General features: G+C 43.2%; 4 protein-coding genes across 4 annotated transcripts in view; all 4 read left to right on the top strand.

The window, feature by feature from the left end:
• The first annotated feature begins 6,686 nt into the window (after positions 1–6,686).
• Positions 6,687–7,127, top strand: LOC115691601 (uncharacterized). Its single transcript, XM_030618295.1, has one exon. It carries the CDS (start codon positions 6,687–6,689, stop codon positions 7,125–7,127), a length of 441 nt encoding a protein of 146 aa, XP_030474155.1.
• A 1,563-nt stretch (positions 7,128–8,690) lies between these two features.
• LOC115691594 (G-type lectin S-receptor-like serine/threonine-protein kinase At1g61370) lies at positions 8,691–16,092 on the top strand. The gene is made up of 8 exons (XM_030618282.2): positions 8,691–9,521; positions 12,279–13,526; positions 13,596–13,703; positions 13,892–14,109; positions 14,185–14,395; positions 14,486–14,723; positions 15,362–15,512; positions 15,611–16,092. Exons 1-8 carry the CDS (start codon positions 8,717–8,719, stop codon positions 15,911–15,913), a joined length of 3,282 nt encoding a protein of 1,093 aa, XP_030474142.2. The 5' UTR covers positions 8,691–8,716; the 3' UTR covers positions 15,914–16,092.
• Positions 16,093–40,023: 23,931 nt separating this feature from the next.
• Positions 40,024–50,030, top strand: LOC130139353 (uncharacterized). The gene is made up of 7 exons (XM_056316154.1): positions 40,024–40,218; positions 44,698–44,991; positions 45,115–45,917; positions 46,022–46,140; positions 47,681–47,733; positions 48,575–48,667; positions 49,842–50,030. Exons 1-7 carry the CDS (start codon positions 40,024–40,026, stop codon positions 50,028–50,030), a joined length of 1,746 nt encoding a protein of 581 aa, XP_056172129.1.
• A 5,073-nt stretch (positions 50,031–55,103) lies between these two features.
• The window catches only part of LOC115665030 (G-type lectin S-receptor-like serine/threonine-protein kinase At1g61480), a 21,306-nt gene continuing 4,320 nt past the window's right edge, over positions 55,104–72,089 (top strand). Inside the window, exon 1 of the mRNA XM_056315983.1 lies at positions 55,104–55,980. Coding sequence (XP_056171958.1) covers positions 55,110–55,980 — 871 coding nt within the window. The 5' untranslated portion in view covers positions 55,104–55,109. The remainder of the gene's footprint in view (positions 55,981–72,089) is intronic.

Genomic DNA, 72,089 nt, shown 5'->3' on the forward strand with positions numbered 1-72,089 from the left:
ACTTAGCGGATAGGGCTGCCGCTTCTGGGTCAAGATTTGCACCGGGTAGGGACAATCGCCACTTTGGGAAAAGGCCAATGGCGAGTAATCGACGTTTTGTCCCTCCTGCTAGGAGGAATATCGGGAAACCAAACCGTTTACAGAATGGTCCATGTCGGGTGTGTGGGGAAAGACATGGAAATAGACCTTATCCGAACAGGGGCGGAGCATGTTTCGGATGTGGCGGGATTGGCCATCAGATAAGGACTTGCCCTAACATCAGGCAGAGTAGGTCGCCTGTGTTGCCGCCACCTCGGAACGGGAACCAAATTGGAGCTACCCCGTCGGCTAAACAGAATAGGCCACCGGCCCAAGGACGGGTGTACGCCATGGCAAGGAGAGAGATTGAGAACGCGCCAGGGGTATTCACAGGTATGATTTCTCTATGCGATCATGCTACATATACTTTGTTTGACCCTGGGGCGTCACACTCATTTATATCAGAACAGTTTGTTAAATTGACTGGTTTATAGCCGCAATTGCTTGATGTTGTGTTATGTGTTACCACTCCACTGAATGATAAGGTGCTAGTCTCGTTAGGATGCCCGAATTGTAAGATTGTGATTGGAGATAGGGAGGAAATGATGAATCTAGCAGTTTTAGCCATGTATGACTTCAATGTGATAGTGGGTATGGATTGGTTAGTTAATCAAAGGGCTGTTGTGGATTGTAGTAGCAAGGTGATACAATTTAATCCGATTGGACATCCGAAATTCGAATTTATGGGAAACCGAGGGGGAACCTCGATCCCTTGGATTTCGTCGCTAGAAGTGACTAAGTTGTTGAACGAAGGGTGTCAAGGATTTCTAGCAGCTGTGATTGATTCAACGGCTGAGGAGCCGAGGCTAGAGGACATAGCTGTGGTGTGCGATTATCCCGATGTCTTTCCTCAAGAATTGCCGGGATTGCCACCTGAAAGAGAAGTAGAGTTTGTAATCGAGTTGGCCCCTGAGACTGAGCCAATCTCGAAGGCACCTTATAGAATGTCGTTGTCAGAGTTAAAGGAGTTAAAGGTGCAAATGCAAGAGTTATTGGACAAAGGTTTCATTTGTCCAAGTGCGTCTCCATGGGAAGCGCCAGTCTTATTTGTGAGGAAGAAGGATGGGTCATTAAGGTTATGTATTGATTATCGGCAGTTAAATCAAGTGACGATCAAGAATAAATATCCCCTGCCAAGGACAGATGATTTGTTCGATCAGTTACAAGGAGCTTCGGTATTTTCTAAGATTGGTTTGAGAACAGGATATCATCAATTGAGGATTAGGAAAGAGGATATACCGAAGACGGCATTCAGGACGAGATATGGACACTATGAATTTACGGTGATGCCGTTCGGATTGACTACGCCCCTGCTGCCTTTATGGACTTAATGAATCGGGTGTTTAAGGAGTTTTTAGATCAATTCGTCATAGTCTTTATAGACGATATATTGGTGTACTTAAAGAGCTCGGAAGAGCACGAGTTTCATTTGAGTAAAGTTTTACAGACCCTAAGGGAACACGCACTGTACGCCAAGTTTAGTAAGTGCGAGTTCTGGCTCAATCGAGTAGCATTTCTTGGACACGTGATCTCTGGGGAAGGAATCTCAGTAGATCCAGCAAAGATTGAGGCTGTAATAAAGTGGCCTAGACCAACAACGGTGACAGAGGTTCGAAGCTTTTTAGATTTGGCAGGATATTACCGACGTTTCGTGGAAGGATTCTCGGCAATAGCAACACCTTTAACACATTTATTGAAAAAGGAAACAAGGTTTGAATGGACCGACAAATATGAAAGGAGTTTTCAAGAACTAAAGCATAGATTGACAACAGCACCGGTATTGACTATCCCATCAGGACCAGGAGGATATGAAATTTATAGTGATGCGTCATTGAAAGGATTGGGGTGTGTACTCATGCAAAATGGACGAGTAGTAGCCTACGCATCAAGACAGTTGAGACCACATGAGTTGAATTACCCGACGTATGATTTGGAATTAGCCCCAATAGTATTCGCCCTTAAGATTTGGTGACATTACTTGTGCGGAGAGAAATTCCAGATATATAAGGTCCATCAGAGTCTGAAATATTTGTTTTCTCAAAAGGAGCTTAATATGAGACAGCGTCGTTGGATTGAATTACTTAAGGACTACGATTGTGATATTTTATATCACCCCGGAAAGGCCAACCGGGTAGCCGATGCATTGAGTCGGAAGTCAAGCATCGCACACTTGATGGTCAAGGAATGGACTTTATTGGAAAGAGTGCGAGACTCGGAGTTTAAGTTTGAAGTAAGTCAAGTCTCGAGCTTAATTGCCACTTTAAGAATCGAATTAGAAATCTAGACTAAGATTAAGACTTTACAGTCTACTGATCAAGAAATTCAAAGTATTCTGGAAATGGATGCTACCAAGAGAAAGCCGGACTTCCAAGTATCCGAGGATGGGATCTTGAAATTCCGTGGATGGTTGTGCGTGGCTGACGATGCAGAACTTAAGGAAGAAATCTTGTCGGAAGCGCATCGTAGTAATTATAGTATCCATCCGGGGAGTACAAAAATGTATTAGAATTTGAGACAATATTATTGGTGGAATGGCATGAAGGTGGACATAGCTAAGCACGTGGCCAAGTGTCTGACGTGCCAATAAGTGAAAGCGCAACATTGTAAGCCCGGAGGATTGTTGCGACCTTTGGAAATCCCAGAGTGGAAATGGGAACATATTACTATGGATTTTGTAATGGGATTACCAAGGGGCCAAAGAGGCCATGATTCCATTTGGGTAATTGTCGATAGATTGACAAAGTCAGCGCACTTCTTGGCCGTGCGAAAAGACTTCGCACTGGATCGGTATGCTGAGTTGTACGTACAACAGATAGTTTGTTTGCATGGGGTGCCAGTAACGATAACTTCGGATCGTGATCCTAGGTTTACCGCCAACTTTTGGAAAAGTCTGCAGATGACATTAGGATCAAAGCTGCAGTTTAGTACAGCTTACCATCCACAAATAGATGGTCAGTCTGAGAGGACAATTCAGACTCTAGAGGATATGCTTCGGGCATGTGTGTTGGATTTTCAAGGCAAGTGGGAGGAACAATTGCCCTTAGTTGAATTCGCGTATAATAATAGTTTTTAGCAGAGTATCGGGATGGCGCCATTTGAAGCGCTATATGGCAGAGCATGTAAAACGCCCGTATGTTGGGACGAAGTTGGAGAAAGGAGTATAACCGGACCAGAATATTTCAACAGTCAGTTGAGGCAGTTAAGATTATTCGTGAAAGGCTGAAAACAGCTCAAAGCCGTCAAAAGAGTTATGCAGACAGTAGACGAAGACCTTTGGAATTTCAAGTAGGGGATCACGTATTCCTTAAGGTATCGCCCATGAGAGGATTATCCCGATTTGGCAAGGAAGGGAAGTTAAGTCTGAGATACGTGGGACCCTTTGAGGTTTTGGAAAGGGTTGGAGACTTAGCTTATCGCCTTGCATTACCGCCAAATTTGTCGCAAGTTCATAATGTATTCCACGTGTCGATGCTGAGAAAATATGAACCGGACCCAACTCATGTGTTGAACTATGAAGAAATAGAAGTTGACGACAAGGTGTCGTATGTCGAAAGGCCAATAAGGATCGAAGATCGGAAAGAACGAGTTTTAAGGAACAAGACGATCCCGATGGTCAAGGTTGTTTGGGAACATCACGGGATAGAACGCGCTATATGGGAAAGTGAAGAGTTAATACAATGTCAATACCCCCGCTTGTTTGAGTAGCTAGGTTGAATTGTAAATTTCGAGGACGAAATTTTTATAAGGGGGAAGAGTTGTGACATTCTGAAATTAGACCCACTTGGGATTTATGAAATGGATGATTTTATGGACGTGCTTGTAATTAGATCTCGCCCGGAACTGATCACTCCTGGGATACTAACCGTTAGGGAATGGCTAATTAGGGATTTAAATTCGCGCGACCAAAGAAACTCGATTGTGAACCGACTTTCGACCATAAAAATTATCAATGTGACATTTTGAGCCAGTGTAGGCCGATCCAAGGATAGTTAGGGATCAATTCGCCGCCGACATACAAGTGGATCACGGGTGATTCCGTTTGATCACGAGATGAATTGACAAATGACCTTAAACCTATACCAAACGATCGCGCCCGTCGGAACTAGCGATTGATCCTCGCGATTACGTGACACCGAGGTCGTCACGATCCGAGTGAACTTAAACGTGGCTTGATTCAGTATCGGCGACGGGTCGAATGTGCGAATTTCCCCAAAAGCCACCCGTTAGTTCGAGATACGCTCAAGTTACGTTAATTAAATTTAGTCATTAATTAAAGACCAAGATTGGGCAATGGAAATTATGAAAGTCACGACAGGATAATTGGACGACTTTGTTATTGGCTTAGTCGGCCTCAGATTTGTCCGGATTCTTCAGAAAATTCGAATTCTGGCAAGAAATGGAAAATGATAGTTTTACCCTTGGGACTTTGTTAAGGCCAAGTATATTGTGAGAAGGGCATTTTGGTCATTTCACACTAACTTTAGAGATAAAAAATTTTGGACAATTTTACCCTTGGAAATTTTGTGAAATTCCAATTTTGCCCTTGGATATTTTTTGTAAGGATTAATCTTGGCCGTTGATCTTAGGATAAGGTTTAATCGTGGCCGTCGATTTGGAAATAGAGAGGAGGGTAGGATGGTCTTTTCCTAGGGGGTTGGACACCAATTATTGGTGTAAATTAGACTATTTATCTCATTTTCTCTCTCTCCCTCTCATTCTCTCACTCTCTCGGTAATCTCTCTCTTCTTCACCCCTCTCTCGGCCGACCTCCCCCTTTCCCTCTCTCCCACCGTGAAGTGGCCAGCCGGCTACACCCATCACCGCCGTCCGGTCGTCCTTGAAGCCACGGTCTCACCACCATCACCACCGCCGTCCCTCTCTCTCTCCCCTGTTTTTCCCCCTCACCAAAATACCATCACTAGCCACCCTTTTTCAGCCAAGAAAGCCAGCAGACAATCGCCACCGTTCGCCGCTGCTCGTGACCGCCGGTGAGTCGCGATAACCCTTACCGCTTGTCGCCGCCGCCGCTGCTATTTTCTTTCTGTCCAGCCACCATTGAGGCCTCGATTTCGCCTAGGAATCACAAGTAAGTGATACCCTAACCCTCACCTAGGATAACAAGTATTTTCGGGTTAGTTCGGGGCCGTTTTAGCAAGCTTTAGGGGTTATTCGTAGAGGAATGGTTGGACTGCTTTGGCTAAGTTGTTGGGATGAAATTGTGATGATTTTTTAGGTGGATTGGAGGTTAGAATTGATTGATTTTGTGATTGGAATGGTTACGAGTGATTATTGTGGCTTATTGCGTGAAAAACGAGCCTAAATGTGCCGTTATGGTAATTTTCTGTGGTGGCCGAATTACTGTTCATTCTGTGGCCGAATTGGTGTATATTGGTGATTAAGATATAGTACGTGTTGGTTTGGAGGTTGTCGATAGGAGTACGACACCCGTGAATGGTGAATTTGGCTTAAAATGCAAAAAACTCGAGTTAATTGTGCACGTGCGAATTGAATTGGATTGGCTGGAAATTTGGCATGTTTGTGTGTCAATTGAGCATGTGAAATGCGTGAGGTTCGATGCGTGCATGGGCTGAATTAGATCGGTTGGTAATTTGACATATCGGTGTGTCAATCGAGCATGTTCGTATGATGTTCGAGCGAGTGAACGGCTGAAAAATTTATGTGATATATCGTGCGTGTAGTCACGAAAATCCCTGAGGCGTGTACTGTAACGCAGGGAATTGAGCCGTCCTAAGGCGTGTACTTTAACGCGGGACAATGCCCGGTATTGCCGGAAGACCGCCAACCTGAGGCGTATACGTTAACACGAGTTGTGCCGTAGGTGGAGGATGTTGAGCCTGAGGCGTGTACTATAACGCGGGCAAGAGACATAGCCTGAGGCGTGTACTGTAACGCGGGCTAAGAAGCGTTGTGAAATTGAGACGATCGTTTGTGAACCATCGATTGAAAGTGGACCTGGTGCGTAATTACACGGGTCTTTGACAAGTTTAAAGAGAATAGTGTGGTGAGACGTGAACGAGTGTGTGAAATGTGGAATTGGAAATGCCATATGTTTGACTTTTGTCTCTCGACATGAAAATTTATTTGGAATGTGCATGTGGTTGGAATTTGTGTAATTGTGACTAACGTTCAGATTGTACACATTAAAAGCCCAGGTAAGTGCAATTGTGTGCCTGTGATGTACTTATTGAGTGTTATTGTGTTTGGACTTGTTTGGAGGTACGTGTTAGCCTAGGTGGGGTTTAAGGTGTTTACTTGCTGAGTTGTGTCTCACGGTTGTTTAACCAAACCATTTTAGAACCCCAGCCTGAACCATGAATCTTCCACCGCCGCCGCCTCAGCGTTTTGGTAAACCGATGCACACCGAACATAACGTGGTAGAGTATCCGATAGATGAGAATATGGCTTGGATCAAGCATACTACCGTAGTCTGGATAGATATAGGACAACCCCTCTGGCAAGCCCACACCTATACCGCCTGGTGTTTTCGGGATGGGATGGATGAGTTTGGCCCTGTCCGTGGTTTTGATGTCCCTTTCGACGGAGTGGGAGATTGGGATCCGTCAGCCATACCTCCTCCTGATGGGGAGATGACTAGCCTGGATACTAGTCTCGCACAGTCAGGGCATCAACACATACCCGCAGCACCTAAACCTTCAGTGGCTGAGCCTGATCCGGAGCCGGAAGAATCACAGGCAAGGTATGATCCGATGGGTGTGGATCTAGGTGCAGTGCCAGAGGAGGAACTCGGAGAAGAAGAGCCTAAAGAGGCACCGGAAAAAGAACCCGAAGACGAGCCAGAAGGAGATCCAGAAGTAGAACCAGAGGATGAGCTACAGGAAGAGCCAGAAGAGGAGTCTGAAGAGGAGGAGCGAATTGAGGTTTCGTTAGAGTCGGGTGATGAGGATAACCCGATTGAGATCGATGCTGACTCTGAGCCCTCAGAGGAGCAGGTGGCTCAGGGGGAATCAGATTCGAGTTCTGGGGAGTCTGACTCGGAGTGGACACCATCCAGAGGGCGTAGGGGCTAGTTTAGGGGTAGAGTGAAGGTTTTGAAGTGTCCCATTTTTTGAGCTAGAGTATACCCAAACTGCTGATCCTTTTTATTATCGGTGGAGTAGACTTTAGAAGCCGATGTGCATGTATATTATGTGTATTGTAAATGGAGTGTAATGGATAAGTTTGACTCGGAAGTGAATGTATATATATTCTCCCTATTACCCCTCTCAAAGTATTGTCTGGGTGTGTTGTTTCCACTAGTGCTTTATCTCTCTGACGTGAGGGGTCGGCGACATCCTGGGACGTCGCGATAATCGACCACAGAGGTATGTCGCGAGCTCGATGGGGTTTGGGGCGTGACATTGTTCCTCTGGCAAAGCTCGAGTTTTGCTAGAGCTCAATTAGGGTTCGAAGAAAATGAGTGCTCATCGGGGCATTGGGAGAGTGGACATGGATGATGGATAGTCCGACTTAGCTACAAACGTCGAGCCAAGGTGAAGATTTGTTAATATATGTTTTAAGTTACTCAAGGAATCCAATTCAAGTAAATTTCCTAATCTGGGTAGGATTCTTAGTTTGAATAGGTTTCCTAAAAGGAGTTCCTTCTTTTGGATATAAATGATGAATATATAAAAGATGTAATTTTACTCGGTGGAGAGAAATATTAGAGTAAATAAGAAGATTGTTAAGATTTCATGTCTGAAAGTTTTCCAAGTGATTTCTTTGTAAGAAATTGTAAAATAACACTTGTACGTTTGCTTTGGATGTAATTGGAGATTGAGAAATACTTGAGTCAGCAAGCGATTGTAAGTTATGTACTCTCCGAATTCATAGTGGATTTTTTTTGGGGGAGCTTTCCCGTAGAATAGATATTGACACTTGGACAAAACCATGTGAATATCCTGTGACATTACCATTCCTTGTTAATTTCATCAATAATTTTGTTCTCTCACTTTTGACATAAATTACAAAATTAGTTAATTTCCGCATCATTTTTACAACAGTTCAAAACTCTACCCTCGAATTTCGATTTGCAATGATGTGCTGTGTATTAAATTTTAAAAAAGGTGATATTTCACCTCCCAAGCTTTCAGTTGTGCAGTTGAAGCTAATTTCGATTGCATTTTTCCAATAGAAAGTGACCATAAAATTGCTCAGATTTCACTTTGGTGCCCCTAGTCTAGTCATTATCATATGTCATCCATCATTTACATATCATTGCGTAGACTACATGGTGCACAACAAGTTATCGCGTAGGCTTAATCTAATAGGTTATATCAATCCTACATTAAGAAACAGTAAGAACAGCGGGTCCCAAAACAAATACTTGCCACCTGCCTTTAATAGAATAAGTTTATATTCCAATATTTCTCTACGATATTATTAGCAATGCACTCTGATGAACAGAATTTGTTATCTGTCAATTTCCAATTCATTAGATTACTACTTTGATTCTACTAAGCAGGATCTTGCTTGCAATTGTAGCCGTTGGATTACCACCAATTGAACATCTGACAAAGACAAATATTGGCAAAAATACATAGGAGAGGAGACCATGGCTCTTCTTCTTTCCATGATTCCGTGCCCGCGCAGCAAGACCAAGGGATTCATCAACGTAAAGATGAGTTCTTGCTTCACCATCTCCCTCTCTCTCCTCTTCTTCTTCATAAGTTTTGTAGGTACTGAATCAGCCCCTACGTTTCTACGGCATTACTGCCCAAACACTACCCTCTTCACTCCCAACTCCACCTACGAATCCAACCTCAACACCCTCCTCTTTTCCCTCTCCTCTGCTGCCACTGACAGCGCCGATGGCTTCGCCAAAGCCACTGCCGGCCAAAACCCTCCCGACCAGGTCTACGGGCTCTTCCTCTGCCGTGGCGACGTCGACACAGCCACGTGCAACGACTGCATGGCCACTGGAAAACAGGATATACTCGAAAGATGCCCTGACCAGCGAATCTCTGTGATCTGGTACGATGAATGTATGTTGAGGTACTCCGATGGACCCATCTACTCGGTCATGGAACAAGTGCCTTCTCTCACGATGTACCACACCGGGAACATCACCAATCCAACCCGGTTCATGCAAGTCCTGGGTGAGACCATGGATGACATCACCGCGAGGGCTTTGGTCTGCAAGTCGGGGAAGAAAGTCGCAGTCGCGGAGGTGAACTTCACTAGCTTGCAGAAGCTATACACGCTCGCGCAGTGCACGCCAGACTTGACGGTGATGAAGTGCAACACGTGCCTCCGGGCGGCAATCGCAGGCCTCCCCCAGGGGAAGCAAGGTGGGAGGACGTTCACTCCAAGCTGCAGCATGAGGTTCGAGCTGTACCCATTTTATAATGCCTCGGCCGTGGCGGCCCTGGTGCCTCCGCTGTCCGACCTTCCATCTCCTCCTTCTCCCGTGACCAGACGTAAAGGTACGTGTATTTTTTTGTTATTTGTCTTCCACTATAACAGAAAGATCTGTCCAATTTAATTTTATTTTGGTAAACTCCTTATTCTATATAGTTTAAATTCTTGAATTGATTTTTTTAAGGGAAAAGAACATCACAAGTGTCATAGTTCTCGTACAGGGTACCCTAAATTGAGTGGCATCTAACTTTCAAAGAACGTTCACTTGAGTGACGTCTGACGTGTTATTAATTTAATATAAAATCGTCCGATATGATTCACCAGGGAAATGATGTCATCAAAAGCGTGCAGAAAAAAGTCGTTTTGCCCTTTATTATCCCAAATTGACGAATTAGGGCTAAGTCCAACTCAAACCTAACCCTGACCCTAAATTAGGTTCGACGGCAGCCAGTCTTTATCTTGCGGGTGCTGCCAAAGGTCGCCTTTGGTACGAGGGCGCCGCTGCTGGTCCCCGAGGCTCGCCACAATGGAAATCCTTCTGATTTATGGTAACATAGCTTTCTCTTCGTGGGATTGACTGGTAATTCGGGTAGTGAATATTGTAGATTTTCCCATTGAGGCTACATGCTCAAGTAGCAGCGCCTAGGACCATGCGTAATAGGGTGTGCAATGGGCTCGTGGCGATTTCCTTCCTCTCAATTTCCTGAGCAATCACTTGGTTGTCAATTTGGGGCAATAAAGGGCTAAACAACATCGTCACTGCACACTTTTGATGATATCATTTTCCTAGTCAGCCACATTGAGTAATTTTATATCAAATTAATACCGCGTTAGATTTTTCGACAAGGAAAATAGTTAGAGTCACTCAATTGAAAGTATTTTTAGAAAATTATGATACTCAAGTGATCGCTTGAAAAGTTATTGCATCAAAGTAAACACTGTATTAGAGTTATGGCATTTGTAGTGTCATTTTCCCTATTTCAAATGCCTCTTGTTGAGGTAAGCCTACGACAATCAACAAGTCATTTTTAAGTTAAACGGCAATAAGAAAGAAATAAGGGTAGTTGTCAGAGTAACTGGAATGAAAATTTAACTCCGAAATAACCTTACTTAAATCAAACACAATCAGCGCAAAATTTGTGAATGATCAACCTAAACCCAAAACTACGCAGTTCAAATATGGAAGAACCAATTCAAGGAGAATGAAAAGCTTGAATCAATACAGATGATTGTTTTCCACTCTGTAAGTCCTTAGCAACTTTATTTAGCCAAATCTACAATATCACAAACTGGTATGTACTTACAACATAATATCATGGGTTTTAGCTTTGTCAACTTAGGACGAATAATAAGGGCCATGTAGCCAGACATCACCCAATTCTTTAATACAACAGGAACAGTGGACACATTCAAGTTCGGCAGATGACTTCAATATCTTAACTCCTGAATGTCTCGATATCCTCATAATCTATAAGGACAAAGGAAAAAAGCAGCAAATACTAGGAAGGATCCAAATATTATCTGCCAAAACTGCGTCAGCTTCTAACAGTGGAGTAAAAAAGCCCGGCCTTAGCAGGTCATGGAGGCTACAATACTTTCGAAAATGATTGATGTAGAGAGCCACAGTTCTGACTGAAACCATTTTACTATTGCCGAACGAAGCACTTTGGTCATTAAAAATCTATATCGCAATGGAATGTTGGCATTATGTGATGCACTTGAACTGAGGAAGCCACTATGTATCCTGGCCCAACTGAAAACTAATTTATTCTATAAAATGAACCTATTTGAAGCAGACTCAAAGAGAATCTACATACTTTAAGCTTGATTCATAGGCCTTGCTTCGCAATAATGCTGTAGGGAAAAAGGACGCTATAAGTGCCATTATTTTCATACAGAGTACACTTTGGTGTCATAACGTTTTAATCCATCACTTAATTTTTATATTTTTATTTTTTTAAAATGTTCATTTGAGTGACTCCTATGATTTCCTTTACCGAAGAATCCGATGTGGTCTTAATTAATATAAATTATCCAACGTGGGTCGCTAGGAAAACGATACCATCAAAAGCCCGTAGAAACGATGTCGGTTGGCCTTTCTTTGCCCAAATTAACGGCAATGTGGTTGCTTGGAAAACGAGAGAAGGACATCTCCACGAGCCTGCTACACACCCTATTACCCATGGCCCCAAGTGCTACTGGCCGCAAATGGAAAATCTCCGATATCAAATCCAAAATTCTGGTCCAATGCCCATGGGAAGAAAGCTACGATACCACAAATCGGAAGGATCACCATTGTGGCGGGCCTTGAGAATCAGCAGCGGCGCTGCCTTTGGCGCCTTCGCTCCAAGGGCATCCTTTGGCGGCACCCGCAAGATAAAGATTCTCCACCATTGGACCTAATTTGGGGTTACTGTTTGAGTTGGATCTAGCCTTAATTCATCAATTTGGGTCAAGGAAATGGCTAAACGATATTGTTTCTAAACGCTTTTGATGATATTATTTCCCCGGTGAGTCATGTCTAACGGTTTTATATTAAATTAATGTCACATCAGATGTTCCGGTAATACTTAAATAAACTTGACATTTTTAAAAGTAATGACACTCAAGTAATTGACTAAAAATTTTCGACACCAAAGTGAGCGTCTTACAAAAGTTATGGCACCGGACGTGTCATTTTGGCGATTCCGTGTTTATCCTTTTGATCTGCTTATAAGAGAAGTTTTGCAAGGCATATTTTCACAAATACTTCTTGAATCTATTCCACATTGTTCCAATGACTCTGCACTTGTGTTCTTTACTCGTCTTCTACCTGCTTCAAGCTCTTCAAAGCAGCACAATTTACAACATAACTGCATCAAGTCCACTGGTTCAGAACCAAACCCTTGTCTCTAGTAGTCAAATCTTTGAGCTCGGGTTCTTCACGCCTAATGGATCAGCAAAGCAGTACGTTGGAATATGGTACAAGAACATGACTCCATCCAAAGTTGTATGGGTGGCCAACAGGGGCAAGCCACTTGGACACACAGATCAATCTGCGAGTTTAATAATTGGTGAAGATGGAAATCTGAAGCTTCTTGATGGGCAACAAAACAGTGTGTGGTCTACTAATGTCTTGGCAAAGTCGAATTATTCTACAGCAGTGCTTTCAGACTTTGGAAACTTCGTTCTTCAAGACAGGAATGCGAACATAATGTGGGAAAGCTTTGATGAGCCAACCGACACTCTCCTGCCAAACATGAAGATCGGAGTAAACGTGAAAACAGGAAAGAAACGAAACTTGATTTCCTGGAAAGGCGAAGATGATCCCTCGTTCGGAAGCTTTGTCGTAGGATTTACACTGGAGACACCGCCTCAGCTTTTCAGTTGGAATGGATCAAGTCCTTACTGGAGAAGCGGACAGTGGGAAAAAACCAAGTTCATCGGAATACCGAAAATGGACAACACATACATAAATGTCCAGCAAGATAATGTCCAGGGAACACAATATTATTCCCTCAATAATTACAACAACTCCATCTTTGGATATGTTTTCATCTCATCTGAAGGATCTCTAAAGGCGGTTAGTTGGGCCAATCACTGGTTAGCATTCTGGAAGGCACCGGAGCCAACTAACCCTTGTGAAATTTATGGAATATGTGGCCCCTTTGGAGTTTGCAACTCGTCTAGTTCACCTATTTGCAGATGCTTAAAAGGTTTTAAACCAATATCAGACGAAGAATGGAACAAAGGAAACTGGACCAGAGGGTGCCTTAGGGAAATGGAATTGAATTGTCAGAAATCCGCAAGCACAGCAACTTCAACGACTGTCGAAAAAGATATGTTCAGGAAAATGGAACAAATGAAATTGCCTGATTCCGCTGATTATTTATTGATAGATGATGCAGAAAGATGTCAAAGTTGGTGCCTAGCAAACTGCTCGTGCTTGGCCTTTTCTTATGTGAATGCTATAGGATGTATGGCTTGGAGTAAAGACCTCCTAGATACTCAGCAATTCTCCACGGGTGGCGAAGACCTATTTATTCGACTTGTGGATGCGGGTGTGGGTGCGGGTGCGAGTGCGAATACAGGTTCAAAAGGTTGAATTAATATGCCTTTGGTTTTGCACTGCCTATGGTTCTTATAATATATTTTCCTAGGTTCAGGTGTACCTACGCGGACAAAACTTATCATCAGCCTAAGTACTGTTTCTGGCATCATCTTATTTGGAGCTGGTATTTCAGTCTGTTGTCTTTCAAAGTGGAGAGGTAATAAAAGATATACGGTTTGTTGCTGTCTTAAGGGTGATTTTGCACTAACTGCAATATAAGAATCTTGAATTAATGGTAAAACCATGGCTTCAGAAGCTAAGCAGTTACTACTATAGAAACACTGCTCTGCTTCTAATGTTCTCATGCTTATCTTGAGTTGATTTCGTTCTATCTTTAAAATGCAGGGAAGTTGAGGAAAATGACAATCTCGAGGCTCTTTAGGTCAGTGGCTGAAGCCAGCAAATCAGAAGAACTGCTAAGGCAAACTGCATGGAAAGAGCAAATGAAGGAAGATGATGCATCGAAATTGGTGGTTTATGATTTTGATAGCATACGCCTCGCGACAGACAACTTCGACGCGAAAAACAAACTCGGGCAGGGAGGGTTTGGCCCAGTTTATAAGGTAAAAGAAAAGCCATCTACGAGGGAAATGAAGAGATCATCCAAGATCTGATAGTGCTGTTCGTTTTTGAAACAGGGAAAACTGAACAATGGTAAGGAGATAGCAGCGAAGAGACTTTCGAGCGGCTCAGGCCAAGGCATAACGGAGTTCAAGAATGAGATCCTTCTAATATCCAAACTTCAACACCGAAATCTGGTGAGACTCCTCGGTTGCTGCACTGAAGGAGAAGAAAAGATTCTTGTGTATGAGTACTTGCCGAACAAGAGCTTGGACGCCTTCCTTTTTGGTTTGTCTCACTCTTTGAAGAACTTATCTCTGCTTTCAACAAAATCCATTACTGAAACTAGACATTTCTTCTGTTTGCAACCTTTTTTAGATTCAAAAGTGAAGAAAAATCTTGGCTGGAGCGTACGCTTCCGCATTATCCAGGGGGTAGCAAGAGGGCTGCTCTACCTCCACCGTGATTCTTGCCTTAGGGTCATACATCGAGACTTGAAAGTGAGCAACATTCTCTTGGATGAAAAGATGAATCCCAAGATTTCTGATTTTGGGCTGGCGCGGATGTTTGAAGGCACTCAAGTTTTGGTAAATACTCACAAAGTTGTGGGGACACTGTAAGCTTTCTTACTCATGAGGCGATACATCACCTTGAAAGCTTATTAGCAGTATAATGTGCTCACCTTCCCTTCATACATGTTCCTACTGTTGCTTTACTATTAATGAGAAAAATCTTCCATGTACATCTTGAAAGATTTTGATGGAACCACTACCAACTGTTCTAAAAGCTTAAACTGTTAAGTAAAGACGTGATTTATTATTTTAAATATTCCAACACTCCCCCTCACGCTTAGTCAAGTCTTTTTGCCAGTATTAAGCGTGGAAATATTTAGTTGAGGAGGCAAATAAGGGCTTCAAAGATTCGAACTCAGGACCTCCTGCTCTGATACCATGAAAGATTTTGATGGGACTACTACCAACTGCTTTAAAAGTTTAAGCTGTTAGATAAATACGTGATTTATTATTTTAAATATTCCAACACACCCAATGGTTCCAATATGTCCGTTTGCTCCGAGGTAATTATAGACCAGCGCTTCATGCAAATGCTAAAAGATATGAGAAATACAGTACGCTTCGAGTTGGAAGTTTATCACCCTCCAATTTTCTCACCTCTCATGTCATCGTTATTTAATCTATCAATTTTTTGTTTGAACTGTACTTCAGGAACCATCCACTTATGATATTTTGTCTGCAGTGGCTACATGTCTCCCGAGTATGCCATGGGTGGGACATTTTCTGAGAAATCTGATGTTTATAGCTTTGGGGTACTGCTATTGGAGATTATCAGCAGCAAGAAGAACACAAGTTTAGATTACCCCGGGCAGCATCTCAATCTCGTCGCTTATGTAAGTGCGAGATCTGACTTCGAATTATTGTACCTCCATTTCAGTTTCCAACCATGGGTAGTCCTTGAAATAATCTAACAATCGACCATTTGTTACAGGCATGGCACTTGTGGCGTGAAGGTAGAGAATTGGACCTGATGGATGCAGCCATTGCTGACGCATTTTCGACGTCAGAAGTAATGAGATGCATTCAGGTAGGGCTTCTCTGTACGCAAGACCATGCCACAGATAGACCCAACATGTCGGTTGTGGTTCTGATGCTGAATGGGGAGTCCAATCTTCCGCAGCCGAAGCAACCGGCATTTATATTTCAAAGCTCGCCGGTTCATGAAGTCCAATTACAAGAAGGAAGTATCCGGTCCATGAATACCATCACCATTACTACGGTCGAAGGAAGATAAAATTCTCATATGCATATGCAATCTTTTGTTGCATTTTTATGTGTAATAATGACGTAAATATAGAGATTGTGAGGGAATCTGAGTTGCTAGCTCTCTAGTAGGATAGTTTTACATGTGCATAGACGCACAAAAGTTATGAACGTCTATACGCATGGGGATTATATCAACCCTTTTTGCATGTAGAAGTGTTTTCCATCTCAACATTCCCAGTTGCATCCATAATAGTCTTTTTGTGGAATTTCGGTGCCACTTGGGGTTCCGTCAAAGAGGCTAACTGTTGATAGTTAAATATTCGTTTAAAAGATCATTTATGCATTTGAAATTTTTAAGGATCAAATCCTCTTTCAAAAGACAGAATTTGATCCCTAAGCAAAAACAAGGGAACATGACACCATAAGTGCTATAATTTTCATACACTGCTCACTTGAGTGTTATAACTTTTTTTTAATCACTCAAGTGTCATAACTTATGTACGGCGTTCAATTGAGTGCTATAATTTTTTTTCCGATCACTTGAGTATCATATAACTTTTCAATCGATCACTTGAGTACTATAATTCTCTAAACACTTTCACCACAAATGTTATGCCAAGTCAGATTTTTGGCACTTAGGTGAATGTTTTAAACAAAATTTGGCATTTAAGTGATCAATTAAAAGTTGTGGCACTTAAATGAATGTTTTTTTATAAGTTGTGGCAGTTAAGTGGTTGAAAAAAAAAATAATGACACTCAAGTGAGCGTCGTACGAAAGTTAAGACATTTGTGGTGTTTTTATGCCCAAAAACAACGATCCTGCACCATCTTGCATTGACATTTCTATTTGCACATCTTTGCAACTAGAAACAAGGGACATTGTGGTCTTAGTATCTTGGACCCTATGGCAAGATTTAGGGATCACAAATGCATTTCACAAAGGTTAGGAATTAAATTAGCCGATAACAACGAAATTCAACCCCTAACCGAAAACATCGATATTGCGTCATCATGCATTTACATTTCTCATTGTATTTCTTTTGCACGTAGAAACTACGGACAGTCTAATTTTAGGATATTAGACTCGGAGGCAAGAACTTTGATCAACAAAGTTGCCAAAGCTCACGAACCCTTCGAAACCACAGTTGGACTCAACCTTTTTATCGATAAATTTGGCTTAGCTTCTCTTGCTTGATTCAAGGCCCAAACGAACTTGGAAACTTGCAAATTATGTATCACAATGAGCGTCTTTGAGTCTATTTTTTCTAGTGGTATGTGGCTCGTGGCTAAGTCCAAGAAGGTGTAGTTTCCCAAATTCACATTAATCCAAGGTGTCGGCTAATCCCTACATCAAGCGAGCAATCCAAAAAATAGTGATTTAAGGCCATCGAAGTAGGACTTCCCGATATTCGTTTGGCCTGAAAATTTTACACAATCTATATCTACTCCACTCTGGATTTCAGTAAAGATGGACGAATGACGACCATGTAATGGCCGCTTCGGTGCCACTAGGCAATTTGCCCAAGCCCGACCCAGGACCCAAGTTGACTGATTTTAGTGGCTAACAGGATCCCCCAACTTAAGGGCCGGCTGTATGCTTTTTGATTGTCTTTGATGAGACTTGATGACGCTTGATTGACATTGTAACTTGATTGACAAGGGTCAAACAAAGACTCAATGGATGAAGGCTTGAAATGTTGGACAAAGACCAATGGACACTAGGGATTTGAACCGGTGGATATTGGCTAAAACCGTTGGGCAACAACCGGCTTGGTCGGTCACTATGTAAAGGGATTCAAGATTCTCTCTCATTTCCATCGTCATTTTCAAGCTCATTCTCTAGTCTTCATCTCCCTCAACTCTCTCTAGCCATGAAAAGCCATAAAACCGTGAGCTGAGGAGCCCAAAATCGTGAGTAACGAGTGAAGGTTGAGGAAACTCAAGCAAACTGGTGTCGGTTTGTCGCGACCTACCCTTGCGGTTGCACCACCTCGGGGTTTGACTAATGGATTATTAACCCTAGACTTAACTCGGGCTCTCTCAAGCCCATACCAATTTGCGACTTTTGGTTCAAGTTATTTGTGACATTCTGAAATCTGACCCACTTGGGATTTATGAAATGAATGATTTTATGAACGTGCTTGTAGTTAGATCTCGCCCGGAACTGATCATTCATGGGATACTAACCGTTAAGGAAAGGCTAATTGGGGATTTAAATTCGCAAGACCAAAGAAACTCGATCGTGAACTGACTTCGACCATAAAAATTGTCGAGGTGACATTTTGAGCCAATGTAGGCCGATCCAAGGATAGTTAGGGATCAATTCGCTGCTGTCATATTAGTGGATCGCTGGTGATTTCGCTTGACCACGAAATGAATTGACGAATGACCCCAAACCTATACCAAACGATCGTGCCCGTCGGAACTAGCGATCGATCCTCGCGATTAAGTATCAACTGAGGTCGTCACGACCCGAGTGAACTTGAACGTGGCATGATTCAGTATCGGCCATGGGTCAAATGTGCGAATTTCCCCAAAAGCCACCCGTTAGTCTGAGATACGCTCAAGTTACGTTATTTAAAATTTAGTCATTAATTAGAGACCAAGTTGAGCATTGAAAATTTAGAAAGTCACGACAAATCATTTGGACGACGTTGTTATTAGCATGATTAGCCTTAGAATTGTCCGAATCCTTTAGAAAAATCGAATTTCGGCGAGAAATGGAAAATGACCGTTTTACCCTTGAGACTTTGTTAAGGCCAAGTGTAAATGGGGAAGGGCATTTTGGTCATTTCACCCTCACTTTAGAAATAACAATTTTTGGACAATTTTGCCCTTGGAAATTTTGTGAAATTTCAATTTTGCCCTTGGATATTTTTTGTAAGGATTAATCTGGACCGTCGATCTTAGGATAAGATCGAATCTTGACCGTTGATTGGAAAGTAGAGAGAGGGGTAGGATGGTAATTTTAAAGAGAGAGACACCAATTATTAGTGTCAAGCCTATTTCTTCCTCTCTCTCTCTCTCTCTCTCTCTCTCTCTCTCTCTCTCTCTCTCTCTCTCTCTCTCATTTCTTCCTCACGGCAACCTCATTCTCTCTCTCACTCTCGGCAAACTCCCTCTCCCTCTCTCCCTTGGCCGAACCTCCCTTCCTCCTTGTGCCGCGTGACCAGATCAACCGCACGCCGGAGCCACCGCCGCCGCCGTGGCCGTTCGCCTCACACCACCCTCATCATCTCACTTCACCCTCTTTCCCTCTCTTTCTTGGCCTCTTAGATCAGCTCAGCTCCGCCGGAACAGCCGCCGTTCGCCCAAGGCCGCCGTGCGCTCGCCGGTCTCCTCGGCCGCTTGGTGTCGCCGCCGGTGAGTCGCCGGTAAACCTTACCGCGTCGCCGCTGCCGCTGCTGTTCACTCTCTATCCAGCCACCGTTGAGACCTCAATTTCGCGTAGGAATCACAAGTAAGTGATATCCTAACCCTCGCCTAGGATAACGGGTATTTTCGGGTTAGTTCGGGGCCGTTTTAGTGAGTTTTAGGGGTTAATCGTGGAACAATGGTTGGACTGATTTGGCTGAGTGCTTTGGGTGAAATTGTGATGAGTTTTTGAGGTGGAATTGAGGTTAGAATTGATTGGTTAGGTAATCGGAATGATTCCGAGTGATTATTGTGGCTTATTACGCGAAAAACGGGCCTAAATGTGCCGTTATGATGATTTTCTGTGGTGGCCGAATTACTGTTCATGCTGTGGCCGAATTAGTGCATATTGATGATTAAAATATAGTGTGTGTTGGTTCGGGGGTTGTCGGTAGGAGTACGACACCCATGAATGGCGGAATTTGGCCTAAAATGCAGAAATTCGGGTTAATTGTGCACGTGCGAATTGAATTGGGTTGGCTGGTTTGTGTGGCTATTGTGGCTTGAAATACACATGAAAATGTTGAATTTATGCCCATGTTAGTGGCTGTGATTGTGAGCCCAATGGAGGCCTTGTATGCTTGTTGAATTGTGAATTGATTGGTTGAAATGTGGACCGTTTTATGCACGCATGGACTGAATTAAATTGACTGGCAATTGACCATGATTGGGTGTTGATTGAGCATGTGAAATACGTGAGGTTCGATGTGTGCATGGGCCGAGTTTGATCGGCTGGTGATTTGGCATGTTGGTGCGTAAATCGAACGAGTGAATGAATGAGAAATTGTGTGAAATATCGTGCGTGTGGTCACGAAAATCCCTGAGGCGGTACTATTATGCGGGGAATTGAGCCGTCCTGAGACGGTACTATTACGCGGGATGATGCCCGGTATTACCGGAAGACGGCCAATGTCACGCCCCGTATCGTACGAAGCATGAACATCCGTTTATAGGTCGAAATGTGGTGCGACGCTCCCAGGTTACGTCACCGACCCGAAAACCCAAATAAGAGAAAACACGCCACATGCGGAAACGACGTATATATATTATATATATACACCCAGATAATTTAAAAGCAACCATGAATAGCAAGAACTAACCATTAACAACTGATTAAAAACAACATATGCATTCATTAAAAACACTTATATACAATATCCATTATAGACAAAATACAACAAAAGGGCCACTAAAACAAACAGGGATCGGTGGCCTAGGGGGATCGGACTAACCACTAGAGGCTACAGACAAAAAGGGGTTGGCCTCTACTCCTAACACTGAGATCTGCCCTAGGGCATCCAGTCGGGGTCAGATCCATACGTCTCGGAAGAACCCTCGGACTGCTCTGGCTCCTCCTCTGAACTCATAGCCTCACAATTCATGGCCGGAGATCTGAAATGTCGGTTTTACCACAACCGTGAGAAATCTCAGCAAGTACAAACCACTAATCCTAAACTAGGCGAACGTGCACCTCCAGAAGGGTAAATAAAACGCATCAAACAATGAACCAGTATAACATTAAAACATTCCCGGCTCACAGCCCAATTTACTATCTCAACCCTGCAGGTTAGGCATTTTATATTACCACGATAATCACAGCACAGGCGCAATCATACTCAATCACACGTGCGCCATACGCATGCTCATGCTCGTTAGTGTCAGCCTCACACACAAATCACCGGCACGCACCTCAGCCACATACACTGGCACACATTTGCCATGCTTATGAATCAGCTCAAACGACGCACGTTGGCACACTGCTCATTTTTATATATTATCAATCGACCCGAAGGTCACGACCCGAAGGCCAACAACACTTCACGGCCTGCGCCAAGGCGCTCATGGCCCGGTGTCTCTAGCCCGCGTAAAACGCATCAGGCGCAACACCGATCTCCTCACGAACCAGAGCCCGCGTAAAACGCATCAGGTTGGTCGTCTTCCGGACGAACCGGGCATCGTCCCGCGTAAGACACCTCAGGACGGCACGACCCGAAGGCCACGACCCGAAGGCCATAATTGAATAAAACGACCCGTAGGCCCGACCCGAAGGCCAACAGTTTGATAAAACGACCCGTAGGCCCGACCCGAAGGCCACAATTTAATAAACTCAAGTATGTACTTCAAAGCACTCAATTTCACTCGTAACACAACATACTTTGCGAGCTACATCCCGGGAATTCAAACCAATTGCCAATGCCAGAATGCCAAACACGATCATTCGACGATTAAACAAATTTAACGCATTCTCGGTACACCCAATTATCTCCAAATTGAATCCAATCAACTCAACGTTTACTCCGCACATTTAATCCAAAGCAATTCCACACGCCTAGGCCCGCCACGAGTAAATTCGATCTCGATAATTGTTTTTATCGACACGGGGCCACTTAATAGGATTAAACAAGTCCCAATCAACCCATAACATGACTAAATTTCCAGCCATTAATCCATAAACCATTTAATGCTCAACTTAGATAAATTTAGGCATTTTCGGTACTGAATGAACAGTACCAGGTCTAAGCACCAATTAGGCCTTAAGCCACGTTTAAATCATCTCATAAAGCCCCAATCACAATTACTAATTACCCAACCACCAAATACACTTAATTAGGCCTCAATTAAGCCTAATTAGCCCCTAAAAATGCCTAAATTCTTGCCATTAGTCAATGAATCAACTAAGTCCCAAATTAAGCAAAATAATGCCAATTTCGGTACTGATGAACAGTACCAGGGCAGCAGACTAATTAGGCCTTAATTCACCTCTAAACCACTTCATTAAGCACTAATTAGGTCCCCTAATCACTCCACACAACATTAGGCATATCTAGACCATGATTAGGCTTAATTAACCCCCTAATTACCCTCTAAAATGCACAAATAAACTAATTAAGGGTTTAGGGGTTTATACTCGCCTATTGATGACTCGGGACGACGAGAACGGGCGGTCGATCACCGACGCGCGGTAAGGATCGACGGCGGCGTTCCGGTTGCAAGCCGGCGGTCACGGCGCACGACGGGAACGACGATTCGCGGCTGTTCTTCACTGTTTGAGGCTGGAAATAGGGCCGTGTGGGTGGCTGAACAGAGGCGAGAGTGGCCGCCGGTGGTGCTTTGGATGGTGGCCAAGCGAGCTTCCGCCGGTACTGTTCGGCGTGAACACATCAGAACTTGTAAACGTGAACTGCAGAACGTAAACGGGAAAGAAGAAAGGAATTCTCGGGGGATTTGGCCGAATAAACTGAGAGGAGAGAGAGAGGGTCTGGTCAAAGTGAGTCAATAAGGTGTGGGTGGATTCCAAGTGTCAACATCTTGGCCATTTGGACAATTTTGCCCTTGATCCAAGGGCTAAGATTCAATCTAATCCAATTATTTAGGGGTAAAATGGTCATTGGTCCTTAACCCAAGCTGACCAGACCTGGTTTAGCCCTAACTCACCTTGGTTAGTCCCCTAATTAAATCCAAAATTCGGAATTGTCCAAAAATGGCCTAGGGGCATTTTCGTAATTTTTCGATCCCGAACCGAAATTCCAATTTTTGTCCATACCGGTCCTACATATTCATAGTAGACATAATCCGGTATCGGATCCTTAAAATTCATCCGTTAAGCCCTCGAAAACCAGTCCGAAAGTTTCGAGGGGTAAAACCGTAATTTTTCGTTCCGGGGTCGAAATTTCAATTTTTGGCCGTATGCACTCCAGACGTGCGTGGCCACCCCAAAATGGCATCGATTCCGAAAAATAATTTCGTTTGGGCCTCGGAAACGGGCATCGAGGTCCCCAGGGGCAAAATTGTAATTTTCCCCAATTTCTGTCGAAATTTCCGTTTTCAGCCGTACTAGTCCCAAACATGCGTGGCCACTCTAAAATGACGTCCGTCCTGCCAAATAGTCGTAATTACCCTTGAAATTTTGATATCAAAGTTCGGGCTCAATATCGCGATCGAAATAGCTCGTTTTGAAGTATTAGGGCCTCTCACTAACGGGCGGCTGTTTAGGTGTTACGCGTATTGACCTAGGATTGTCCGAGTCATGATGGCCTCGAATTTCGAGAGAACGAGAGGAATTATCACTAGCACCAGGGTCGCGATCGTTCGGATTAGAATCGGGATTCATTTGTCAGGCGTACTTTCGATCGTGCGGAATCACCCGCGATCCGATCGTACGTTACTGACGATATCAACCCGTCATTTTCCTAAGATCGGCCTATATTGGTTCAAAATATTTCCTCGGCGTTTCTCGAACTTGGCACTCAATCGCGATCGGGTCCTCGGTCCACGTACCTGTTCCTATTTAGCCGTTCCCAATTGGTTAGTATCCCGTGATTGATCAGGTCCGGGCGAGACTTACTAAAATCAAACAAGAATTAATGCACACTTTATTGGTCCCGGTAACGGGTCAAAATTCAGGATGTTACAACTCTTCCCCCCTTACAAAAATTTCGTCCTCGAAATTTGTAATCTACTCTTACTCCTCAAACAGGTGGGGATATTGACGTCGCATGGCCTCTTCACTTTTCTCAAACGGCACCTTCTGTCCATTGGTGTTCCCAGACAATTTGGCCACTAGGACTGTCTTATTATGTGGTCCCCGATCCTTTCTGTCCTTAAGCTACACTAGCCTCTCCACGTACGACGCTTCGTCGTCTACGTCTGTCTTCTCTTAACGTGGGTCATATTTGGTTCATAATTTCTCCACATCGACTCGTGGAATACGTCATATACTTAGGACAGATTAGGCGGCAAGGTAAATCGATAGGTCAGATTTCCAATCTTTTGCAGCATATCAAACAATCCGACATACCTCGGCTCAACCTTTCTTTCTTGCCATATCAGGGCAATCTTTTCATAGGGAATACTTTGACTCACATTTGGTCCCCAATCTCAATACTCTAAAAGTCGTCGTCTTCGATCGTGTAAATTTTTCTGACGACTCTACTTATCTGTCCGACTCAAAGTCCCTTTCGCACTGCCAAAAGGTGCGCAGACCTAATCGGTCTATCAGCTGTCGTCCCAATGGATCATGTCCTTTCTGACTTCTCAGCAATTCCTCTACAACATCCTTTGGGGCAGGTTCCCATTTCGACATCGGAAATTTCCGACGGTCACATTAGCCTTCCCGGCTTATAGTGCTGTGCCATCTCTCATAGGCATGTCAAACACTTGATCATGAGCTTGGCCACATTTATTCTTATACTATTCCACCAGTAATGTTGCTACAAGTTTTGACACACCCTGGGTACTACTCGGGTGGACACTATACTTACTGTGGAAATTTCCACTCAAGATTTCCTCCTCGAGTTTTGCCTCATCGGGTACACACAATCACCCTTAGAACCTCAAAAATTTCTATCCCCGAATACATGGAAATTCGACTTTCGCTTATCGGCATCCACCTCAATGACTCTTCGTATCTCGTGATCCACATAATGCCATTCCTTGTTCTGGGCCTAGATTTCCAAACTAATCCTCAAAGAGGCCAACGGATTCAACATTCGGCTTACCTCAAATTTAACTTCCGAGTCCCTGAGCCTTCCTAACAAGGTTCATTCCTTGATCACCCCATACGCCTCAATCGACTCACGACTTAACGCATCTATTACTCGTCTAGCCATTCCATGGCGACACCGGTCATTGCAATCAATTCCCCGTCGTGCATCAGATAAATCATCTCGTACGGCCTCAACTAGCACGACGCATAATTTGTTACTCTACCGTGTTGCCTCAATACACATCTACATCTTCTTAGTGAAGCGTCACTATAGACCTCGAATCCTCCCGGTCCAGGTTGAATATTCAATACCGGGGCAATCATCAGCCTACACTTCAACTCTTGGGAACTCCATTCACAGTGATCATTCCATTCAAACGGATTTCCTTCTCAATCAGTCGTGCCCATAACACGGCTATCAACGAGAATCTTCCACAAAATATCGATAATCGTCAGTCAAATCTATAACACTGTCAACCTCTATTATTGGCATCAATCTTGGCCACTTAGTCCTCTCCTCAACTTTAGTCGGGTTCACTGTAATTCCATTTCCCCTAGATTATATGTCCAGGGAACGTTATTCTATTGAGCCAAAATTCGCACTTGCCATACTTGGCATGGAGTGCGTATTCTCTTAAAATTCGCAACACCTCAGTCAGACTTGCTTCTTATTCCCAGGCTCCTCGAGTCTCCCAATACATTGTCAACGAAAATCGTTACGAACTAATCCCATAATTCTTCAAACACTCGATTCATTAGGCCTACAGAAGTAGCGAGGCATCCCTTAGACCAATGGGCATTACTATGAATACGTAGTGCCCATACCTCGTCTGTTAAGCAGTCGTAATTATATCCCCTTGTCATATCCTTAACGGAAAATTTCCAGTCCGTAACACGATCTTGGGAACATTCTCGTTCTAAATTCCTTGCCGGTGACATCCGTCCATAATTCAATCTCAGAGGACACTAAAGTTTATTGCAATTGATCGAACAGGCTATTGATCCTCGGTAATGGGTACTCATTCCTTTTTGTTACATGGTTCTGTTGCCGGTAATTTACGTACCATCTCAAAGTCCTGTCCTTTTTCCTCATACTAAATATAGGAACTTCCCATAGAGATACACTAGGGCGAATAAAATTTTTGTCCCCGAGTTCTTACATCTGAACTTTCAATTCCTTTGATTTCCGGCAAGGACACTCAATACAATGCCCTCGAAATCAGTTCAACTCTCGACCAAATCTGTCATGATTCCACTTCTCGTTTTAGTGGCAACCCTGAAATTTCTAAGGAAAGACCTCGGAACGTTACACGCCTCGTTAATTTTTTTGACTTTAGTTCCGTCACGATCGGGTCAACCACGCCCACTAACGTCCTTCACAACCTTCATCTGATATCTAATCACCTCAAGCAAGGGCATCCAAGGAATCGAGATTCCTCCTCGACTTTCCTGAAATCCAAACCTAGGACATCCATTCGGACTAAACTGGATTACCCTATTGTCATAATTCATTATGGCTTTCTGCCTTATGAATCATTCCGTATCAATCTCCACGATAAAATCGTACATGGCCAATACTGCCGAGTCAACACTCCTTTCTCTATTATCAATTACTGTCTCACAGTTAGGACACCTCAACGACACCATCACCTTATCATTCGAGGAATCGTCACACCAAACGTGACTCAAATACAACAGACTCAATCCTGTCCAGTTTAACTAGTTGTTCCGACTCCCACCTTCGATGCAAGCCTCAGGACGACTCATTCAATAGTTCGGCTTTCTGATATCCTTCCTAACCGATGGGATGAGCAATCTATTTCCATGCCATTTACTTCTTCCTGAAGCGACGATTATCCTTATTCTGAGCATACCATGATCCAGAAGTGGTTGCCCCTTCTCACTAATCTCGCTCTATCACGTGGGCTCATTCAAGCATTTTCACATCATTCCCGATGTTCAATGAAAGCATTAGGTTTCGGAGATCTGACTTCAGTCCGTCTTGGAATTTCCGAACCTTGTCCTGTGGATTCTCAACCAACCAAGCGGACTCCTTTCCATATCGTTCCACAGTCATCTGCTCTCAGTGAAGTCATATAAACTCCGTCAGTTCCCTTTTTGGGCAGTCTCCGGGAAATATTCTCCCATAGAAACTCTTAACAATCATGGCCCAAATCTAAGTTGTACTCATTGGGGACATCTTATCCCTGGTGGAAGGCCATCAACAGCTGGCATGATTCTGAAACGGATACACCGCCAACTTTACTTTCTTCATCTCGGTGCACTCCAATGTTTCAAAGGCTTTCTCAACTTTCGCTATCAATCCCGGTGCAACCTTGGGGTCACCCTTACTATTGAACTTAAGAAAGTTTCACTCGAGAGATTATTCCACCAGTTGATGCACTCGCCTATTAGCCACTATGTGAGCTTAACCCTACTGGCATTATTTCCAATCACAGCAGTAATCGCTGCAGCCCCAACAGCCTAGGCAATAATGGTGCTCCCTTCCTGAGCTTGCCTGCCCACACATTCCCCATTTCTGATAGGATCTGAGTCACAACCTCGAATCTTAGGTCTCAGGCTCATGGTCTACAGCACTCGACTGCTACCGAGTTTCCTTACTCATCACACTGCCATTCTTGACGCCTCACTATACAGCTACCTTCTATAACCCCCCCTAAGGGATTAGAAACTTAAACCAATCTACTCAGTCTAAGTCTTAGGCAGGTATCAAACAACAATCAACACTCAGCATATGGCCTAACATTTATCCAACACATCACCCAAGGGGTTTGCATACTCACCTCAGGTCCTGCCGCACTTGCACTGCAAGGGTCACACCGAACAATCCAAACACAATCAATGCACAATGGTCAGGAGATGCATGTAGCACACGAGGTCACCCTATTGGCTACCCATGGTCTCATCGCTCCTTATCACTCCAGACCTCGACCAAATTCGACCGAGCTGACCTTGCTCTGATACCAATTCGAACGTGGATGTCACGCCCCGTATCGTACGAAGCATGAACATCCGTTTATAGGTCGAAATGTGGTGCGACGCTCCCAGGTTACGTCACCGACCCGAAAACCCAAATAAGAGAAAACACGCCACATGCGGAAACGACGTATATATATTATATATATACACCCAGATAATTTAAAAGCAACCATGAATAGCAAGAACTAACCATTAACAACTGATTAAAAACAACATATGCATTCATTAAAAACACTTATATACAATATCCATTATAGACAAAATACAACAAAAGGGCCACTAAAACAAACAGGGATCGGTGGCCTAGGGGGATCGGACTAACCACTAGAGGCTACGGACAAAAGGGGTTGGCCTCTACTCCTAACACCGAGATCCGCCCTAGGGCATCCGGTCGGGGTCGAGATCCATACGTCTCGGAAGAACCCTCGGACTGCTCTGGCTCCTCCTCTGAACTCATAGCCTCACAATTCATGGCCGGAGATCTGAAATGTCGGTTTTACCACGGACTATTTTAAAACTCTTTTTACTGTGCTCCCAACAACTCAAATAAAACACCAACTCCTAGGAATAACCAAACAGCCACTTCTCCGATCTGCTCCGTCTCCACAGGGGTGCACGCTCAACGACCGCTGGATGAAATGCAGCATCCCAAAAAGTGGTGGTGTCCTCGGCATCCTACGGCTGGGGGTCTGAAAATGTTTCGGTTTACACAACCGTGAGACGAATCTAAGCGTGTACAAACCACTAATCCTAAACTAGGCGAACGTGCACCTCCAGAAGGGTAAATAAAACGCATCAAACAATGAACCAGTATAACATTAAAACATTCCCGGCTCACAGCCCAATTTACTATCTCAACCCTGCAGGTTAGGCATTTTATATTACCACGATAATCACAGCACAGGCGCAATCATACTCAATCACACGTGCGCCATACGCATGCTCATGCTCGTTAGTGTCAGCCTCACACACAAATCACCGGCACGCACCTCAGCCACATACACTGGCACACATTTGCCATGCTTATGAATCAGCTCAAACGACGCACGTTGGCACACTGCTCATTTTTATATATTATCAATCGACCCGAAGGTCACGACCCGAAGGCCAACAACACTTCACGGCCTGCGCCAAGGCGCTCATGGCCCGGTGTCTCTAGCCCGCGTAAAACGCATCAGGCGCAACACCGATCTCCTCACGAACCAGAGCCCGCGTAAAACGCATCAGGTTGGTCGTCTTCCGGACGAACCGGGCATCGTCCCGCGTAAGACGCCTCAGGACGGCACGACCCGAAGGCCACGACCCGAAGGCCATAATTGAATAAAACGACCCGTAGGCCCGACCCGAAGGCCAACAGTTTGATAAAACGACCCGTAGGCCCGACCCGAAGGCCACAATTTAATAAACTCAAGTATGTACTTCAAAGCACTCAATTTCACTCGTAACACAACATACTTTGCGAGCTACATCCCGGGAATTCAAACCAATTGCCAATGCCAGAATGCCAAACACGATCATTCGACGATTAAACAAATTTAACGCATTCTCGGTACACCCAATTATCTCCAAATTGAATCCAATCAACTCAACGTTTACTCCGCACATTTAATCCAAAGCAATTCCACACGCCTAGGCCCGCCACGAGTAAATTCGATCTCGATAATTGTTTTTATCGACACGGGGCCACTTAATAGGATTAAACAAGTCCCAATCAACCCATAACATGACTAAATTTCCAGCCATTAATCCATAAACCATTTAATGCTCAACTTAGATAAATTTAGGCATTTTCGGTACTGAATGAACAGTACCAGGTCTAAGCACCAATTAGGCCTTAAGCCACGTTTAAATCATCTCATAAAGCCCCAATCACAATTACTAATTACCCAACCACCAAATACACTTAATTAGGCCTCAATTAAGCCTAATTAGCCCCTAAAAATGCCTAAATTCTTGCCATTAGTCAATGAATCAACTAAGTCCCAAATTAAGCAAAATAATGCCAATTTCGGTACTGATGAACAGTACCAGGGCAGCAGACTAATTAGGCCTTAATTCACCTCTAAACCACTTCATTAAGCACTAATTAGGTCCCCTAATCACTCCACACAACATTAGGCATATCTAGACCATGATTAGGCTTAATTAACCCCCTAATTACCCTCTAAAATGCACAAATAAACTAATTAAGGGTTTAGGGGTTTATACTCGCCTATTGATGACTCGGGACGACGAGAACGGGCGGTCGATCACCGACGCGCGGTAAGGATCGACGGCGGCGTTCCGGTTGCAAGCCGGCGGTCACGGCGACGACGGGAACGACGATTCGCGGCTGTTCTTCACTGTTTGAGGCTGGAAATAGGGCTGTGGGTGGCTGAACAGAGGCGAGAGTGGCTGCCGGTGGTGCTTTGGATGGTGCCGGGCGGCTCGCCGGTATGCTGTTCCGGCGTGAAACAGTACTCGAGGAACTGCGTAAACGTGAAGCTGCAACGAGAAACGGGAAAGAAGAAAGGAATTCTCGGGGGATTTGGCCGAATAAACTGAGAGGAGAGAGAGAGGGTCTGGTCAAAGTGAGTCAATAAGGTGTGGGTGGATTCCAAGTGTCAACATCTTGGCCATTTGGACAATTTTGCCCTTGATCCAAGGGCTAAGATTCAATCTAATCCAATTATTTAGGGGTAAAATGGTCATTGGTCCTTAACCCAAGCTGACCAGACCTGGTTTAGCCCTAACTCACCTTGGTTAGTCCCCTAATTAAATCCAAAATTCGGAATTGTCCAAAAATGGCCTAGGGGCATTTTCGTAATTTTTCGATCCCGAACCGAAATTCCAATTTTTGTCCATACCGGTCCTACATATTCATAGTAGACATAATCCGGTATCGGATCCTTAAAATTCATCCGTTAAGCCCTCGAAAACCAGTCCGAAAGTTTCGAGGGGTAAAACCGTAATTTTTCGTTCCGGGGTCGAAATTTCAATTTTTGGCCGTATGCACTCCAGACGTGCGTGGCCACCCCAAAATGGCATCGATTCCGAAAAATAATTTCGTTTGGGCCTCGGAAACGGGCATCGAGGTCCCCAGGGGCAAAATTGTAATTTTCCCCAATTTCTGTCGAAATTTCCGTTTTCAGCCGTACTAGTCCCAAACATGCGTGGCCACTCTAAAATGACGTCCGTCCTGCCAAATAGTCGTAATTACCCTTGAAATTTTGATATCAAAGTTCGGGCTCAATATCGCGATCGAAATAGCTCGTTTTGAAGTATTAGGGCCTCTCACTAACGGGGTTTGTTTAGGTGTTACGCGTATTGACCTAGGATTGTCCGAGTCATGATGGCCTCGAATTTCGAGAGAACGAGAGGAATTATCACTAGCACCGGGTCGCGATCGTTCGGATTAGAATCGGGATTCATTTGTCAGGCGTACTTTCGATCGTGCGGAATCACCCGCGATCCGATCGTACGTTACTGACGATATCAACCCGTCATTTTCCTAAGATCGGCCTATATTGGTTCAAAATATTTCCTCGGCGTTTCTCGAACTTGGCACTCAATCGCGATCGGGTCCTCGGTCCACGTACCTGTTCCTATTTAGCCGTTCCCAATTGGTTAGTATCCCGTGATTGATCAGGTCCGGGCGAGACTTACTAAAATCAAACAAGAATTAATGCACACTTTATTGGTCCCGGTAACGGGTCAAAATTCAGGATGTTACAGCCAATTTGAGGCGTGTACTTCAACGTGGGTAGTGCTGTAGGTGGTGGATGTTGAGCCTGAGGTGGTACTATTACGCGGGCAAGATACATAGCCTGAGGCGGTACCATTACGCGGGCTAAGGAGTGTTGTGAAATTGAGGTGGTGGATGTTGAGCCTGGGGCGATACTATTACGCGGGCAAGAGACATAGCCTGAGGCGATACCATTACGCGGGCTAAGGAGTGTTGTGAATATGAGATGGTCGCAGTGAACCTGAGGCGGTACTATTACGCGGGTCACTGGCAAGTCGAGTGAAAACAGTGTGATGAGGCAGGAACGAGTGTGTGGAATGTGGAATTGGAAATGCCATGTGTTCAACTTGTGGCATGAAAGTAATTTGAAATGTGCATGTGGTTGGAATTTGTGTTATTGTAGCTAACGTGCAGGTTGCACATATTAAAAGCCCAGGTAAGTGCAATTGTGTGCCTGTGATGTGCTTATTGAGTGTTATGGTGTTTGAACTTGTCTAGAGGTACGTATTAGCCTAGGTGGGGTTTAGGGTGTTACTTGCTGAGAAGTGTTCTCACAGTTGTTTCAACCAAACAATTTCAGAACCTCGGCCTGAACCATGAATCTTCCTTCGCCGCCGCCTCAGCATTTTGGAATACCGATGCACACCGACCATAACGTGGTAGAGTACCCAACCATAACGTGGTAGAGTACCCAACAGACGAGCAAGAGGCTTAGAGGGATTCAGACTCGAGTTCTGAGGAGTCGGACTCGGAGTGGACGCTATCTAGAGGGCATAGGGGTTAGTTTTAGGGGTTGAGTAAAGGATTTTGAAGTGTCTCATTTTTGGAGTAAGGTATACCCAGGCTACTGATCTTTTTGATATCGGTGGTATATAGTTTAGGAGCTCGGTGTGCATGTAAATTATGTGGATTGTATATGGTGGATATTGTATGAGTTTGAATCAGTAATGGATGTCTATTCTCCCTTTTACCCCTAGTTAATATTGTCTGGGTGTTTGTGGCTTTCGCTGGTGTTTTATATCTCTGATGGTTTGATTTGGGTCGGCGGCGTTTTCCTGGGACGTCGCACTAATTCGACCAAGGAGGGGTGTCACGAGCTCGATAGGGTTCGGGGCGTGACATTATTAACATGCAAATCATTTCAGTTTGGAATCGCCACTAATATATTTCTTGATGGGTCGATTAGAAACTCAAGTAAAGTATTAGGAGATTTACTTTACTCCTACGAACCAGAAATTATGAGTTCGGGGACTTGATTACGCTAGATTACTCTAACGCCTTTTCGGTACCTTTTCTCTTTTATTCGAAAATATGTTTTGCAAGCAGTTTGAATTAATTTTAAATATGTCCACTAACATATGAGGTGTTCATGCAGATGTGCAACTATTAATGTAACACTCACGGAAAAGCAAAGTAATAAATAGCAAGAAAGAAATTAAAAATCAAACATCACTAAACAAACAATTTTTAGGGTTTTCTTTTATCTTAAAATAAAGTCTAATCTACATGACATACAACTTTTCTAGCTTTCAAACTATATGACATGCATATGATATTTTTTGGTATTTTTTATTAAAATTCGGAATTAAAAATGAACGAAAATGAACTATCTAGAACAAGATATTATCTAATTTAAGCTAGGAGATAATCTAAGTTAAATCCTACTTTTATTAGATAATTATCTTAACTAGATATTATCCTAGCATGCAATCTATTCTAGATAATGAAATCAACCTAATCTATCCAGCAATCTTTTTGGATTTTTTTTTTTATATTTTTGAAACAGGACAGTTATCCCAACCAAAGATAAAAACTTACCTAATCCACATGTGCAATCCACGAAGATTTCCAATTGAAGATTACGATAATATAAAAAATAACCCACCGTCTCACGGGTTAAATTAAAGATTGTTGCAATCTTTAGGCACAACAATTATCCAATATTAAGTTGAAATAATTAAAAAAATGATTTGATATCTTTACGAATCAAATTAGTAATTAAATCAACCCATATCAATAATGCCATAATTAGATAATGCCTAGGATCTCAATAAAATCAATCTGTAATTAAAAATTAGATATTCAAATGAAATTGAATAGAATTGTTACCTAATTTGAATGTGCGCAATCTCAATCAAAATCGGATTTAAATTGCGGATGGATTACGAGTGAGGCTCGCGGTGGTGGATGGCCAAGATGGTGGCTCGCGGACTTACTGGCCATCCGCGGTTCAGCTGATGCAGTGATGACGGGGTCGTCTTGGTGCTCGTCGCGAACTGACTTCTCCCAACACCTGTAAAATAATGAAAACACAAGGGACTCGACTGGGCTTGCGAGGTGCTAGTCGCGGTGAAGTTTGCTGGAACAGCACGAGAACCGCAGGACACGTCTGGATGTAGGCTTAGGAATCGTAAGAGGAATAGCACCAAATCACCAAGGAGTACTCGCTGGGATATTGAGATGCAATTGTATTTGAGCAGACCGCGCTGGCAACTTGGGGAGGGTGCACTAACGTGAGGTGTTGAGAGCACAGAGGCAAAGCTTTCACTTGAATCCAGACGCTACATGCATGAAGATGAGCTGTTGATGAAGAATTGGCCTTGACTTCCTACCTCTCTATTGCCCTCTCTTATTTAGAAAGCTGCGGCCCGCTCCCCTCTTTTTTCCTGTTTTCTTCTGAGCCTGTAAAGAGAGAACCCAAGGTAGTCGTTCTCTCCTTCTCCAGTGCAAATGCAATTATATGGGCCTAATCACTGATGCAAATGCTCATAATATCTATTTACAATTAAACTAATTTTTTTAAGGGCCGAGATCGATCCCTGATTTTTTATGCAAATAATGACTAACTGGGTCACCAAAATTTAGGTGTCAACACAGTTTTGCTAAGTGTCGTGAGTTGAGTGAGAACCTAGGCCACCATGCTTCACGTATTCAACGTAAAACACTTTCATCCATTTTAAGTTATTGGACCTGAGTATGTTCTTAAATTGTTTCGTCTGAACTCTAAGATGTAAAATTCGAGAGTATTTTATGAAGAGAGGAGAGAAAAACTTTCTCTCCAATTGAAGGGTTAGGTGTGCGAACTCGTTCATCGAGAATAACGAACTTGGGATTGCAGTCGAAAGCTGAGGTATGGCGGGTCGCATAACCCTCACGGGCATTGCAAATCCACTACCTTGGTCTACCGGTCAATCGATGCGGTTATGGCATCTAGTACATATGATTTAACCTTTTTGGGTTATGTTAAACGTAAGTCTGTTGGTAAACCGGTCCATTTCCTTCTCCCTTGACCGTGACCCCTAGTAGATTCGTCTAGCCGTTTCCCTTGATTTTTTGTCTTGAAACCTTGCATGTGTGTCTCGGTCCATGCTTTGGCCGAGGTCCCTAGAATGTTAGGCTCGTTTTCTTGTAATCTCACGTTTGAGTGCAATCACACATTCTCATTCACTTGTCATCAAGATTCCATGTTTGTTTGGGACTGTTTGGAGGGCAAATGAGCATATTTAGCTCACTGTCCAGCATACCTAGTGGGCTGGACAGTGGGTTTTGAGTTCGCATTCGGTTTCTTTAACAGTCCCTTGCGGTCCCGGGGTGGTCCCATTGCATTAATTGCATCATTCCCGAGTCATATTTGCATGTTCGCCTCATATTTATTGAATTTTCATCACGGTTGTTGATTTGTAATTTATCGACACGTTTTTGGTATAGTTTAGATATCTAATCATGTAATAATAAATATAAATGAGAATGACAAAAGAAATGATAAATGACATAGTGAAAAAATAAATCAAACTTGCATTTAGTTAGTAATTGCATTTTAGAGAGAGGTTTAATTAATGTTTCATTTTATGTTATTTCGTTTGATACTTCATTATCTCATTTAGCTTTAGGAGACATGCATTCCTTAATTTAGGGCATTTGCAAATTTAATTATCAGCACAACTTACGAAGGTCCTATCCCGAGGCTTGAGGCTCAACAATAAGACGATGTATATTCTTTACCCAACTTGTATCGGATTTTCTTATTGCACTTTAATTGATTTTGATATTGTCGTACTTTACTTGGTATGATGTCATTTTGATGGTTAAGGCACTTGTATTGTGTTATACGACTTTGATAATGTGTGGTCATCTAGATGTGTGTGCTTAGGATTTTAAAATTTGAAAAGATCGCATGATTAAATGCTTTCAAGAAAGAGAAAAAGGTACTAAATTAGGTGGTAGATAGACATTTAGCGTAAATAAGTCCCTGGGCGTGAGTCTCTAGTTTGCAAAAGTAAAACGATATTCCGCATTTTACTTGTCGTCTAACTAGCTTTTAATAGATTAGTGGCAGCTCTTAAATTAAAAATAACATTGCATAATTAATTAAGGAAACCAAGTTGCATTTGGCTGGCTTTGGGAGAACTCGGGCCAACAACTAGCACTACCTCATGAGAGGGATCGTTTGTGCTTACTTGGTAATCCGTTAACCATCTCAAGATCTCTTCTCAAGAGGGTGACAAGTCTCCCTCAATAGGGGCATCAATCAAGATGCGAAAAAGCTCATGGCTGGGTCTGGTAACGTTATGCATGGCATAACTCACAAGATCATAAACATTCAATCAGTTCATTTCACGATAATTTTGTTAGATCAATTTGACTCAACTCAGTTCCATAAACATTCAATCACATAAAAGCAACATTCACATTCCAATAAATCGAGATAATATGAACAATCATTCATTTATCACACAATGATGATCCATATGACAAAAGGAAGTGGATAATGCCACATGGCAATTTAAAGCACATTAATTTCCCGCCCGTCAGGCATAACTTTTCATATAATTATAAAATCAACCAAACATCAAATTTGACAGATTTGATATCTCACTTAAATAGTCATTTATCGTAACTTTGAACGTCAAATTTTCACATTTTAGACCATTCCACAACAATATAAACTTAGCCAATTTGAATACCTTGGTTATTGAGGTGATTAATCAAACTTTAAACCAAGAATTTCACTTACCAAACTTCCGAGCACAAGCTGTAAACACCAAGCACAGCAAGCTAACCCCCAAATTGCACCACCCAAGACAAATATTATCGTTAAATTAGACCAACTAAGCTTGATTCAAGCTACCAACCAACCTAGAACAATCTCAGAACCTTGAAAGGAGCTTACCACCAGGTTTCTAGCCTCCAAGGTAATTCAGCCTTCAAAATTCATCCAGAAACGAACGCCCACATGCAACACCTTCAAGAGCCCTAATTCCACCATTTTTATTAGTCCAATTGAGTCTTTGGCTTAGGCAACACTTAGGACTTGTCTTAAATGTCCCACCCTCCAACCAGGAAGTAATGGGCGCTCCAAAAGCAAGTTCCATTCCACTGGACTTCAAGTTTCACCGCAATTCTTCACAAGCTAAAACATAGTTTTAAAAGACAACCTTTAGTACTGCGGAATTCCGAAAATGGCAAATAAATTTCCACTAAGAGGTTGCGAAAATTGCCTCAAGTGCAAGAATATGCCATGAGCAACATTTTCATCTGGTGCGGCGTCTTCATTACCTTCAATTAGAAAAAAATTGGTGAAGATTTGACAAAGTTCCAAACAAAAAGCATGGTTTCTCTCTTAAAAATAGGTCGTCGGCCACAGCTCCCCTTCTTTTCTTTATAATCCGTGAGCTTGCACGTGGATTGGTGATATTAACATTTGCATAGTATTGCCTTAATTTTGGGGTCATCATTTTCTTTTTCGACAATCCCTTATTTGATGGACAATCCTTATGAAAGCAAGAAAAGGGGAAAATGACACTACAAGTACAATAATTTTCATACGGCGCTCACTTGAATGTCATAGCTTTTTTTTTTCGATCATTTGAGTGCCGTGATATCTAAACAACATTCACTTAAGTACCATAACTTTTTAAAAAATGTTCATCATAAGTGCCGAAAATCCGACTTTGCACGGTACTTGTGAATGTTTTATAAATGTTACGGCACTTAAGTGATCAATTGAAAGTTATATGAACGTTTTTAAAAGTAATCATACTCAAATGAACATTTTTCAAAAATTGTGACATTTAAGTGATCAAAAAAAGAGTTATGACCCTAAAGCAAGTATACCGTAAGGAGTAGAGTTGAGTGCCAAAACTTTGTCCTTGTTTCTTCGTTGAACAAACTTTCTTTAAGTATACCATAAGGAGCAAAGTTGTTTAATGCCACGACCAATGGATCCAAACTATTAGGGAAAGTATCAAGCAATAAACACGCCTCCAACTCTCATCACCAAGATCAATTTCCACATTTTTCAACTGATTTACAATATCTTAAAATTGACTCAAGTGCTCAGACATGCTACTCCTTTTCTTATATCTCAAATTTACAAGTCTCTTAACTAAAAATGCTTTATCTTGTGAGATCCTCCTCTCACAAAGATCTTGTAATTTCTTCCACAATATTTCAGCATTTGTTTCTTGAGCAACATGATATAAAACATTATCATCAATCCATTGTCGAACAAAACCAACCGTTTTCCTATTAATTCGCTCCCATTCTTTATCTTCCTTGTCTCATTTAGCTTCATCCCCATTGTTCATACGAATTTTTACAGTACAATATGTCTTCAATCCGAGGCTTCCAAATAGAATAGGTTGAGGCATTTAACTTAAACATGGTGCTGTTGGTTTCCTCCATCAACGCTAGCTTTGATACCACTTTGTTAGGGAAAGATGACAACAATTCACTGAGAACTTAAAATTATCCAGGATCAATATCTTTCCCAAAACTCAACCAACCAATATCAAATCAACCTCAACAGGAACTAGTTGCAATATTCCAACAATGTCAACCCCAAACCAGTAAATATAGTGCTGAAAATTAAAGACAAAGTAGAAAGCAACACCTAAAAATTTTAGGTAGAAAATCCAATGTGGAAAAAACCACAAGGCGACTTAAAAACTTCCACAAATCATGTGCTGGGCCTGTGAGGCGGACCTAGCCCATCACCCTGTGCACGTTAAATGAGATCCAACGTGTCCTTGAATTCAATTTTCTCTGCAAGTCTCCGCTTGCGGAACAAAAGAAGGGAAAACTCCAACTCAGTTGACTTGACTGACTTATGGTACGAGCAACGTAAATGACTTGTATAATCAAAGTCTTGCAATGGGGGCTCGCCCTGCACCATTCACATGTACATTTACTTGAATTGCGGGGGTAGACTTATGGTAGATACATAGCCAAAGTTCTAATTTGACACTACCCTATATCAGTGTCTTCTGTATATCTCTTCTTAGCCATCCAATCATCAAAACATGAATTCTTGCTTCACCATTCACCTCTCTCTCATCTTCTTCTTCTTCTTCAATTTTCTCAGCATTTGCACTCACACTACTGAAGCTGCACCAATTTATTTATGGCATTACTACCCAAACACCACCCTCTTCACTCCCAACTTCACCTACCAAACAAATCTCAACACCCTCCTCTCTTCCCCCTCCTCCGCCACGGCCACTAATGTCGACGGCTTCACCAATACCACCACCAACATAAACCAACTTGACTGCACCTATGGGCTATTCCTCTGCCGTGGTGACGTCCACGCCACCACATGTGGCAACTACATAGCGAATGCAAGCAAGGAAATACTCTGTGCATGCCCTAATGAGGAAGACTCCATCTCTTGGTAAGACGAGTGCATGTTGCATTACTCAAACTAATCAATTTTCTCCGTTGAACAAGAAAAGTCTCGCCTTCGTATCATGAAGGGAAAATTACACAAAAAAATCTTAAACCTATTGCACTTATGTCAATTCAATCATAAACCTTTCAATTTGATTAATTTAGTCCTAAATCTTTTGGTAATTTGCTAACTAAGTCCTTATGGCCAAAGTTGGCCAAAAATTACTGATGTTGACGCTAGTCGTTCTACATGACATGACCCGAGCTAACATAGATAATTTTTAATTTTTTAAATTTAAATTTTTTTTGTATTTTTAAATTTTTTTTCCTTTTCTTTTCTTTTTTTCTTTGTGGTTGGCAACATTGGGTGAGGGCCCTCGCTGGTCGAAAAGACCTTGCCCAAGCAAGGGCTGCCTCGCCTGCTGCTGGCGGGGCTGCGAAGGCCCCGGGTGAGGCCATCAAGGCCTCGCTGGCTACAAGGGTGGGAGTGAATGCCTTCGCCAGATTTGGTCGAGGGCCATGATCGTTGCCAATAGTCAGCAAGGGCTTGTTGGCCCTTGCCCAGTGGCCAGTGAGGGTCACTGGCAACCTTTATGTGCCAAAATGAAATAAAAAAAGAAATAAAGAATAAAGAATAAAAAAAAAATCAATTTTTTTGTCCATATCAGCGCTAGCTGTGCTACGAAGGACGGTTAACGTTCACATCAGTAATTTCCGACCAAAAATTGGCCGAAAGGACTCAATAATTGCTTAAACATTTAAGACTAAATTGCCCAAATTGAAAGGTTCAAGACTAAATTAACACAAGTACAATAGGTTTATAACTTTTTGATAATTTTCCCTATTCATGAATGTGGTCAACATCCCAAAACCAAAGGACACGACTAATGAATTGGCCAAGAGAATGGCAACCGATGGGTCTGGCAGACTTGATGGCGGCGGATTACAAGTCAAGGACGTCGACATCACGAGGTTGAAGCGGTTATACACGTCCATACAGTGGATGACAGACTTGATGGTGATGGATTGCAAGTGGCTACCGGTAATCTTCCAAGCGATAAGGCAAAATGGAGAGTCTTGCACTTTACAAGTTCTATAATGAGACTATCATCTACAAAGCATTGGCACCAGCACCACAACCGACACTGGAACTTGGCAGCTCCTCAAAACTACCATATATCAAACCTAAATACAAAGTGATAACACTTGGAGATGCATATTCTAGCAAACTCTTTAGTAATAATTCTATCATCAATTTTAAGGTGAAATCTAGTTGCACACGAAATTTGAGATATCCTTTGATGAAGTGCTAGAGAACAAAATGCACCGAATTCCTTATGAAATCTCTATAGCATCAAAGCCAACAATAGAACAATCATTTTGTACCATAATGGTAGCAAGAGAATGGACCAAACTGTGCACTTTAATTAATAACACCGATTCGGACTCCTCAACCGCTGGATCAAAGATATCTTCCACAACTTTTTGCCATACTCAACACCATCTTCGAATGCTAATTTGTCCCTTGTTGAACTAATGAGTCCTAAAGCTCCATAACCTAGCTATATTAGAGCCAACGATTACATATCCTTGGGAAAAAGTGAATGCAGCCTAAAAACATTTTATATGGGATGATAAGTGGTCATCGCTAAGCTTAAATAGCAGCATAATGTTCTTTTACGAATCAACTAACTTCCATGTTTCGCTGTCTCTTACACGTGCTCAATACCATTCTTTGTCCTTCGTGTAAAGTAGATTCCCAAAGTTTACACAAGGAGAGGAACTCCTTGAGATTTTTTGACAATGTCATTTCAAATCTCAAGGAGATCACGACATGATTGCTTTTCCTTTTCATCAAATGCCCACTATTTAAGCAAGGCTATAGAATTTTCATGAGAAGAACGTTTTAGATTATGCAAAAGATGAAAACTCAATATAGAAGCGACTTTTGTACTGCATGTGAATCTAGAACTAACTCATAAAAGGCGCTTCTTGATAGAATGATACAGTTCAGAATTGGAAATCCAATGTTAAACGTGTCTAATGAAAAAAAAAATAAAGATGGGTGGTCTCCTAGAGACAAAACCGTGGGGTCAATATAAGATGGATTAAAGTGAGTAATATCTCGAGTGAATTAGATTAGAGAGTGTCACAACAAACCTAGAAAAAAAATCATTTTCATTTTCTTTTCCAATAAAAAAGATGTTACTTGAGTGAAACGTTTTCGGAGGGTCTGGTCCTTCCTTAGGCCGTGTTGCATAAAATCGTATGATTCAAATTGAATCTATCAGAAGTATTCCTCTGATTGCCATAATTTGATGGAAAATTCAAAGCTATAAGCGTCACCAAAATTACTTCCATCCCCATCTCTCTCTGTCTCTCTCTACGACGACATCCCCGGGATATGTATGTTGACTTTTCTTCTTCCAGCCTCCCCGCGTTGGAGTCAAGGATGAGTGCAACTGCCGCAATTGACTTTGGTTAATCAACATCGTACGAGGGCAAATGCTACTTTCCATCCTCACCGTCCATCTTACTCGTCTTGACACCTGGATACTGATGGCCCAACTAACCCCAACTCTTGTCGATTTAACGTTATTTAATGGACTTTAGGGTTCCTTAACTCTAAGGAAAATCTCACGCCGGTTTTTCTTGACTTGTAAAGATCTCTTCTGACCTTCCCGAAGAAACAAAAACTATCCAATGGCTTTGCATGATTTAAACTATCTATTGTAATATTAACATGCAAAATATCGGATTTTGCAATTTAAGTCAATATAAAATCACCTGAGAAATAAATAATAAATAATAAAGAACACCAAAGATTCACGTGATTCGATTTGAATATCGGTACCTATAATTACGGGGAGAGCCAACAACGAATAATCTATCATAATCGGAGAATCAAAGCTTCAATCAGTCACACACTCGAGTGTTTCTCACACCTAAATTAAGCACAAATTCAATGTATTTACAAATATAAAACTCACGGTACAAATCACCGTGTGTTCAAGCCAAAGCAAAAGCTTTCCGTGCGGCAGCTTGCTCACTTTGCTTGAAGGAATCCCACGACGACAAGGCACTGTGCGGCACTTTTTTTCACTGCACGGCTTATCAGGAAAAAGAAACACACTGTACGTGATTGTTGAAGATGCCCAAATCTCAGTCAACCGATCAAACTTGGATGGAAGATCACACCACCTTATCTCTTCTGCTGGATCTTGAGATTATATATATATATATATCCATTATAATCCAAGATAATTATATGTAAAAGGCAACACCAAATTTTGAACAAGTCAAAATCTTCCAACGAGTATGAGAATCATATACGAATCAAACTCGACATATAATTTAACACTACTAATAAATTTTATGACTTTTAAAAATGTCCTGTGGAAAAAATATTTCATATTTTAAATGTTCATGGTAGAATAGGTCTTGAGTTTGTAAAGGAAACCGGATTCAATTAAGTTTCCTTATTCGAGTAAGTTTTCTAGTTTGAGTAGATTATTAAAAGGAGTTTTCTATGTTGGATGCAAATACCATGTATATATAGGAAATAGAATTCTACTCAATGTACACAAACTAGAGCAAACAAGAAGAATCTTAGAATTTTTATCTGTAAGTTTTCTATAAGAGATTGTGAGAAATACTTGTGGGTTTGTTTTGGGTGTAATTAGAGGTTGGGAACACTTGAGAGATATTGAGCAATAGTAAACTTTGTGCTCTTCATATTCATCATGGATTTCTTTGGCAACTAGTTCTCCTCATAAAGTAGGTACCTACACTTGGACCAAATCAAGGAAATCTCGTGTCATTAACATTTCCTGTTGATTTCTCTAGTAATTTCGCTCTCTCACATTTGACTTAAATTACAAGATCTGGTAGCTTTTGTGTTATTTTTACGACAATTGTCTCATAGCTAAGACTAGGATTTCTATATTTGATTTGGGGTTTTTGCTTGTCTAATCATTGTCTAGAAATTTTGTTGTTGCAATTATCTCTTGAGAGAAAGTAGAAGTTGAGAAGTTTAACGGCAAGATCAACTTTGGGTTGTGGAGCATTAAGATTCGTGCGCTATTAACAACCCAAGGTTTAGCGAAGACGTTGAATGGCAAAGATGAATTGTCATAAATGATTAAAGAGGTTATAAGGTAGAGATGACGGAGAAATCAAAGAGTATAACCCTATTGAATAAATCGAATGAGGTGTTAATCGAAGTAGCCAAGAAGAAGAATGACGTAGCTTTGTAGGCAAAAATTCATGCCCTTTGTGTAACGAAGGGTTGAAATAATCATCTATATATGCTGAAGAGGTTTGTTTAAAATTCGATTTGCTAAAGGTGCTTCCATCCAAACCAATATAGATGAGCTCAACAAACTCATGATGAATTTGAAGAACGTCGATGAAACCCTAATTAATGAAAAATAAGGCATAATGTTGTTAGCGTCTTTACTAGAATCGTGGGAGCACTTTACAATTCAATGTTACAAGGGCATACTATGATTACCTCAGAAGAGGTAAAATCAGCCTTGTTTTGCAAGCAGTAGTTGAAGAAGTTGCGAGATCATGATCTGGGACAAGATGTAGCACAGGGACTCGAGATTCGAGGTAGAGATGAACATTGGAGGTCTGGTAGTAGAGATAAAACTAGGTCGAAGTTGTGCCATAGAATGAACAAGGGTCACGTGAAGTGATTGTCCATAGTTGAGAAACATGGATGCTATGTAAAATGACACAAGCAGTGTGGCAAATATTGCTGAGGAGGGAACTGGTGGACTTTGCTCTATCCCTAGATTCCCAAATTCTTCTTTTGTTTGAGCACAAGATTAAAGAAGAGAATGCTGATTTTATAATTGACAGTAGTTTTAGAAGTTGGAGTTATACTCATAACTATATGTACAGCAACTTGGGTAGAATATGGATCCTATGAAAACTGTCCACGCTTAGTCTAACCATTTTGGAGGTATCTGCCCAAGTCATACATTGTCTCATTGAAAAACCTAGGGTGGAACCTTTTTTGCTATCTGCCATCTATGGGTACAATACCGAAGTTGAGCGGAGGCTTCTTTGGCGCAATATTTCAAATTTTTCTTCCGGACAAACAAGAGACCCGCCTTGGTTGTTAATGGGGGATTTCAATGAAACAAGGGACACAAGCGAAAGGATTGGCTCGACTGTTCGTTGGACTGCAGGTATGGAGGAACTAAATACCATGATTGAAGAACTTGCACTTATTGAACCTCCGTCTACGGGACCTTTCTTCACATGGACAAACAAAAGCATGGGAGATAATTTCAAAGCGAGCAAAATTGGCAGAGTCTTGATTAATGCATAATGGCAGAACAAATACAACCACTATTCAGTAGAATTCCTGCTTCCAGGAGTTTCAGACCACTCCCCATGCTTGGTGCGACTTCACACCACATATAGGAGAAGGAAACCTTCTTTCAAATTCTTTAATTTCTGGACCACTAGCCCAGGTTTCCTGCCTTTGGTGTCCACTTGCTGGCAATAGGTTATCAGAGGATCTAGAATGTTCATAGCGGTGGCAAAGCTCAAAGCACTGAAACAACAACTCAAGGGACTGAATAGATCTCAGTTTGGTGACTTACACTTAAAGGTCAAACAAGCTAAGGAGAACCTAAAACAACTTCAACAAGAGCTTGTGATTGACCCCTTTAATCCCATTACTCGGGCGGAAGAAAAGGCGCAGCTGGAGGAGTTACTTGTTCTTAGTAGACATGAAGAGGTTTTGCTTAAGCAGAAATCTAGAAATCTATGGCTGAAGGAGGGTGACAATAATAGTAAGGTTTTCTTTGCCTCCATGATGCAGAGGAGTGCCTAGAACAGGATCATTCATATCAAACTCGAGGATGGCTCTACTATTACCGAGGAGGGTGCTCTCAAGAATGCAATTATAACGTATTATCAGCATCTCCTTGGAAATCCCAGTCTTACTAGCATTCCATATGAGAGATATGCTTCTTTATTTCATGAAGATATCAATACTCTTGTTACCTTTCCTGTAGTTCAGAGATCAGAAATCCTCAGAGTCTTAAAAGGTTTCAATGACTTTAAAGCTCCGGGTCCAGATGGCTTTAATAGTCTATTCTACAAAAGCGCTTGGCACATCATAGGGAAAGACATTGAGGAAGCTATCATGGAATTCTTCTCGTCAAAAAGAATGCTGAAGTCTATAAATTCCACGTTGATTACACTCGTACCGAAGGTTCAGAATCCATCTTTCCTCAAGGAGTTCAGACCCATTTCTTGCTGCAATGTCATATACAAGATCATATCTAAGCTTGTTGCAGAACGGATTAGGTGCATGCTTCCGAAGATTGTCGGCTTCAACCAAACTGCTTTCATCAGCGGACGACAGATCTCGGAGAATATTCTGCTATGCCAAGACCTTCTACACAACTACCACAAGGGAGGAAATGGTAAACGGGTGGCAATAAAGATTGACCTCATGAAAGCCTTTGACATGGTAAAATGGGATGCAGTCCTCGGGGTTCTCAAAGCTATAAATACTCCTCACGACTGGATTGCTCTGATAGCTGAATGCATTACTACTCCGACATTTTCAGTGAACTTCAATGGTGAGCAAGTTGGCTATTTTAAGAGTACGAATGGGCTGCGACAAGGAGATCCACTTTCTCCATACCTTTTTGTAATGGTTATGGAAATCTTTAACAGAATTATTCATGCGAAAGTTGCTGCTTCTTCTTTCAAGTATCACTGGCATTGCAAAACGCAACGAATCACACACGTATGCTTCGCAGACGACTTGTTATTATTTTCCCATGGAGATGTAGATTCCGTCCTTTGCCTTGTAGATGCCTATTTGCAACTCTCACTGGACTGCGTTTCCACCCGGACAAATGTCAAATCTTTTTCTCTGGGTTGAATGAGGATGAGAAGCATCTTATACTGGACTACACGCCTTTTTCTACAGGTACCCTCCCCATCAGATACTTGGGTATCCCCCTTGTTACCAGAAGACTTACCCACATAGACTGTAAGAGTCTTACAGATAAGATCTTCAAGAAAATTGAAAATTGGGGCATGAAGCATATCAGTTATGCAGGGTGTCTACAGTTAGCCAAATCAGTCCTCATCTCCATATGCACCTATTGGATGCAAATGTTCCTACTTCCAAAGCACACTATATACGAGGTTAAGAAGAGGATTAGACAATTCTTATAGGCTGGTAATTCAGCAAACCATGGCTGGCACAAGGTTGCATGGCAAGTAGTATGCTCACCTAAAAGCGAAGGAGGATTAGGATTGCCTAATTTGAACTTATGGAACAAAGTATTGCTAGGTCGCATGCTGTGGAATCTTATCAATCTTCCATCACCTTCCCTTTGGAGTACTTGGGTTCACAACACCAAATGCAGAGGCACCCCAATTATGCAGCTCGACATCAAGGGCAATATGGCTTGGAGCTGGAGATGTCTCCTCAAACTGCGACCCATTCTAACATCGATTATATCGAGCCCAAAATACTGTTGCCAAGATATATATGATGAACTCAGACATGTGAGACCAGCTGTAGAGTGGTATAACCTAATTTGGACCAGCGGCATTAGCAAACACAATTTTATTGGTTGGCTAGTTTGCAGAGATAGACTACCTATAGCAAGAATCGTCGCACAATGGATACCTTCAGTTGATATTCAGTGTAATTTCTGTAGGGCTGGTATTGAAGATAGAACACATTTATTTTTCGAGTGTGAATGGACAAACAACATATGGCGTTGTATCCTAGCACAACATGGGATCAGGCGCCTTTTAGGAGGATGGAATGAAGAACTTCAATGGATGATTAGGGCAACAAAAGGCAAAGACTTGGCAGCAAGACTCCTCAAGTTGTCCTTTCTAGCAACCATATATTACATTTGGATGGAGCGCAACAGCAGACGGTTTCAAAACAAGTCAACTGACTTTCATATTCTTTTGGCTAAGGTTCGTAAAAAAGTCAGAGGTAGAGCTTCGCTCTACCAAAAAATTAGACCTTCCCAGACAAATGTTGTATTAGCTACTATATGGAGACTTCCTACCTCCATATTTTTCAATTATTAGCACTTTTTGTAATGCTGGGGGATGCCCCTAAGCTGCTGTACTTAATATGGTTTATAATACTTACATTCACACCAAAAAAAAAATATTGCCAAGGAGAGCACTAACGATGTGAAGACTATCTTGTGCGTGATACTAGCTCGTCAGGAGACCAATGGGTGCTAGATTTAGGGTGTTCTTATCATATGACACCTCATGAGAACTAGTTCACTACTAGCCGGACTGAGACTAATGGTAGAGTTCTGATGGTGAATAACACAGCCTATAAGGTTGTGGGTATAATAACAACTCAAAATCGGATGCATGATGGGTAGACTGTATACTACAAACATAAGGCATATACTTGAACTCAAGAAGAACCTTATTTCTCTATAGACTATTGATGATATCGGTTATAAGTAACATTACTAAAGATGAAGTGCTGATGATTTGTCGGTGCGCCATGACAATAATGAAGGGGAAAAAGGTGAGTTCTCTCTATCAAATACTAGGAGAAATCGTGACAAGATTTGTTTTAGTTTTATTAGGTGAGTCAGACTCAAAATTGACTTAGTTATGATATATGCGGTCGGGGCACATGATTGAGGCAACTATGATGGCACTGAGTGACAGGGGGTTGTCGAAAGGTCAAAAAACATGAAAGCTGGACCTATGTGAGCACGACACATTTGGGAAGTAGTGCTAAGTCACAGTATAGCTGTGCATTAGATGAACCAACCAATTGATTACATTAGTTCAATTGCTAGGGCCATCTTCGGTGTCTTCGAAAGAAGGAGCCCGATATATGCTGACATTCATCGACGATTATTCAAGAAACGTCTGAGTATATGTTCTGAAGCACAAATCCCAGTTGTTCGATCAATTCAAGAAGTTTAAGTGATAATGATTTTTACTGCATCCTACCAAAAGAAGGAATTATGAGACACCTCAACATACCTAAGACACCACAGCAGAATGCCATCGCAAGACGTAGAAATAAAACTATACTTGAGTGAGCTTGGTGCATGCTTTCATGTGCAAGACTAGGCAAGGTATTTTGGGCCGAAGTAATGAAAATGACTATTGAGTGGAAACTCCTGAGGAAGTATGGTTAGGGAAATCTATAGATTACTCCGGATTATGACTATACAAATGTCTTGCATATGCTCATGCTAGTAACGGTAAGCTTGTGCCGAGGACGAAGGAGTGTATATTTCTAGGTTATGCATATGGAGTGAAAGGCTACCAGCTATTGTATATTGATCCTTGATTACTACTTTTCTAGTCAGCAAAGATGTGATCTCTACAAGACTGCTATGCTTCGTTAGATGAATATTGAGACACTACCAGTAGAGCAAACGGATCACGGTGTCAATAATGAGATGGAGCTTCAGGTAGAGGCTTTTACAATGAATGAGACTGTAATTGAGGCCACAATTCATGAAGTCGGTGATATAAAATAATTAGCAAAGCCACAACATAGTATGGCCGCTAGCAGATTGGAAAGGCACATCTACCAGCACATTATGGTTATATCAATATTGCTGATATATTGCTTATGCAATGACTGTGGTGACAAGATAGAGATGGATGAACAATCGTCTTACTCTGAGGTGATGGCAAGTGCCGAGTCATCGCAGTGACTAGGAGATGGAATCACTCCATCAAAATCAGACACAAGAGTTGATCAAAGTATCCAATAGCCATAAGATTGTTGGGTGCAAATAAGTCTAACAACGAAAGTAGAGCATTCCCAATGTCGAGGTAGTGAGGTATAAGATAAGACTTGTTGCAAAGGGATATACTTAGTGGTAGAGCATTTATTACAACAAGATGTTCTATCCTATGGTAAGGCATATTTTTATTTGAGTGTTACTTGCTTTAGTTGTTAAACAATAACTCGATGTAAAAACAACATTTCTTTACAGTGAGATGGAGAAGCGGATTTACACGAGGCAATTAAAGGGGTATGCTATTCAAGATAAGGAAGACCATGTTTATTTATTAAAGAAATATATGTATGGACTGAAAGAGTCTCTAAGGCGGTGGTATAAGTATTTTGATGCTTTCATGTATAATTATGACTATTTGAAAAGTCAATTGGATAGTTGTGTTTACTTTAGGAAATTAAAGGATTTAGTCTTTGTCTTATCTATTATTTTATGTTGATCATCTGTTGATAGAAGCTAAACATACGTCAGATATTGATATGTCGAAGTGACAATTGAGTGCTAAGTTTGAGATGAAAGATTTAGGTGCTGCAAGATGATATTGGGCATGGAGATTCAGCGAGATAAGGCTATAGGGGTTTGTTCCTATCTCAAAAGAAATATATTAAAAAGATTGCGGTGCGTTTTAGCATGCAGTCAGCAAAATTTGTGAGTGCACCTTTAACCGTGCACTTTAAATTGTCTAATAAGTTATCACCACATAATATGGACCAAGAGGAGCATATGTTCCTATGTCCGTTACTCTAGTGCAGTGAATAGTATTATCTACACCATGTTATGCACTACGCATGATATTTTACAAGTTGTGAGCATTGTTAGTTGTTAGATGAAGCGTTGTATTAAGACTCATTATGAAATTGTGAAGTGGATCCTCGGTTGTTTAAAGGGGACAATAGATGTTGGTATAGTGTATTGGAAGGACGGCAATGACAGTGTGGCCAGGGGTTATGTGGATTTGGATTACGTTCATGACTTGGATGAGAAGGTCTTCAATGGGGTACATGTATGCGCTGATAGGTGGTGCAATGAGTTGGAAGGCATCCTTACCAGATAATGTTGGTCTGTCTTCGACTACCACAAAGTATATGCACCAACCTTTATAGCAAAAAGGGCGTCATGATTGGGGGGTTTGTTCTTGAACATTGGGTTGGAGCAGAAAAGTGTTGCTATACACTATGACAACCAAGGTGGGATATCTGGCTTTGAATCCGATTTATCTCGAGCAAATAAAGCATATCAACATCAAGTACCATTTCATCCAAGATTTCACGGCAAAGGACAAGGTTGTTGTGAAGAAGATCGCAACAGTGAAGGACCGAACAAACAAAATGACGATTCAACTAAATTTCAAAGAAGATCGCAACTGTGGAGAATCAAGCTTTGCTAGAGCTCAATTAGGGTTCAAAGAAAATGAGCACCCGTCAGAGCATTAGGAGAGCCAACATGGATGATAATCAGTACGACTTGGTTACAAATATTGAGCCAAGGTGGAGATTTGTCAGCATATGTTATGAGTTACTCAAGGAACCGATTCAAGTAAGTTTTCTAATTTGGGTAGGTTTCTTAGTGTCACGCCCCAACCCTTGAGCACGCGACAACCCCTATTTCACTTAGGTAAATAGAATGCGATGTCCCAAGACTCATCGCCAACCTTTCATTTTATCTTTCATATACGCATGTGGAAGCGACAAGAATCGCCCAATCATAACAATAAATAGCACGGATAGTAATAACAATCAACATCAATCATGCCTAAGCTCCATTTTATTTATTCACTTGATTAACCCCAAGGAAACACATTGACAAGCCCTTCAAGTAAGGCACCTTTCCTCACAAGCCTACCAAAACGATATTGGGCTGGGGTCAATCTACTCTATCCAAAAGTGAGTCATCCAAAAAGAACAGGTCCAAGGCATGTCCCTCAAGTACTATCAAAATCGCGAGACTGCTAGTCAAAATAGGGTGAGTCAGGATCATGCTCTAACGGGTTGTAATCCGATAGGTACTCAGGATCAAGGTTGGTCTCGGGACACTCCACTGACCCGTCAAGTGGGTCAATGTCCATAGGGTCCCAGACCTCCTGTCCAAAGCCCCCATCTGGAGGACCATCGAAGCCCCTCAGAGGGCCGAATAGATTCTCGCCCTCACAGATGAACCATGCCTGGAATTGATGAGGGACCCACATAGCTAGACCCTCATCCATTCACTCAGTGTATAGGTGGCGCTAAAAAATATGCGGCTTGCCAAGAAAACGATGAGTAGTAACAATACTATCCATATCCTGCGGCACCCCAAATCGCCTCAGGTGGTTCGCCACTCTAAGGCACTAGAAAACAGTTAACAACAACGAATGAGATATAAATCTCAGTAAGTTAACGACCTAAGCTTCATTTAGGAAGTAAACTCGCCTTAGGTGCACCTAAAATATGTAGCAATAAATTGATGGCAGATCAATAACAAAGTGACCCTTGCTTTGCCTTAACTATATACAGGAGTAGGCAATTCAATCCAACATAAACAAATAACCCATTGAATAACAACAAGCATATCTACCTTGCCTTGGCACACACCCTGCACGACATAAGCCATCACATGCCACAAACAATGCAATAAGCATATAACATAATCAGAACACTTAACAAGATTCCACATACACAATGCACTCATGCGTATTCTAATTATTACGACCACTTAGGGCCACGGTACAACCCAAGGGTTGGCGGTCTTCCAGCATAATCGAGCATCGTCCCACCCCATCGGGCAAGACAACGTCTAGGACCTCCACCACAGACGGCATTCCATAAAGGAGCATCGATCCGGCCTCAACCGCAACTTAGCATCCGAACCCCCATCGGGCATCAGATAAAAGGAAAAATCGGGCATCGTCCCCAAACTCCCGTTGGGTGATGGGTTCCTTTATGTGACCATATGAGCACACCTACCACTCAAGCCCATTTTATTTCTCAACGATTAGCCAATGCAGACGTGGTTGTGCTCACAGATCAAAATACTACAACTTTCATGTCAAAAAATGCAATAATAAATTCGCACGTGATCACATACACACAATTAAACCGTCAAATTTTGCATGTTTCCCTTTTTAAACATCCCTGCCCTATTTAACTTATAAAACTTGACATATGAACCCGACACCTCGGGATTTACTATTTACAGGTCCACAAAAACCCTTTTAAAAAAATAACTAACAAGGTTTCACATAGGACAATTATTTTTCAGGGTAAAGCAGGCATTAAACAGCATGAAATGGCATAATTCACACTTAATTCAAGCAGAAAACACCCATATAATATCCACTTATTGCCCTAATTGCGATAACTTATCATCCTATTAATGATAGCTTATCGCCCCTTGGTAATAGCTTATCATTAAATTAATCGATAGCTTATCACTCAAATACCGATAGCTTATTGTCCATTTGACGATATCTTATCACCCTTTTGTCGATAGCTTATCGTCATTTCCTCGACAGCTCATCAAGTCCACTTATCACCTATCGCTATATCTTATCACTTCCGCCTATCACTTATCGCGATAGCCTGTCAACTAATCCCTCATTAATTAGCACCAAGCATAATTAACTTAGTCTAATATAACCCTAATCAAGTTTAACGTACTAATTAAGGGATTAAAGCGTTAGCTCACTCGTTAACGATGCCGGTTGTGCGAGAACGACGGCGGTGGCACGAACAATGAGCGGCTCCGCTTGGAAATGGCAAGGGGCTGTGGCAGCTCACGGCGAGGAGTGAGGAGGTTGGCGGTGGTGGCTTGGACAAGCGGCACAGGCGATGGACAGCACACGGACGGTGGTGAGGATGGCTCAAAGTGGCGGCGGCAGCGGGAGGCGGTGGTGATGCACGGCGGTAAGGGAGCGGCAACGATGAAAAATCAAGAGGAAAATATGAAGAACAAGAGAGAAAATGAGAGACAGAATGAAGAGAGGAGGGGACAGTGCAAGAGAGGGCAAGGAGAGAGAGTGAGTGAGAGAAAATGAGAGATATTTCTCTCTAGAAGGGCTTCTTCTTCAAGCCAAGTTCAAGTCCCCAAAAATTCATCATTTCTCCTCATTAATATCCAAGACTTTTCACTCCTCTTTTGTCACTTCTCATCTAATGCAAGAAGGGAAAAATGGTCTTTTCACAAAGTACAGTATAAAATACTATACGCATATATGGGCTAGAATTTTGTACGGGCTCGTATAAATCAAGTTTGGGCTTAAAAGGATAGAGAATGGGCTAGAATGGCTCATGGGCTTGACTGGGCCCATTTGGGCTTGGTTGGGCCCAAGGTGGCCGAACCTCAATGGGCTTGAGGCCCATTGGGCCTTCATCCGGCCCACTCCTTCGTGGGCTCCAATTCTCGGCTCGTTGACCCCTTTTCCGAAAATTTCGTGCATACCACTAAACAGGTGGTTTAATGAGGTGACGTCTAATAGTTTAGTCTTGAAGTCCTTGAAAGTTTGATACTCAAATTCGGATTCTAATTCATGATCAAAATGGATCAATTGCGATTTTAGTATATCTCAGACTAACGGGCGGTTTTTAGGAGTTACGCATAGTCGACCCGCGGTTGATTTGATATCAATCCACGTTGAAGCTTTCTCGAGTCATGGGTGACCTCAGTTGTCATGTAATTGCGAGGAGTCAATCACTAGTTCCGAAGTACACGATTATTAGGAATTGGTGTAGGGTCGTTTGCAATCCATATAATGGTCAGGCGGAATTACCCGCAATTCGATTGTATACTATTAGCGAATTATTATATAACCGTTCCTTGATCGGACTATAATAGCTCAAAATTGTCCCCCGTCAATCCTTATGGTCGAATTGTCAATCCATGATCGAGTTTTCAGGTCGTATGTACTTAATTCCTTAATAGCCTTTCCCTATTGATTAGTCATCTTATGAGTGATCAATTCAGAGCGAGATTCAACTAACAGTGCATCGATGAATATAATCATTTCATTACATCCTGAATGGGTCGAAATTTGAGAATGTCACACTTAGTTTGAGTGATTTCCTAGTTTGACAATGTTTCCTAGAAGGAGTTTCTTCTTTTGGATATAAATCATGTATATATAAAAGATGTAATTCTACTCGGTGGACATAAACATTAGAGTAAATAAGAAGATTGTTAAGATTTTATGTCTCAAATTTTTCTGTGTGATTTCTTTGTAAGAGATTGTGCACTAACACTTGTACATTTGTTTTGGGTGTAATTGGGGGTTGAGAAATTTTAGCTATCGAGTGATTGTAAGCTCTGTACTCAAATTCATAGTGGATTTTTGTTGGCAAGCTCTCCTATAGAATAGATATTGACACTTGGATTGAATCATGTGTATATCCGGTGTCATTACCATTCCTCGCTAATTTCTTTGATAATTTTGTTCTCTCGCTTTTGACTTAAATTACATGATTCGTTGGTTTCCGCATCATTTTTACAACATTTCAAAACTCAACCCCCGAATTTCGATTTCACCTTCCAAGCTTTCAGTTGTGCAGTTGAAGCTAACTTCGATTGCATTTTTCCTATAATAAGTGACCATAAAATTGCTCCGATTTCACTTTGGTGCCCCTAGTCTAGTCATTATTTTATGTCATCCATCATTTACATATCATCGTGTAGACTACATGGTGCACAACAAGTTATCGCGTAGGCTTAATCTAATAGGTTGTATCAATCCTACGTTAAGAAACAGTAAGAACAGCGGGTCCCAAAACAAATACTTGCCACCTGCCTTTAATAGAAAAAGTCTATATTCCAATATTTCTCTTCGATATTATTAGCAATGCACTCTGATGAACAGAATTTGTTATCTGTCAATTTCCAATTCATTAGATTACTACTGTGATTCCACTAAGCAGGACCTTGCTTGCAATTGTAGCCGTTGGATTACCACCAATTGAACATCTGACAAAGAAAAATATTGGCAATCCAACGGGTATAATTATTAAGGATATAATAGGCTAACCCCATATTTTAGATCGCTTTCACTATCACAATTTTTTTTTCGCAATTTTTTACCAGATTTGGCGGTCAGTGTTAGATTCCATTAAATACAAGTAACAAATTTTTGGAATAGTTCCCACGACAAAAATGTATAGGAGAGGAGATCATGGCTCTTCTTCTTCCCATGATTCCGTGCCCGTGCAGCAAGACCAGGGGATTTATCAACATAAAGATGAGTTCTTGCTTTGCTATCTCCCTCTCTCTCCTGTTCTTCTTCATAAGTTTTGTAGGTACTGAATCAGCACCCACGTTTCTATGGCACGACTGCCCAAACACCACCCTCTTCACTCCCAACTCCACCTACGAATCCAACCTCAACACCCTCCTCTCTTCCCTCTCCTCCGCCGCCACTGACAGCGCCGATGGCTTCGCCAATGCCACTTGCGGCCAAAACCCTCCCAACCAGGTCTACGGGCTCTTCCTCTGCCATGGTGATGTCGATCCCGCCACGTGCAATGACTGTATGGCCACTGGAAAACAGGATATACTCGAAAGATGCCCCAACCGGCAAGTCTCTGTGATCTGGTACGATGAATGTATGTTGAGGTACTCTGACGGATCCATCTCCTCGGTCATGGAACAAGTACCTTCTCTCACGATGTACCACACTGGGAACATCACCAATCCAACCCGGTTCATGCAAGTCCTCGGTGAGACCATGGATGACATCACCGGGAGGGCTTCGGTCCGCAAGTCGGGGAAGAAAGTCGCAGTCGCGGAGGCGAACTTCACAAGCTTGCAGAAGCTCTACATGCTCGTGCAGTGCACTCCAGACTTGACGGTGTCGAAGTGCAACACGTGCCTACGGACGGCAATCGCAGGCCTCCCTCAGGGGAAGCAAGGTGGGAGGACGCTCACTCCGAGCTGCAGCATGAGGTTCGAGCTGTACCCATTTTATAATGCCTCGGCCGTGGCGGCCCTAGTGCCTCCGCTGTCTGACATTCCATCTCCTCCTGCTCCCGTGACCAGACATAAAGGTACGTGTTTGTTTTTGTTATTCGTCTTCCGCTGTAACAGAAAGATCTGTCCAATATTTTTTTCCGGTGAACTACTTATCCTAATTTATAGTTTAATAAAGTGGAGTGAATGTCGCGACCGAACTCCCAAGCCCTTTTTTAAACAACATGCAAAAAAGGGGGGCTCGCCTGGTACGTGCTAAGTCTAGGTTCGGGACTTAACTCGGGCTCTCCCAAGCCCATACCATATCGCGACTTAGGGTTTAAGTTTTTAACATGCAAGTGGTTTATATCAAGGAGTCGCCACTAATCGATTTGGGGTGGGTCGATTAGAAACCCAAATAGGGTGATGGGAGAATCACCCTATTCCTACGAACCAGAGATTAACCGAGTTCGGGGACTTGGTTACACTAGTTAGATAACTAATGCCCTTTCGGTACCTTTTTACCCTGTTCTTTTCTGAAAACATTTGTCAGACAATTTGGATTGATTTTAAGACCTTTCTCCTAACATGTGAGGTGATCAAGCGAGTGCATAATCAGAAACGATCAGCAGTCAAGAACACAACAATTCATGCAGCCTAAGGTTCTAACCTTAACTAAGTCAGATGACATTCAAAACACAACTCATGCGATTGTATTAAAAAAACATGCATAATAATACAGCGATAATAAAAATAACATGCAAAATATTACCGCGCAATATCAGGCTTGTTTAATTTAAACAAGACAAAGATATGCATAATAATACTACAATAAATTAAACATTTAGAATATATCACAAAAAAATAATTTTAAAAAATAATTTTTTTATTTTTTTTAAGGAAAAAAAAATAATACGGAAAAAAAAAATTTCTTAAAAAATTTTTTTTTTTACAAATTTTGTTTAATAAAAAAAAATTTTAAAAATAATAATTTTAAAAAAATTAATAATAAAATAATGAAAACGGGTCGGGTCGCGGATCCGGACCGGGTCGGAACCGACCCGGGTCAACGGATCCGACCCGGGCGTTGACTCGGGTCGGATCGGTCAATCCGGATCGGGTCGGAACCGACCCGGGTCAATTGATCCGACCTGGGCGTTGACCCGGGTCGGATCTGTTAATCCGGGTCGGTCGGAACCGACCTGAGTCAACGGATCCGACCAGTGCGTTGCCCCGGGTCGGATCTGTTGATTCGGGTCGAGTCCGACCCGAACATACAGACCCGCGGGGAGGGGGGCGCCGGAGAGGCCAAAATTGGCCGTCCGCCGGCTGACCCAGGCCAGCGCCGCCCCCAAATCGCCCGACTAGGACCGCCTGTGGGCTGTGCCACTCACCTGAGCCGCCATCGGACCACCGTTCGCCGGCCGGCGATGAAACAAAAACCAGCCTGGTTGAGGCATTTCGTCGAACGCCTGGCGGGTGCGTGGAACAACGAGGGAGTCCGACCTCCTCCGGCGATCCGGTCGACTCCGGCGGCTTGGGTTCACCTCCGACGGCGACTAGGGATCGGGACCGACGACGGTATGGGCAGAGATTCGTGCGAAACTGCCGGCGCGAGTCCCGGCCTAACCGCGCTAAAAAACAGGGGAAAACAGAGGGGCTTCTCGGCCGGGGGCTCACCGGTCGACGGCGCGTCTGGGTGGCCTTCCGGCTGCTCTGTGGGCGACGACGACACTGCTGGTTCTCCTTCTTGCTCCGACGAACACTCGGTTTGCTCTGTCTCTCTCTCTCTCTCTATTCTCACTCTCTCTCTGTTCTCTCTCTCACTGTTTCGCCGACCGGAGGCTCTCTCTCTCTCTCTGTATCGCCGCCGTCGGCTCGGCGGCGGGGATGGATGGCTGAGGCGCGGTGGCCGCCGGAAGAGCTCTCAGTTTCTTCTGTTTCGCTCCGTCTCCCCCTTTCTCTGTTTTTCTCTCTATATCTCAAAACGGCCGACCGGCCCTCTCTCTCTCTCTCTGGCTATTTATAGCCGGCGACGACGGTGCACTCTCTGCCTCTCTGCATCGGCGTGACGACGGCCTGCACCGGCCTACGCCACGCCACGACTTTCGTGGCCATTTGCAGCGGTGCGGGCAAGGGGGCAGAAGCAGTCTAAGACGGGGCAGAGAGGAATAGCGAGCTGAGAGGGAGGAGGAGATAAGGGGAAGCCAGGAAAACGGGGAGGACGGGACTGGCAATTAATGCCAGTCCCGTCGGCGTGCTCGTTCGGCCTTCCTCTGGCCGGATAGCGACGGTGAGGAGCGGCGCCGCCGTGCGTCACGCTGCCGTCGGTGAGCAGAGGCGAACAGGGCAGCGAGAGCGACAGGGGGAGAAGGAAGGAGAAGGGCTGGGCCGGGCCAGGCCCAGCTGCGGGGGGGGAAAAGAAGAAAAGAAAAGGAAAGCGGGCCGGGCCCGCGCGAAGGGGAAAAAAGAAAAGGAAAAGGGGCCGGGCCCGGGGGGAAAAAGGACAAAAGAAATGGGCCGGGTCGGCCCAGCTCCGACCCGGCCCGACTCGATTTTTTTTTTTTAAATTAAACTCTATAATAGACTCTATTAGTGCAAATGTACCTAATTTCTATATGCAATGCATTTAAATTGAAATATTTTTGTTTTAGGAATTAAAGAAAATTAACTCCTAAATTTTGTGCAATTAATTTTGGGCAAATTAAAAATAGGTGTCAACAGCTGCCCCTCTTTGAAGGTGAGCTCGCAGAGATTGAGCTCGCAGAGGTTACGTTCAAAGATAAAATGGCACCTAAATTTGGCCCATGCATGTTCAATGAATGTTATTTTTGGCGAGACCGGAGTCCCATTTTTATGATGCGATATAAGATGATGCGTGCTAAAGCAAATGAAAACATACCTGGGGCTACTTACCTTGCCGAAGGGTAGAGTAATTCCAGATAGTTGATATTGTGTGTCGAGGACCCGAACCTGTCTTCCGTCGCCTTGACGAAAAAAATGGTTTGTCTAGGACCCGAACCTATCTTCGGTCGCCTTGACGGGAATTGCTTTTGCCTAGGACCCGAACCTTTCTTCGGTCGCCTTGACTGGGGAAATCACTTGCTTAGGACCCGAACCTTTCTTCGGTCGCCTTGACTGGATTTCATTTGTCTCGGACCCGAATCTACCTTCGGTTGCCTCGACTGGGGAAATCGCTTGCCTAGGACCCGAACCTTTCTTCGGTCGCCTTGACTGGATTTCATTTGGTCTGTCTAGGACCCGAACCTTTCTTCGGTCGCCTTGACTGACTGGATTTTGTTTGTCTAGGACCCGAACCTTTCTTCGGTCGCCTTGACTGACTGGATTTTGTTTGTCAAAGTACTTGGGGATCCTCGCCCGAGGGTTTGACGGTTTGCCTGGTGGGTCCTCGCCAGCAGGTCTTGAAAAGGCTCAAACGATGAGCACCTGGGGGTCCTCGCCCGAGGATTTGATTGTTTGCCTGGTGGGTCCTCGCCAGCAGGTCTTGAAAAGGCTCAAACGATGAGCACCTGGGGGTCCTCGCCCGAGGATTTGTTGGTTTGCCTGGTGGGTCCTCGCCAGCAGGGCTTGAAAAGGCTCAAACGATGAGCACCTGGGGGTCTTCGCCCGAGGATTTGTTGGTTTGCCTGGTGGGTCCTTGCCAGCAGGTCTTGAAAAGACTCAAACAATGAGCACCTGGGGGTCCTCGCCCGAGGATTTGATGTGAACAGAGGGAGTCAGTTCCATGCTCAGGAAAGTGAACAACGGGGTCAATCCGATGTTCAGAGGGTGAACAACGGGGTCAATCCGATGTTCAGAGGGTGAACAACGGGGTCAATCCGATGTTCAGAGAGTGAACAAATGGGTCAATTCAATGTTCAGAGGGTACCATAACAATCGTAGGTACATGAATTTTTGGAATCAGGCATGGGTAAAATGTACTTACATGGGCACGTTCCTGCCTCTTAAGGGCGTGTTTCCTGTCAGACAAGTTTTTTTGTGCAAAGACATACGTATTCATCGGAGAAATAGACAACTGAGGCTATTCTTGAATATCGTATGAAATATCTTGACCAACTAGTCAAGATGCTTTTCTTTTTCAAAGAAACATCCCGTTTACCTTCTGGGTAGTTTGAAAAGAAATCTGATGAAATACCTGGGATTTCTTACCCGGAGGTTTGATGTATCATCTGCTGAATACCCGACCTTTTTCAGGGCATCTCTTTTGTGATGATAATGAGGGCTTCTCCAGCGCCCGAATTTTCGTGTTCTATCACTGGGGATTAGAACTCTGAGCAGCAAAAGCATGCTGTGTCAATTCCACTTGGGGAGCGGAAGAAATTTTTTGTGACATCTTTGGAGACGCTCCAAAGGTCATATGTTCTTTGAGTCTTTGAGGATATTTTACCTGTCAAAGAGGGTTAGCGCAAACATGCATGCATTCATCGAGGATAGACAAGCTAGGCTATCCCAGGATGTGTATTTGAAAGTTCATGCATGATGATTTTACCATGTTTGCATCACCAAACATCCACCGAGGGTCAATCAAGACAATTTTCGCTTGGGATGTGGACTTCTCGAGATGCCGAACGAGGGATCCTCAGTCAGAAAGGACTTTCCACTCGCTCTCATTGAAAAGGGCTATTTGTCCCGTCCATTAATGCGGGAATATCGAAAACACTCAATCTGACCATTATCACATCCGCAAGGGTATGAGTTTTCTCGCAAGCGGTACGACGCTGCCAATCTGAGAGGTCTTCTTCAGGGTCGTAATGTAGGCTTGGTCAATGGCTTAACGAAGGAGACTGTCCGAGTCAAGGCCATGAAAGAAAATATTCTGCAATCATCTCCGGGTTTACAAGTCAAGAACCCTGCAAAACGAGATAGAAATAGTCTTGCTCGCACTTCCTCGAGCGTTGTTTATAAACATTTGAAATTCCACGTTAAATCAAGTGCCCCAGTCAGAAGAGACTTCATGAGGGATGTAACGTGGGCTTGGTTCACAAGTTGAGAAACGAAAGGATCATTGGGCTCAAAAATGTGTGTAAGGGTGAGAATTGGTGATCATCTTAGCGTTGTCACCAGCCTTCTTCTCCACCGTCGGGACTCTTTTGGAAAACTCCCTGGGTAATCCCGTGTTTTAGCTTCTTTGACAACTTTTTCTTGAGGAGCTTCTGCGTCAAGCATTTTCCTGGATACCATTCTATCTCTGTTCCAATTGCTTTCTCAAGAAAAGGGTTGTCTTCATCTATCATGTGACAGATCTTTGTCAAGACAGAGTTCCTAAAGTAGGAATTTGTATCGAAGAAGAACTCAAGTTTAACCCTTTGGGGTCGTCTTTTTCATCGTTTTTCTTCTTCTCCTTTTTCTTTTCTTTGTTTTTTTATTCATGGGCATTAGCCTTGCTTTTACCAGGCACACTGGTTTTTCATGCCCCTAGTTTTCAGCATTTTTTTTTCTCCTCTTTTGGTGTTGTCAGGACTAGCCTAAACAAGTTTAAGCAGAACAATGTTATTAGGCTCTTGGAGTCTTCATCTTGATTCGGTACTTTGGACCCTGATGCTCAAGCTGTGGTGACTTTTGCCTTGCCCCGGTGTAGGGGATGATCACCAACTAGGTTGGTACGAAATGAAATCGCCGGCTCAATTGGGCTAGCAAGGGATATGAGTGTATGGGATAGAAGAAGAACCGCTCTTCGTCATCCTAGGGCACTTAAATTATTGTGAGAGTTCATCTGCAATAAAAACACTCAAAGATTAATGCAAATGAGAGCAAGAAAATTTCTATTCATCTTTTCACCTTGTGCGAGAGCTTGACTGATGATCATAGAAAATTTTAGATATTACAAACTCCTCATCCTTCTTGTCTTGCTCATCACTGTTATCAATAAGATGTTGGCATTTTGGACAAGCTTTAGTTTGCTGCTTCTCTCTTGACAAAGCCCTCTTAGCCTCGACTGTCCGGCCGTCGATGGTGTGCTTGTCTTGGAAGACTCTGTCGAGGACCGCCGGACCCGTGGAGACGACGAGGCCGAAGCCACGGGAGCGGTGATCGAAAGGGAGGGACGCTCCTCTTGCTCCCTCTGAATTTGAATTCTCCCTGTGATGCTGGTTTACCTCAAGCTGTCCCAATGTGGGGTGGTTCTTGACAGGGGTAATTTGAAAGGAACCTCCGAGTGTATGGGCTCAAAAATAGTCAAGCAAAGGATCAACAGTAGTGTATGGGGGAGAGAAATGAATTGCCTCTCGTCATTTTGGCTACCGTACCTTATGCGAGAAACCCCTTTACCTTGTAAAAGTGGAACCTTTTCGCTCATCTTACATGGGTTTGGTACTTGAGAATGTGTATAGGCTAAGGATTGCCTCTCATCATCCTGACATACCTCGTTCAATACATCGGAGCAGTTCGACACCATTCGTCGAATTGTCAAAATTTTCACAGGGAATTGGTGAATTAAACAGGTAAAATTACCATGCAAAATTCTTTCCAAAAGGCATGCGATGCACTTAGAGGAAGGTTAAGCGTTTGTTTGCTTTAACATGTTTCCTTTCTTTTGATTCATTCAACTCTTAAAAAAGAGTTTTAAGGGAAGGAGATACTTACCTATGCTGCAGTAGCGACGAGGCAAATCTGCAAGGCAATAAGAAAGGCCGTGTTAATGAACGGATCTTTGAAGAACAGGAATTGGGAACGATACAACATTACCCTTCGTGATTCCCTTCATTTGAAATTAAATTGACAACTCCTTGAGTTTCCTCGGATGTTGATAATTCCCTTCTGACAAAAACAAGAGCTTATGTTAGAAATGAGAGGATTGAGGGTAAATTGAGAACGATACAAATTACCCTTCTTCCATTTTGCCTTCAAAGCTAGCAGAGTCTTTTCTCTTCTTTACTTTGTTAAGCATTCTCTGTCTCAGTCTGCTCCTCCATATTCTCGGTCTCGAAGCTCGAATGAAATCCTCTATAATTAGGGGTGCTCCCGAATAGAGGGTTCTATTGTCGGCGGATCTTTGTGTCAATGCGGCTCCGTGACGTCGGGAGTTTCTCGGGAATCATATGATTCCCGACATGCACGAGGTATGTGCAATTGCTTGCATGGGGATCTTCGCAGCAAAGCTAATCTCTACTTTAAAGGTCTTTGACGAACATGGGCATGACTACCATCGAGACTTCTGTGGTTGTCAGGATCTGCCTTGACGCCATTTTGTCATATGCAAAGTCCTTTTCAGCTGCTTGTACCATGAGTGTTCTTTACTCAATTTTGTCCTATGTAAAAGGAAAAGATATGTCATTTCTATGCTAAAGTGGATGAACTTTAGGAACGAAATACACCATTTTTGATGGACTGGGAGATCGCATGCCCCCTAGTCTACTCTTCCAATTAAGCACTTCTTCGTCATGTTTCATTCGAGAGGTCCCGACATTGGTGCTCTATCCGGCTCGCTAGCACGTCAGAGTCATGTTCCCCAGTTCATTATCTGCAAAAGAAAAGGGATGGAATGTCATTTCCAAAATTTGTTAAGGAATAAGACATACCTTTTTCTTTCAAAAGGGGTAATCTTTTCTTGATCTGCCCCCGACTTTTGTACGAAATGATGTTTCGCTCATCATGGAGTCACGGAATGCTCAGCATTCTCTTTGACTCTCTGGGGCTGATATCACCCACTGGTAATAATGAGATTTGCCCCATGCTTCATTTGAAGATTGGATGATCTTCGCTCGGACTGCCCCTATCAGATGAGTTGGTCCGCTAGCATCACTAGGGTCTGATGTGCTCTTCAGTTTGTGTCATTTCCAAATGTCCCTTTCGTAATAATAAATCAAAAGGGAGTATGCTCTGAGACACGAAGTGAGCGAGTTAGAAAGACAAACAGGGTTATGAGCATGCATGCTTTTTCACCACCGTTCTTTTTCGTTCCTTTTGAAAAATGATAAAACGTTTGTTTTATTTTCAAAAGCTTAGAGACAAGGAAGCATGAGGAAGCCCGGGCCTCAGAACACTTTCCTTTTCGTGGCTGAATATCATCAACGGGCCGATTTGGAATACTTCCTCAGGCCCTCAAAACAAAACATTTGTAATTCTTTTGAATAGTTCAGGCGAATTACATTTGTTGGAATGGAAATTACAATACTAAAATTCCAAGCATAATTACAAATTCAGAAAACTGGGAATCTTAGAAAACAACTGGGACTTTAGAAAGCAAGAAAAGCTCCCGCATAGGAGGATTCAAACTATTAAATATGCCTCTATTCTAAAGGAGGAAAATTGAGTCTTCAGTTTACTCAATGACGACATCCGTGCCTCCTGCTTGATTGGGTGGTGCGTTGCGGAATGAAAACATCTTTGCATCCAGCAATTTCTGGACCTTATTTTTCAAGACAGCACAGTCATTGACGGAATGTCCCATTTCACCCAAATGATAGTCACATGCCTTGGAGGGATCGTAGTTGGGGAAACGCTCAGGATTTTCACGCTTTGGCTCTTTAGCAAGCAACCTCTTTTCCAGGAGAATAGGCAGGATCTGAAACATAGGCAAAGGGAGTGGCGTGAACTGCTTTTTGTTATTTCGCCTTTGGGGCGGCTTGCGGCCTGAGGCCGGTTGCTGTCCACTGCTCATCTGAATCATTAGGGAAGGACGAACGGTTTGGGTGTATGCAACATCCGCATTTGTCAGGGGTTCTTTCTCCTTCTTCATGCCGAGTTTCTTGCTTGTGGAAGTGGGGTCTGTAAACCACCCCTCACGCAATCCCATTTCGATTCGTTCACCCACAGGAACAAGACGATTAAGGGATTCAGCAGTGGCACCAACCAGGCGGTGTCTGTATTCATATGGAAGAGACTTTATGAACAATTTCACTTGTTCATGATCAGTGAGTTGTGGAGTAATCTGGGCGGCCAAGTTTCTCCATCTGGTGGCATACTCTTTGAAGGACTCACTCTTCTTCTTTTCAGTGCGTTCCAGATCGTCACGAGTAAAGGTGACGTCGAGGTTGAATTGATAATGCTTGAGGAATGCATCAGCGGCATCATCCCAAGACTTAAAAGTATCCACATCCTTCGACATATACCATGTCAGGGCTGGCCCCGTCAAACTCGCTTGAAAGGTCTGAATCATGAGGGGTTCATTATCAACGTACTGGGTCATCCGCACATGATACATGTGTAAATGGTGTCTAGGGCACGAGGTACCATCATACTTCTCGAAATCCGGCATCTTGAACTTTTCTGGTATTTTGACCCGTTTGTATATAGACAGGTCAAGTGGTACAGCATTCTGCGGGCCTTGTAGCTGTTTCAGCATCTCCTCGACCTTTGCAAGGCGTTTGTCCTGTTCTGTCATTGGTACAGCTTCGAATTCAGGCTTCCTGACAGCAAGGGGAAGCGGATCGTCCTCTAGCGGGGGCATTTTATTGTCGCTGGCGGAGGCTTTGTCTTTTCCGGTAGACGGTGGTGATAACACCACCTCAACTGCTGCAGGCGTAGGTGTGAGCTTGCCATGAATGGATTCCACCTGCTTTGTGAGATTTTGGATCGCATTGAGGACCATTTTCATCTCATCTTCCATGTTATTGAGGCGGACGTTTTCTTCGGCCATTTTTTGTAACTACCTGCGAAAACGCGTATATGAATGAGTATAATGCCCAATAAAGAATCATTCTATGACTTAGTCATATTATTATTGCATATTTTCTTTATTTGCAAAGAAAAAATAAGCAAAAAGGGTTTTTATTAATATTAACATTACAGGCGGCTCAAGCTGGTGAAGGATAAAGCTCTATCCTTAGGGAAAATTGCTGACACACCTACAAATAGGCGACTCCAAAGGAACTGGGAACTCTCACCTTCCATTTTTTCATAATTTGGTTGTGTAGTTTCTCTATCTTGTACCTAGCATTGTTGGTTGTTAGTTTTTCGTTTTTGCCTTGTTGAGTGCCCCCCCTCTTTCGGACTTCATGTAGATTCGGGATTCGGGGTTTTCTCTTGTCATTTCCTTGTATTTGGTGATTCAGAAAAGTAATACAAACTCTTACCTTTACCAAAAAAAAAAAAAAACATTACAGGCGGCGTCCCCGGGGTTCGAACCCCGGTCGCCTCGGACCGTGACGCTACATCCCCGGATACCACTGGGCCGAAGGCCGCGATGGTGTCATTAAGGGGCAAAAAATTTTATTTAAAGCATAAAAAACGGCCCGAGTTATATTGACATTTGTACAACCCATAAACATTTTTACAGGAGATAATCAAAACCCCTAAATATAAATACACGGAAATATAAAAGACAGGGCTTTTAACAAAAATGGCGCCATTCCCGGATGCTCATTCTATAAACGATGGTGAAGATATAGTCTCTCGGAGTCGCTTATTTTCACGGATAAGCTCCGCAATAAGCGTATCCCTCGTCTCGTTAGTCCCACCATGCCAGAAGCTCTTTTTTAGGAGTGGGGACAAATTGGACATCAGCTCTTCCCATCGTGTATAGAATGCAATCAACGGGTGGCCTAAAAAAAAACAAATCAAATAAATAAGTACGCTGGATAATAAAATGAAAAGGGACAGAATATATACCTTTCCTTGAACTATGGCAATCACAACGACATACACATGAGGAGTGAGGTTCGATTTCTATCTAGACTGGCTCAGCAAAATGAAATTAAAAGGGTGCCTGACCGTCGCAGACTCGCGTTGGTGTCAAGTCCTTTTAACCTCGGCCAAATCGAAAGGAATATCTTATAGTCACGCAGATAACGGCTAAAGATACTTCTTTACGATTTTTAGAAATAAATTTCGGGGAAAAGAAAGGCAACCTCTACATCGCGGGCTCGCGTTCGAGGTCGTATCTTTCTTAACACCATCCTAAAATGCCCTATCGCGGCCCAGGTCCGGCAGCGTGGTTGTGTGTGCAACGGTGTGGTGCTAAATCATTAAAGCATGCACAACAAATTATAAACAATCAATTCGAACCTGCAAGAACAAATAACACCTTAATGTCAGTATCGTACCTGGAGTCCTTGCTGCCAAACAATAATCATTTTGAACAGGATAAAATTTTCTTGGCCTAAGTCCACTTTAAAAAATGCAAGTCCCCAGTGGAGTCGCCAGTCTGTCGCGACCGAACTCCCGAGCCCTTTTTTAAACAACATGTAAAAAAGGGGGGCTCGCCTGGTACGTCCTAAGTCTAGGTTCGGGACTTAACTCGGGCTCTCCCAAGCCCATACCATATCGCGACTTAGGGTTTAAGTTTTTAACATGTAAGTGGTTTATATCAAGGAGTCGCCACTAATCGATTTGAGGTGGGTCGATTAGAAACCCAAATAGGGTGATGGGAGAATCACCCTATTCCTACGAACCAGAGATTAACCGAGTTCGGGGACTTGGTTACACTAGTTAGATAACTAATGCCCTTTCGGTACTTTTTTACCCTGTTCTTTTCTGAAAACATTTGTCAGACAATTTGGATTGATTTTAAGACCTTTCTCCTAACATGTGAGGTGATCAAGCGAGTGCATAATCAGAAACGATCAGCAGTCAAGAACACAACAATTCATGCAGCCTAAGGTTTTAACCTTAACTAAGTCAGATGACATTCAAAACACAACTCATGCGATTGTATTAAAAAAACATGCATAATAATACAGCGATAATAAAAATAACATGCAAAATATTACCGCGCAATCTCAGGCTTGTTTAATTTAAACAAGACAAAGATATGCATAATAATACTACAATAAATTAAACATTTAGAATATATCACACAAATTTTTTTAAAAAAAAAAAAGGAAAAAAAATTTTCTTAAAAATTTTTTTTTTAAAATTTTGTTTAATAAAAAAATTTTTAAAAAATAATAATTTAAAAAATAATAATAATAAAATAATGAAAAAACGGGTCGGGTTGCGGATCCGGATCGGGTCGGAACCGACCCGGGTCAACGGATCCGACCCGGGCGTTGACCCAGGTCAACGGATCCGACCCGAGCGTTGACCCGAGTCGGATCGGTCAATCCGGATCGGGTCGGAACCGACCCGGGTCAACGGATCTGACACGGGCGTTGACCCGGGTCGGATCTGTTAATCCGGGTCGATCGAAACCGACCCGAGTCAACGGATCCGACCCGTGCGTTGACCCGGGTCGGATCTGTTGATTCGGGTCGAGTCCGACCCGAACATACAGACCCGCGGGGAGGGGGGCGCCGGAGAGGCCAAAATTGGCTGTCCGCCGGCTGACCCAGGCCAGCGCCGCCCCCAAATCGCCCAACTAGGACCGCCTGTGGGCTGTGCCACTCACCTGAGCCGCCATCGGACCACCGTTCGCCGGCCGGTGATGAAACAAAAACCAGCCTGGTTGAGGCATTTCGTCGAACGCCTGGCGGGTGCGTGGAAAAACGAGGGATTCCGACCTCCTCCGGCGATCCGGTCGACTCCGGCGGCTTGGGTTCACCTCCGATGGCGACTAGGGATCGGGACTGACGACAGTATGGGCCGAGATTCACGCGAAACGGCCGGCACGAGTCCCGGCCTAACCGCGCTTAAAAACAGGGGAAAATAGAGGGGCTTCTCGGCCGGGGGCTCACCGGTCGATGGCGCGTCTGGGTGGCCTTCCGGCTGCTCTGTGGGCGACGATGACACTGCTGGTTCTCCTTCTTGCTCCGACGAACACTCGGTTTGCTCTGTCTCTCTCTCTCTCTCTATTCTCACTCTCTCTCACTGTTTCACCGACCGGGGGCTCTCTCTCTCTCTGTGTATCGCCGCCGTCGGCTCGGCGGTGGGGATGGATGGCTGAGGCGCGGTGGCCGCCGGAAGAGCTCTCAGTTTCTTCTGTTTCACTCCGTCTCCCCCTTTCTCTATTTTTCTCTCTATATCTCAAAACGGCCGACCGGCCCTCTCTCTCTCTCTCTGGCTATTTATAGCCGGCGACGACGGTGCACTCTCTGCCTCTCTGCATCGGCGTGACGACGGCCTGCACCGGCCTACGCCACGCCACGACTTTCGTGGCCATTTGCAGGCCGGTGCAGAGCAGGGGCGGAGCAGGTCTGAGACGGGGCAGAGAGGAATAGCGAGCTGAGAGGGAGGAGGAGATAAGGGGAAGCCGGGACAACGGGGAGGACGGGACTGGCAATTAATGCCAGTCCCGTCGGCGTGCTCATCCGGCCTTCCTCTGGCCGGATAGCGACGGCGAGGAGCAGCGCCGCCGTGCGTCACGCTGCCGTCGGTGAGCAGAGGCGAATAGGGTAGCGAGAGAGACGGGGGGAGAAGGAAGGAGAAGGGCCCCAGCTGCGGGGGGGGGGGAAAGAAGAAAAGAAAAGGAAAGCGGGCCAGGCCCGCACGAAGGGGAAAAAAGAAAAGGAAAAGGGGCGGGCCCGGGGGGAAAAAGGAAAAAAGAAATGGGCCGGGTCGGCCCAGCTCCGACCCGGCCCGACTCGATTTTTTTTTTTTTTAATTAAACTCTATAATAGACTCTATTAGTGCAAATGTACCTAATTTCTATATGCAATGCATTTAAATTGAAATATTTTTGTTTTAGGAATTAAAGAAAATTAACTCCTAAATTTTGTGCAATTAATTTTGGGCAAATTAAAAATAGGTGTCAACAGTGAACTTCTTAAAAAAAAAAAGAAGAAAACATCATAAGTGCCATAATTCTTGTACAGGGTGCCGTATATGTTTAACTTATGACTTAAGTATCATAACTTTCAAAGAACATTCACTTGAGTAATGTCAACGATTTCATTGGCTGAAAAATCTTATGACATGTCAATAATTTAATATAAAACTGTCCGATATGGCTGGTCAGGGAAATGATGTTATCAAAAGCCTGCAAAAACGAGTCATTTAGCCCTTTCTTACCCCAAATTGACGAATTGGGGCTAAGACCAACTCAAACCCTAACCCCATCCCTAAATTAGGTCCAACAGCGGATAGTCTTTGTCCTACAAGTGCCGCCAAAGGACATCCTTGGCGTGAAGGCGTGGCAGGTGGTCCTCAAGGCTCGCCACGATGGAAATCCTTTTGATTTGTGGTAACATAGCTTTCTCTGTGGGATATACTGGTATTATGTGTATTAACATTGGAGATTTTCCATTTGAGGCTGCGATCTTGAGTAGCAGCACTCAGGGTCGTGCGGAATACGGTGTTCGGTGGGCTTGTGGTGATGTCTTTCATCTTAATTTCTTGAGCATTCAGTTGCTTGTCAATTTGGTGCAATGAAAGGGTCAAACAGAGTCCTTTCTACACGATTATGATGAGGCAAAAGTACACCACAAGTGCCATAACTTGTGTACGGCGATCACTTTGGTGCCATAACTTTTTTTCGGATTACTTTGGTGCCAAGTCGGAGGAAAAGAGATCACTTTAGTGCCAATTTGGCCGGAAATCCGACGTGGGATTTTTTATTAATTTTTGACGCCGACGTGGCTCTCCGGAGACTGAGTCAGCGTGTACAGTCAACAATTTTTTTTTTAAATATTTTTTTTCCTTTTTTTTTTCTTCTTTTTCCTTTTTCTTTTCTTTTCTTTATTTTCTTTTCTCCCCTCGCCGGCCGGCCACCGGCGAAGCCCGGGAAGGGCTAGGCGAGGGCGGCCTTGCCCATGGCCGGCGAGGGTGGCCGACCTCGCCGGCGGCGGGCGAGGCCGCCCTCGCCGGCCAAGGCGAAGGCTGCCCACGCCGACACCGGCGAGGGCGACCCTCGCCGGCGTCGGGCGAGGGTCGCCCACGCCCGACCCGGGCGAGGGCGACCCTCACTCGCTCGGCGAGGGCTTCCTCACCCGACGCAGTGAGGTCGCCCTCGCGCATCCGGCGAGGGCAACCCTCCCCGCCTGTAGGCAAGGGTCACCCTCGCCCGACGCCGGCGAGGGTCGCCCGACGCCGGCGAGGGTCGCCCCGACGCCGGCGAGGGTCGACCTCGCCGGATCTCGGCGAGGGCGACCCTCGCCGGCGTCGGGCGAGGAAGCCCTCGCTTGGGCGGGCGAGGGTCGCCCTCGCCGAAGTCGGGCGTGGGCGACCCTCGCCGGCGTTAGCTAGCGAGCGCAGCCCTCGCCCGGGCCGGTGAGGGGCAAACTCGCCCGGGCCGGCGAGGGTCGGCCGCCCCTCGCCGGCCATGGGAAAGGCCGCCCTCACCCAGCCCTTCCCGGGCTTCGCCGGTGGCTTGCCGACCACCGGCAACCTGCCGGCGAGGGCAGAAAAGAAAAAAAAGAAAAGAAAAGAAAAAGGAAAGAAGAAAAAAAAAGGAAAAAAAATATTTAAAATAAAAAATGCTGACTGTACACGCTGAAAAAATTTATTTAAAATAAAAAATGCTGACTGTACACGCTGACTCAGCCTCCAGCGAGCCACGTCGGCGTCAAAAATTAATAAAAAATACCACGTCGGATTTCCGGCCAAATTGGCACTAAAGTGATCTATTTTCTTCCGACTTGGCACCAAAGTGATCCGAAAAAAAGTTATGGCACCAAAGTGATCGCCGTACACAAGTTATGGCACTTGTGGTGTACTTTTGCCCTTATGATGATATTACTTACCCAGCGAGTCCTGTCGGATGATTTTATATTAAATTAATGTCACGTCAGATTCTCCGATAATAGAAATTACCATAGTCACTTAAACGAACATCTTTATGACAAGAAAAATGATCGATTAAAAAGTTATGACACTTATAATATTATTTTTCCTATTTCAGATGATGCCTCTTGTTGAGATGAGCTGCGACAGTCAACAATTCGTTTTCAAGTTAAACAATAGAAAGAAAGAAAGAAGGGTAGCTGTCAAAGTAACTAAAATGAAAATATAATTCCGCAATAAGCTTACTTTGAGCCAAACACAATCAGCAAAATTTGTGAAGTATCAACCCCATCCTAAATCTAAGTATTTTGAATATGGAAGAAGCAATTCAAGGAGAATAAAAGACTTGAATAATACAGATGATTGTTTTCCTTTCTGTAAGTCCTTAGCAACTTTATATTGCCAAGAAGTCTACAATATCACAAACTTGTCTATATATACTTACGACATAATATCATGTGGTTTTAGCTTTGCCGGCTCAGGACGAATATTAAGAGCCGTATAGCCAGTCATCACCCTATTCTTGTATACAACAGTAAGAGTGGACACATAGAATTTCAGCAGATGACTTCAATTTCCTAACTCCTTAGTATCTTGATATCCACATTTTTCTATAAGGAAAAAAGGGAAAAAAAGCCGCAAATGCTTCTAT

This window comes from Syzygium oleosum, unplaced genomic scaffold, assembly GCF_021117445.2.
Source record: "Syzygium oleosum isolate NSW1041296 unplaced genomic scaffold, Sole_v2.1 Sole_v2.11, whole genome shotgun sequence".
In the NCBI taxonomy this organism is placed as follows: domain Eukaryota; kingdom Viridiplantae; phylum Streptophyta; class Magnoliopsida; order Myrtales; family Myrtaceae; genus Syzygium; species Syzygium oleosum.

Coding starts and splice junctions, on each gene's coding strand:
- LOC115691601 (XM_030618295.1), top strand. CDS start 6,687: ATGACTAGCCTGGATACTAGTCTCGCACAGTCAGGGCATCAACACATA.
- LOC115691594 (XM_030618282.2), top strand. CDS start 8,717: ATGAGTTCTTGCTTCACCATCTCCCTCTCTCTCCTCTTCTTCTTCATA. Junction 14,396..14,485: donor CTTGGACGCCTTCCTTTTTG/GTTTGTCTCACT, acceptor AACCTTTTTTAG/ATTCAAAAGTGAAGAAAAAT. Junction 15,513..15,610: donor ATCTCAATCTCGTCGCTTAT/GTAAGTGCGAGA, acceptor CATTTGTTACAG/GCATGGCACTTGTGGCGTGA.
- LOC130139353 (XM_056316154.1), top strand. CDS start 40,024: ATGAATGTGGTCAACATCCCAAAACCAAAGGACACGACTAATGAATTG. Junction 46,141..47,680: donor CTACACGCCTTTTTCTACAG/GTACCCTCCCCA, acceptor ACATTACTAAAG/ATGAAGTGCTGATGATTTGT. Junction 47,734..48,574: donor CAATAATGAAGGGGAAAAAG/GTGAGTTCTCTC, acceptor ATGCTTCGTTAG/ATGAATATTGAGACACTACC.